Source organism: Oncorhynchus masou, chromosome 24 (assembly GCF_036934945.1).
Source record: "Oncorhynchus masou masou isolate Uvic2021 chromosome 24, UVic_Omas_1.1, whole genome shotgun sequence".
Taxonomy (NCBI): Eukaryota; Metazoa; Chordata; class Actinopteri; order Salmoniformes; family Salmonidae; genus Oncorhynchus; species Oncorhynchus masou.
This window is the reverse complement of record NC_088235.1, coordinates 100,739,576-100,811,664: the sequence shown is the minus strand read 5'-3', so window position 1 is coordinate 100,811,664 and position 72,089 is coordinate 100,739,576. Positions and strand designations below refer to the sequence as shown.

Here is a 72,089-nt window from a genome sequence, read left to right as displayed (position 1 = left end):
CTTTCTGTAGAGGCCATCTATTTAGCAAGACTTAGCAAAATATTGCTATATAAAATGAATATTTATATGTGTGGTCATAACATGATTTTGTGACATACCACAACAATATCATGTGACCGTATCAAGTGTCCACCACATACATATATGGCGCATGCACCTGTTTATGTACTGTACATGTTCACCTCACGCAGGTTTCAACTCAGGTTGCATGGCCTTAATTTATGTATGGGATACAACAAAAAAATAATACAATTGTGCCATCTGGTTTAATATAAGGCATTTGAAATTATTTATACTTTTAATTTTGATACTTAACTACATTGTGCCCCTCGCTATCAGTCAATAAAAAACAATAAAATAAAAAATACATTTGTGCCATCTGTTTTAATATAAGGCATTTGAAATTATTTATACTTACTCAAGTATGACAATTTAGTACTTTTTCCACCGCTGGGGGTTATAGCATTTATTTCACATTACCCATCAATTTAGACAAGTGTGTCTGGGTAAGTGTCATCTAATATTTATAACATTTTTATCTGGACGCTTTCTGTTTACCTGGAATTGTTCCTTATTGTTGGCTACTACCACTTTTAATCTTTATCTTTACTACACTCACTGTTTAGTACGTGTCATGACTTCCTCCTTGTTCGGGCGGCGGTCGACGTCACCGGCCTTCTAGCCATCGCCGATCCAATTTTCATTTTCCATTTGTTTTGTCTTTGTCTTACACACCTGGTTTCAATCCCCCAATTACTTGTTCATTATTTAACCCTCTGTTCCCCATGTTTGTTTGTGAGTAATTGTTTATTGTATTGCGGTCCGTATTTGTGGCCTTGCGACGTGTATTGTGATATATTTGAGTAAAATTTGCTTTCATTACTCATATCTGCTGTCCTGTGCCTGACTCATCTCACCAGCTACACACCGATGCTTTACAACATGACCTCACTTGTGAATCATTAAAGAAATGGGTGGGGATGGCTTAAGAGGGTGTGAACAATGCTGAATGTGTGTAGACAAAGAGAGCTCTCCAGTAGGTACCAAAACTTTCAAAGGCCCTTTTCTCAAAAGTGAGTTTACAAGTTAATCAACTTTCAAAGCAGAATTACTTTCCTATTGTTCCTCAATAATGTAGTGTATGATATGCCATTTTGTAGCTCTGATGCTCTGCTTTTATTCAATGTAAAAAACACAATTTCAAATTTTGCTACATAAGACCGATTTGAGCTGGTCAGTCACATTTGTCTTATTCTTTTTTCTCATTTTTTTGTTGATACATTGTTATTGATTATTGCATTGTTGGGTTTTGAGTTTGCAAGGAGGGCATTTAGCTGTACTTGTGCATGTGACATTAAAACTTGAAACGTGAAAATGTAGTTTGCCATTTTCTTTTTTCCATATATGAATGTTGGGGTAAGCCATTTAAAGTAATTTAAAGGCAATACAAGATATGGCATGACCAGGCAGAGTTGAAGAAACGTGACTGACAAGGTTATAAAGAAGACAGCTGATCACACGTTTTACTCCACGAGGTTAGATGTAACAGTATAAACTATAATAAATATGTGTACTAGAGGCCATAGAGGCAAGTGACAAGAGAAATTGGCAGCTGTTATTTGTTTTCTAAATTAAACATGTTCAATGTGCCATGTGCCTGTACAGGAATATATATTGCAATGTTGTTACAGTGGTGTGTTAGTTGGGGGGAAAACATCTAAATACCTGAAATATCCATTCGCCTGACTTGCAAGGAGTATCATAAAATCATCTAGTCTCCGATTGGCAGTACCCTTCAGAAACTGATTTTTCAAGTGCAGGAAAAATCTGTGATAAAATATAACATCCCAAGACTGTGATGGTGTGCACAAAGCTATACTCCATAGATCAAATTCTGACCCTCTTGAATGTAATAATTGGCAGTGTTAATGTTATGTGACATTTTAAGATAATGAAATACCTTTCGGTGAGATTGTTGGTGTTGCTGTTCTCGTGGAAGAACTTCCACCAGTGGTCAGCCCACATAGGAGAACAAGGGATCCATTTGTTTTAGGTAGGCCAAAGGGATAGGGAAGTGGTTCTTCCAATGATCCTGAAGCATCTTCATTAGTCTTTCTCCTGTGAAAATACAGTTGACAGAAAAACATAAAGGCACCTATCTTTGTGTACTCACAAAATTAGGACAATGTCAGAAAATAATGGGATCCATTTCAAGGAATGTAAAAACCAATCAAAAGAAAAGACAGGAAATGCATTGGCATGTAACATTGACAGGGAATGCACCCCTTGAAAGGTATAAAAGCACCACTTAGTCATTTTCAGGAAACCCCTTGAAGGTTGTAGGTAGTATGTACTGTCATTGCTGTACAAGTCTACTTCTATGAGGTAATCATTTCCTGTGTAAATGATACATTAAATTAAAGGCAAAAACATGTTTGATCAAATTGGCTTATCTGAATAAATTAAGCCACAATCCCTTCATGTGTTTAAAAAAAATAAAGACTCATGATCATGAATGTGACCCTGTCCTGTTATTCCTAGGTGGTAATCCAATGCATTACAGGCTGCAAAATATATAGCCCTCTGAAGAAATGTCTAACTTATTACCCTAAAAGATCTCAGTATATGCGACCAGGTCTGGGTGGATGCGGTTTGTCACATTCTCTGAGTGTGAATTCTCATGGCCCTTGTGCTCCAGCATCTTTCTGATGATACACACTTTTGAGGTGGTCCCATCGTTCATGTTTAGGACGCATACAGTGTCTTCGGAAAGTATTCAGAACACTTGACTTTTTACACATTTTGTTACGTTACAGCCTTATTCTAAAATATATTAAATTGTTTTTTCCATAATCTACACACAATACCCCATAACAACAAAGCAAAAACATTTTTTTTAGAAATGTTAGCAATGTTTTAAAACTAAAAAACTGAAATAACACATTTACATAAGTATTCAGACTCTTTACTCAGTACTTTGTTGAAGCACCTTTGGCAGAGATTACAACATTGATTATTCTTCGGTATGACGCTACATGCTTGGCACACCTGTATTTGGAGAATTTCTCCCATTCTTCTCTCCAGATCATCTCTAGCTCTGTCAGGTGATGCAGAGATGGTTGTCCTTCTGGAAGGTTCTCCCATCTCCACGGAGGAACTCTGGAGCTCTGTCAGAGTGACCATCGGGTTCTTGGTCACCTCCCTAATCAAGGCCCTTCTCCCCGATTGCTCAGTTTGGCCGGGCGGCCAGCTCTAGGAAGAGTCTTGGTGGATCCAAACTTCTTCCATTTATGAATGATGGAGGCCACTTTGTTCTTGGGGACCTTCAATGCTACAGACATTTGGTACCCTTCCCCAGATCTGTGCCTCGACACAATCCTGTCTCGGAGCTCTACAGACAATTCCTTCGACCTCATGGCTTGATTTTTTTCTCTGACATCCACTGTAAACTGTGGGACCTTATATAGACAGGTGTGTGTCTTTTTCAAATCATATCCAATCAATTGAATTTACCACAGGTGAATTCCAATCAGTTATAAAAACATTTCAAGGACGATCAATGGAAACAGGATGCACCTGAGCTAAATTTCGAGTCTCATAGCAAAGGGGCTGAATACTTTTGTAAATAAGGTATTTCTTATTTTTTTTATACATTTTCAAAAATTGTGTTATTTATTTAATCTATTTTAGAATACGGCTGTAACATAACAAAATGTGGAAAAAGTCAAGGGGTCTGACTACTTTCCAAAAGCACTGTACTCCTTACAGCTGTTTGTCCTGTGGCTGCCCTGTCGACTTTCCTCGTGCCTTGTGTTGTTCACAGTAAAAATGAAAGGGCTGTGTATTCTGATGTTTGCAGACATATGACCCATCATTGTCACTGATGGAGCTTTTGATGAACTCCTCCACCTCAGCCTCAACCACCTCTGCTCCACGACTCCTTTTGATAGTGTTCTCTTAATCCATAAAAAAAAAAAATATTTGTCAAGAAATCCATTCTAAAACAAAATAACGAATATAGCATCCTCCTCTACCTTTACCTCCCCCGTGTCCTTTATAAACCGCCTCTACATCCCCCACAATCATATTTTTCTTCAATGTCCAATTTGGTGTTAGTTGAACCCTGGCCTCAACAAAGTTTTTTAAACGAGCCCCCAAGCACCCTCAGACTTGTCTACCAACCAAAGTTATTGAAATCTTTTACAGTATATACAAGTCCATTGTCATGACGGGCCATAAATCCTAGACAATTATACAATGAACTATTGCAACTATTTTTATCAGTCTTCACCTACCTCTCGCTCCAATAAGTTTCTTCTAACACAAGTCTGACAACAAGTGCACTCTCTAACATGCTGACCACACCGCTCGCGTCACGTGCGTGAGCGTTGCAAAATACATTTACACATACATGTTATTCAATCATTGCGCCCACTGCTCGCTCGCTCGCGCCAACAAGCGTCTGCATTGCCAGGCGCTAAAATAGAAGCATATACCCCCGTGCCATCTCCTCATTGGTTATACCCACGTGGGTGATTGAAAGAGGAACTGAGGTCGGTAATACACCTTATTATGAAAGTTAGTTGCCAATCGCCATATAAAGTCCAAAGAAGAAACAGCAAAGAAGGAGGAGAGATGACCAGAAACGATTCAGTTGACTGTTTTATGTGTGGATTAATCGTCGGAGTAGAGGACCTTGTGTATTTCAGGTAAAATAACTCAATGTTTATATCCCAGGACAAATTAGCTAGCAACAGCAAGCTAGCTAAATAGGATAAATTAGCTAGCAACAGCAAGCTAGCTAGCTAAATAAGACAAATTAGCTAGCAACAACAAGTTAGATAGCTAAATTGCCATGAATGTTTAATGCTTTTCGACCTGTCCCCAAATTCACATAATTGGTTCATAGTTTGTTTTGATATTTCAACCTGTGTGTTTGGTGAGAAGGGACAAAATCAATTTGTGCACAATGGTGCAAGCTGTAAGGGGAAGACACAGGGGGCAGCTAAATGACATATATTTCATGAATCATATATTCACAACCCATGCCAGGAAGATTAGTAATAAGAGACAACAAAGTCATATCAACTGATATCTGTAACGCACTTTAGGCATTGTGGGTGCGGAGTCAGGCGCAGGAAGCAGAAGGTAAAGAACAATGTTTTATTCCGGCACAGAGAAAAATGGTCACGCCAATACCAGGCGCACATACGAGACTGGCCCAAAACCAAGACCCAACCAGTCCGGAGGAAAAACAAAGGGAAACGCACAACCACAAATATACACAGAGGAAAAATAATCCCGCACAAAGAGCAGGCGGGCCTTACCGGCTTAAATAGCCCAACTAAAACCTAAACAAGAAACAGGTGTAACCAATAAGACAAAACCAACAGAAAATAGAATCGGTGGCAGTTAGTAGACCGGTGACAACAACCGCTGAGCGCCGCCCAAACAGGAAGATGGGCCACCTTCGGTGGGAGTCATGACAATATCAATCAATAATTCAGCTTCATTAAACGTAGCTAGAAATATGTACATCATGCTATTGTTAGGTTCTTTTTTCAGAGTAAATAACTCAAGGACACTAGAGAAGCTTTAACCAAGTTTACTTCTTCCCAAAGGTTCTGTACAGCTGTAATTCAGATAGCAAAACATTTCTTTCCATCACAGTTATATACATCCTACTTAAGACACGCCTTCTCTCCAATACTTACATCTTATTGTTCAACAGAAAGAGGGTAACAGGATACCAAACCATTATTACTCCCTTAAGGGAATCTGTCCTCACCTCCTGACCTCAACCCCTCCTTCATCTAATCCACAGATGTCTATCTGTCTCCCCTGTATCAACACGGTGCTCTGCTCCCGTCCCCCAACACATTCCACAGCTATCTGTCTTTCTACAGAGACCCAGTCTCTTTCTCCTTTGATTCTATGCTTCTTTCCTATCATTTAATTAATATCTCAATGTTCAAAATGTCAAATCCAACACTATCAACCTCTTGCCTTGGGTGACATGGTAACAGGACACAATGCAACTATACAGACTGAAAGTGGGAAGAGAGGGAGAGAGAGAGAGATGCAGTCCATCACCAGCATAACTTTAATTTTTGTATCTAAAATCCTGAAATTCTACTCGTAATCTAATTCGTTAGCTAGTTTGCTCAGTTTACATATTGCATAGATAGTATTTAGCTCACTATTTGTCAGTCAATTCTTGCGTCACCAACGGTAGCTAGCTACTTTTCCACTTTGGACTCGGCAGGCAGGCTGCTTCTCCTCGGACGGGACAGTCGAAGCGTTTCTGAGAGCCCATTGGCTATCGAACGGCCAATGGTGTGAGGCATGGGTCTTGGTGGCTTGGGAGATTCCCTGGAGGAATATTTTGGGCTGGTGGAGGCGAAGAAAATGAAGGGAAATGGCTGCGAGTAGTGTGGACGTAACGGAGAAATGGAGAAAAGGATGGAGAAGCAACAGTTGTGCTGGAGTGCATTCAATATGGGTAATATGCTATTGAGCAGGAGGTTGATGGTCAAGGATCTGAATGGTCTGTAGAGGAAAGACAGGAAGAAGAAAGATCCTGATACTGAAAGCAGTGGAGTGTCTAGTGAAGAAATCAAAGAGTGTCAATGTAGGAAGCAAGAGTAATAATGTGATAGAGTGGAAAGAGGCGATGGTGTTTGATGAGACCACAGGGCCTCATTTACACGCTATCCAACTATCTAATACTGTAGAAAAAGAGATAGGAGAAGTTAAACTAGCCTGGTTAATTGGAAATGGCCTTGATTATTGCTAATATTTTGTGGTAGCCAGGCTCAGCAAGAGAATATTCTGCAAATGGAAAAGCATATTGGGAAGAACATTAAAAGCCATGTACCGGATGCTTATGCTAAGTTGAGGGAAGTCATCACTGGGGTCCCAATATCTGTCCACAGATAATATTAAAGAAAATGTGAAGGGAGGCAGAGTGATTGAGGCCAAACGGTTGATCAGTAGGAAAATGGGTCAAAGAAGTGAAAGCTTATCAGTGATGCTGAGGTTTGAGAAAGTTTTGCTGGGAAAAGTACAGATAGATTTCCTTAATTTAAATGTCAGAGAATTTGTCCCATATGCACTGCAGTGTTTTAAATGCCAAATAATTGGACATGTAGAGACATGCTGAGTGTAAATGGGATATGCTTAGTGTAAAGGAAAGAAAAGATGTGCCAAGTGTGGAGGGGAACATGATTACGGTGAATGAGGAAGCAATGTGAAGGTTAAGTGCTGTAACTGTGGGGGATTACACGGTGCAGTATTTGGTGGATGCCAGGAGCAAAGAGAGGCTAGAGGCTCAGAGATATAGGATCAGTTGTGGTGTATCATATGCAGACGCTGTAAAACAGACTGGTAGAACTACAACGCGGACTGATGGAGCTTACATGGATATTCCTGTAGTAAGTGGACCTACTGTTGAGGCTGGTGCTTCTGATGGTTCTGGCAGGGGTTCAAGGCCTGTTCACAAATCTTGCACTCATGAATGTGCAGAATCAAAGGACACGTTGATCCTTAATTAAGTTGACATCATAGCATTTATTGGTGAGGTTATCAAAACGACTCGGGTTGTGGAAAGCAGAAATGCCAGGTTGAAGGTTATTGTGGAGACGACAAAAGAGATATTGGGGGTAACAGATGTTACTGTTAAAATGGTTGTTGACATGCTGCACAATCCCAAGAATGGAGTATTTTGGTTCGCTGCCCACAGTCCTAGCTAGGCTAATAAAATGTTGCAGTCTGGCTTCGGTTTTTAAAGCTTGACAACAAATAACCTGCAAAAAAACACCATCCAAAGGAGAAACATGTTGGCCTTCTACAGCAACATTTGAGCAACTACCCACCTAACTGACTGATGCAGTATATCTATAGGAGATTACCAGTTGTGCAAAATTCAAAGAGTTGGTTGTTTGTTTGTTTTGGGGATGTCTACGCGCTCTCACTGTCTCTCTGCTTGCTTCCTCTCTCGCTCTTTCTCTCTGCCTGATTCCTCTCTAACCCCTCTCTCTGTCTCTCTGCCTCCTTCCTCTGTCTGTGCTTGCTCACCACATCACTGATCACAACTCTCTGTCTCAGTAGCCTACTCCCTGTAAAGCAACGTTTTTATGAGACAGGAAAAAATTCCTGCACCCCCTGTCAAAAAATAATCATGTTGTCTCTGACTGTAGCCTACAGCGCAGTTTCTATATTAGCGGGTTAGGGTCCGGTGCGGCCCTTAGAGTTTAACTTTATCACATAACGGATGCATTATTAGCCATTGCGTTATTAGCCATTGTGGACAGGGGCGGGTGAACAAACAGCTGACCCGCGCACCACTAGTTCGCAGCACTAAATACAATATAGGTTTTTATTTATTCACTCCAAAGAAAATAAGTGAAAGACAAAACAGTACAGATAAATAACTGGTAAAAACGGTGTGCAGGTAAGGTTGGAAGCACAAAAGGGCTGATATAAACACCACACCACAAATATACACTACCGTTCAAAAGTTTGGGGTCACTTAGAAATGTCCTTGGTTTTGAAAGAAACTTTTGAACGGTAGTGTATATTTGTGGTGTGGTGTTTACATCAGCCCTTCACATTTTTTGTCCATTAAAACAACATCAAATGTATCAGAAATACAGTGTAGACTAGAGGTCGACCGATTAATCGGAAATGGCCGATTAATGAGGGCCGATTTCAAATTTTGATAACAATTGGTAATCAGCATTTTCGGACACCGATCATGGCCGATTACATTGCACTCCACGAGGAGACTGCGTGGCAGGCTGAATACCTGTTATGTGAGTGCAGCAAGGAGCCAAGGTAAGGTGCTAGCTAGCATTAAACGTATCTTATAAAAAACTATCAATCTTAACATAATCACTAGTTAACTACACATGGTTGATGATATTACTCGTTTATCTAGCTTGTCTTGCGTTGCATATAATCGATGCAGTGCCTAACTTATCATTGTATCATAGCCTACTTCACCAAACGGCTGATTTAACAAGCACATTCGCAAAAAAAAGCACTGTCTTTCCACCAATGTGTACCTAACCATAAACATCAACGCCTTTCTTAAAATCAATACACAAGTATATCTTTTTAAACCGGCATATTTAGTTAATATTGCCTGCTAACATGAATTTCTTTTAACTAGGCAAATTGTGTCACTTCTCTTGCGTTCTGTGCAACAGAGTCAGGGTATATGCAGCAGTTTGGGCCGCCTGGCTCGTTGCAAACTGTGTGAAGACTATTTCTTCCTAAAATAGACAGCCAATTTCGCCAAACGGGGGATGATTTAACAAAAGCGCATTTGCGAAAAATGCACAATCGTTGCACGAATGTACCTAACCATAAACAATGTCTTTCTTAAAATCAATACACAGAAGTATATATTTTTAAACCTGCATATTTAGTTAAAAGAAATCCAGGTTAGCAGGCAAAATTAAACTAGGGAAATTGTGTCACTTCTCTTGCGTTCATTGCAAGCAGAGTCAGGGTATATGCAACAGTTTGGGCCGCCTGGCTCGTTGCAAACTAATTTGCCAGAATTTTACATAATTATGTCATAACATTGAAGGTTGTGCAATGTAACAGGAATATTGAGACTTATGGATGCCACCCGTTAGATAAAATACGGAACGGTTCCATATTTCACTGAAAGAATAAACGTTTTGTTTTCAAAATTATAGTTTCTGGATTTGACCATATTAATGACCTAAGGCTCGTATTTTTGTGTGTTATGTTATAATTAAGTCTATGATTTGATATTTGATAGAGCAGTCTGAGCGGTGGTAGGCAGCAGCAGGCTCGTAAGCATTCATTCAAACAGCACTTTCGTGGGTTTGCCAGCAGCTCTTCGCTGAGCTTCAAGCATTGAGCTGTTTATGACTTCAAGCCTGTCAACTCCCGAGACTAGGCTGGTGTAACCGATGTGAAATGGCTAGCTAGTTAGCGGGGTGTGCGCTAATTACCCTTCTATATTGCACACTCTTGAGTTTGTCCATTTTCATCTCACACGTTTTTACATCAATTTTACAAACTTTCACATTTCAATAGCTCCTTGCTATTGTGACCTACTAGATTCAGAGGTTCAGTGTCACATCCTCACCTTAGTTCCTTTTTTATGTCTCTATTTTAGTTTGGTCATGGCATGAGTTGGGGTGGGCATTCTGTTTTGTTCCATGTTTTGTATTTCTGGTTATGGCCTGATATGGTTCCCAATCAGAGGCATCTGTCAATCGTTGTCTCTGATTGAGAACCATACTTAGGCAGCCTGTTTTCCCACTATGGGTTGTGGGTAGTTATTTTCTGTTTAGTGTTTTCGTTGCACCTTACAGAACTGTTCGTTTGTCGGTTTGTTGTTTTTGTTCAGTATTCATCTTTATTAAACTTATTATGAATACGTACCACTCTGCACTTTGGTCCTCTTCTCCTTCTCCCGATGACAATCGTTACATTCAGAATGTACACTCAGTGGGCCTACACATTACACACACTTTAGTTTGTCTATTTTCATCTCACGCAATTGTACATGAAATTTCAATGTTTCTAATTTCAATAGCTCCTTGGTCATGTGACCTACTGACCTCAATTGTTTTAGTCTCCGCCTCAAGTCTAGTGAGCGTAGAGGAGACCTCCCCACCTACAATGTGTGGTGCCGGTGAGCGCTGTAGCTGGGGAGATCCGCGAGAAGGGCCCAGCGCATGTCCAGAGTTGACGCAGGCCATCCATCGAACCCAACCCCCCACCGGTCCGCCTTCGGACGAACCCCCCCACGCAGCCCCTTGAGAGACCACGGATGAGGGACCGCGAGATGGGCCGGACAACAAACTTCCAATGGTGGCGAGAGGAGGGCAATGGAACGACTTCTCCCCCAGCCGCAGCTCGAGCCCAGCCCCACTTCGCACCCCAGCCCGACCGACCCAGCTCTTAGAGCCAATACTTATGCCGAAGTTACAGATCTTTTTTTGGCAACTTCCCTTACCTACATTGTTCTAACATGCCAGAGGCTGTTCACCTTGGAGACCTGCTGCGGATATGGGTACGGCCCGGCTGAGATTTACACCCTCTCCCCCAGTCGGTCACATGACCAAGGAGCTATTGAAATTAGAAAGTTTGAAAAATGACAAACCAAAGGGTGTGTAATATAGAAGGGTAGTCAGTGGACATTCTGAACCTTGTTTGTGTCAAGTAGGTCACATGACCAAGGAGCTATTGAAATTCAAATGTAAAACAAGTTTGTACCTTGTTTACGCTCCCTAACTAAATCAACTAGGAATACAAAATTCTGCTCACATTTCTACATGTTTATTAGCTTTGGAAAGCAAATTAATGTCCAATAAGAGCTGTGCAATGTTGTGCGCAATTTTTCCAACATCATGACACTTATTTGGAGTCTGTGGCTCAAGTAGTTTGAAAGCTATTGAGGTTTGAAAGCTCGAATATCCACCTAATATCCAACTTGAAACTGTTATTGCCTCTGTCAACTTTGCTGTAGCTTTAGCTTTAATGTATGCCTGCTAAGTTACTACAGACACGGTCATTTGAGCCAACAAATTGGCCAATTGATAGACCTACAGTATAGGGCACTTGATTTGTTCTCGGACCCACCCACCGGGAAGGCAGAGTTTTGCCTTCAGACACATGAAGTGGTTCAAAATGGCAACAGTTGGCAACAAAATGGCAACAGTTCGGGTAGGAATCGGGTGCACATACAGCCAACAGCCCTAGACAAATATAAAAAATAGCATCACAAGGCTTTATCATTGAGTTTTTTTACAGAAATGTTTGGCGATTGACTAGGAATGCCTTGGAGATCGACCAGTTGGTGGCCACTGCTCGAGAAAGTAGAGTGAAATTCAATCGTGCTTTTCTCTGTGGGTTGATATTCCTGCGCGGCAGTCACTGCGCACACCCCCACACTTTGGTAGGAACTTTACATTTAAAGATACACAAATTATCTGGAACCATTCAGAAAATTTGGCCATACCAGAGTTGGCTTCATTAATTAGTGAATAAAAATGAGTGTGATAAAATCAAATTGGTATCACCAGCAAAGAGAATGGGAAGTATGGTAGAAGACACAGCAAGGTTATTGTTGTAATGAACACTTATGAGAATGGTGGACTGAATCTTCTGGACTTTACTACTTTAAATAATACTTTTAAGATCAATTGGATAAAACAATTCCTAAGAAGACCCACTTCTATCTGGAATTGTACTCATCATGTCTTCTCTACTTTTGGTGGCCTTAACTTCATGTTGTTTTGCAATTATAATATTGACAAAGTTCCAGTGAAACTTTCTGCTTTTCATCGGCAGGTTCTCTTGTCATGGTCCTTAATTTATAAACACAATTTTTCTCCACACAGATATTATATATGGAATAATCGGGATATATTGTATAAAAATACCTCTTTGTTTTTAGAATATTGGTTCCGAAAAAATATCCTATTGGTGAGCCAACTGGTAAATGCAGAGGGTCTTTTACTCAGTTATAAGGAATTCTTATCACTTTACAAGGTCTCTGTAACACCGAAAGATTTTGCAATTGTTTTAGATGCCATTCCCTCAGGTGTTGCTTTATTATTCAGGAACGTATCAAGACCTGACCCTCCGAGCCTACCTTCTATTGACCCTGTTGACTCATCAGTGGGAAATATTTGTTTCTCTTTTGGTCCATTCAACAACAGAGCGGTACGAACCTTGTTTCAGCAGGATGTTGTATCTATACCTTGTCATTCCTTATTGGAATGGATTTATTGGTAATATTTGTTGGAAAAAAGCTTGGATGTTGCCACACACATACCTACCTACTTGTTAACTTCCTTCATTTTGTTTCATTATTCATAAATATTATCCTGCCAACCACTATATGAAGAATTTTAAGGAAAGCATCAACTCAAATTGCTCCTTTTGTAATGACCACCCAGAAACAGTGTTGCATCTTTTTTGGCATTGTATGCATGTAAGAAAACTGTGGCAAGACATCAGTAGGATTATAATTGAACACATTTATGAAGATGTTACACTATTGTGGAGAGATGTACTGTTTGGATTCTTTACATATGTAACGGATGTGAAACGGCTAGCTTAGTTAGCGGTGCGGGCTAAATAGCGTTTCAATCGGTGACGTCACTTGCTCTGAGACCTTGAAGTAGTGGTCCCCTTGCTCCGCAAGGGCCGCGGCTTTTATGGAGCGATGGGTAACATAAATGCGTAAAAAGACGTCACAATGCTGTAGACACCTTGGGGAATACGTAGAAAACGTAAGCTCATTCGTAGCCATATAAGGAGTCATTGGCATGAGGCGGTTTCAAAACATGCGGCACTTCCTGATTGGATTTTTATCTGGGTTTCACCTGTAACATCAGTTCTGTTGCACTCACAGACAATATATTTGCAGTTTTGGAAACGTCAGAGTGTTTTCCATCCAAAGCTGTCAATTATATACATAGTCGTGACAAAATATCTTGTTTAAAACGGGAACGTTTTTTATCAAAAAATTACCTCTGCGTAAACTCCAAACTGTGTTTGAATTCGATTACATCGTTAAACAGATCATCAACCCTTTTGTTGGTAGAAGTTGCAGGAAGTACTTAAAGTTATTTTCCTGCAGATCTCTTACATCATTATAGAACTATTTTTGTTGATCGAGTAGTTCATGGAGTGTAGTTCTTGATACGTATTCCTCTTCCGCATTGAGCTTTGCGGCGTTTTTCTGTCTAGTATTAGCCATGCTACAAGCTTGTGAGCTAAAATGAGTTTGCAAACACAACCCACACCCTGCCTCCCGAAAATATGTTTCCGCCAGTGAAGTGGCAAACACACAGACTTGATTACACATGCACTAGTACGATAAACAGAGAGAAAGCAGAGGACTTACTCACTGCACTTTACTACATTTACATTTACATTTAAGTCATTTAGCAGACGCTCTTATCCAGAGCGACTTACAAATTGGTGAATTCACCTTCTGACATCCAGTGGAACAGCCACTTTACAATAGTGCATCTAAATCATTTAAGGGGGGGTGAGAAGGATTACTTTATCCTATCCTAGGTATTCCTTGAAGAGGTGGGGTTTCAGGTGTCTCCGGAAGGTGGTGATTGACTCCGCTGTCCTGGCGTCGTGAGGGAGTTTGTTCCACCATTGGGGGCCAGAGCAGCGAACAGTTTTGACTGGGCTGAGCGGGAACTGTACTTCCTCAGTGGTAGGGAGGCGAGCAGGCCAGAGGTGGATGAACGCAGTGCCCTTGTTTGGGTGTAGGGCCTGATCAGAGCCTGGAGGTACTGGGGTGCCGTTCCCCTCACAGCTCCGTAGGCAAGCACCATGGTCTTGTAGCGGATGCGAGCTTCAACTGGAAGCCAGTGGAGAGAGCGGAGGAGCGGGGTGACGTGAGAGAACTTGGGAAGGTTGAACACCAGACGGGCTGCGGCGTTCTGGATGAGTTGTAGGGGTTTAATGGCACAGGCAGGGAGCCCAGCCAACAGCGAGTTGCAGTAATCCAGACGGGAGATGACAAGTGCCTGGATTAGGACCTGCGCCGCTTCCTGTGTGAGGCAGGGTCGTACTCTGCGGATGTTGTAGAGCATGAACCTACAGGAACGGGCCACCGCCTTGATGTTAGTTGAGAACGACAGGGTGTTGTCCAGGATCACGCCAAGGTTCTTAGCGCTCTGGGAGGAGGACACAATGGAGTTGTCAACCGTGATGGCGAGATCATGGAACGGGCAGTCCTTCCCCGGGAGGAGGAGCAGCTCCGTCTTGTCGAGGTTCAGCTTGAGGTGGTGATCCGTCATCCACACTGATATGTCTAGCAGACATGCAGAGATGCGATTCGCCACCTGGTCATCAGAAGGGGGAAAGGAGAAGATTAATTGTGTGTCGTCTGCATAGCAATGATAGGAGAGACCATGTGAGGTGATGACAGAGCCAAGTGACTTGGTGTATAGCGAGAATAGGAGAGGGCCTAGAACAGAGCCCTGGGGGACCCCAGTGGTGAGAGCGCGTGGCGAGGAGACAGATTCTCGCCACGCCACCTGGTAGGAGCGACCTGTCAGGTAGGACGCAATCCAAGCGTGGGCCGCGCCGGAGATGCCCAACTCGGAGAGGGTGGAGAGGAGGATCTGATGGTTCACAGTATCGAAGGCAGCCGATAGGTCTAGAAGGATGAGAGGAGATGAGAGAGAGTTAGCTTTAGCAGTGCAGAGCGCCTCCGTGATACAGAGAAGAGCAGTCTCAGTTGAATGACTAGTCTTGAAACCTGACTGATTTGGATCAAGAAGGTCATTCTGAGAGAGATAGCGGGAGAGCTGGCCAAGGATGGCACGTTCAAGAGTTTTGGAGAGAAAAGAAAGAAGGGATACTGGTCTGTAGTTGTTGACATCGGAGGGATCGAGTGTAGGTTTTTTCAGAAGGGGTGCAACTCTCGCTCTCTTGAAGACGGAAGGGACGTAGCCAGCGGTCAGGGATGAGTTGATGAGCGGGGTGAGGTAAGGGAGAAGGTCTCCGGAAATGGTCTGGAGAAGAGAGGAGGGGATAGGGTCAAGCGGGCAGGTTGTTGGGCGGCCGGCCGTCACAAGAAGCGAGATTTCATCTGGAGAGAGAGGGGAGAAAGAGGTCAGAGCACAGGGTAGGGCAGTGTGAGCAGAACCAGCGGTGTCGTTTGACTTAGCAAACGAGGATCGGATGTCGTTGACCTTCTTTTCAAAATGGTTGACGAAGTCATCTGCAGAGAGAGGGGGGGGGAGGAGGATTCAGGAGGGAGGAGAAGGTGGCAAAGAGCTTCCTAGGGTTAGAGGCAGATGCTTGGAATTTAGAGTGGTAGAAAGTGGCTTTAGCAGCAGAGACAGAGGAGGAAAATGTAGAGAGGAGGGAGTGAAAGGATGCCAGGTCCGCAGGGAGGCGAGTTTTCCTCCATTTCCGCTCGGCTGCCCGGAGCACTGTTCTGTGAGCTCGCAATGAGTCGTCGAGCCACGGAGCGGGAGGGGAGGACCGAGCCGGCCTGGAGGATAGGGGACATAGAGAGTCAAAGGATGCAGAAAGGGAAGAGAGGAGGGTTGAGGAGGCAGAATCAGGAGATAGGTTGGAGAAGGTATGAGCAGAGGGAAGAGATGATAGGATGGAAGAGGAGAGAGTAGCGGGGGGAGAGAGAGCGAAGGTTGGGACGGCGCGATACCATCCGAGTAGGGGCAGTGTGGGAAGTGTTGGATGAGAGCGAGAGGGAAAAGGATACAAGGTAGTGGTCGGAGACTTGGAGGGGAGTTGCAATGAGGTTAGTGGAAGAACAGCATCTAGTAAAGATGAGGTCGAGCGTATTGCCTGCCTTGTGAGTAGGGGGGGAAGGTGAGAGGGTGAGGTCAAAAGAGGAGGAGTGGAAAGAAGGAGGCAGAGAGGAATGAGTCAAAGGTAGACGAGGGGAGGTTAAAGTCACCCAGGACTGTGAGAGGTGAGCCGTCCTCAGGAAAGGAGCTTATCAAGGCATCAAGCTCATTGATGAACTCTCCGAGGGAACCTGGAGGGCGATAAATGATAAGGATGTTAAGCTTGAAAGGGCTGGTAACTGTGACAGCATGGAATTCAAAGGAGGCGATAGACAGATGGGTAAGGGGAGAAAGAGAGAATGACCACTTGGGAGAGATGAGGATCCCGGTGCCACCACCCCGCTGACCAGAAGCTCTCGGGGTGTGCGAGAACACGTGGGCGGACGAAGAGAGAGCAGTAGGAGTAGCAGTGTTATCTGTGGTGATCCATGTTTCCGTCAGTGCCAAGAAGTCGAGGGACTGGAGGGAGGCATAGGCTGAGATGAAGTCTGCCTTGTTGGCCGCAGATCGGCAGTTCCAGAGGCTACCGGAGACCTGGAACTCCACGTGGGTCGTGCGCGCTGGGACCACCAGATTAGGGTGGCCGCGGCCACGCGGTGTGGAGCGTTTGTATGGTCTGTGCAGAGAGGAGAGAACAGGGATAGATAGACACATAGTTGACAGGCTACAGAAGAGGCTACGCTAATGCAAAGGAGATTGGAATGACAAGTGGACTACACGTCTCGAATGTTCAGAAAGTTAAGCTTACGTAGCAAGAATCTTATTGACTAAAATGATTGAAATGATACAGTACTGCTGGAGTAGGCTAGCTGGCAGTGGCTGCGTTGTTGACTTTGTAGGCTAGCTGGCAGTGGCTGCGTTGTTGACACTACACTAATCAAGTCGTTCCGTCGAGTGTAATAGTTTCTACAGTGCTGCTATTCGGGGGCTAGCTGGCTAGCTAGCAGTGTTGATTACGCTACGTTACGTTAAAAGAACGACAATAGCTGGCTAGCTAACCTAGAAAATCGCTCTAGACTACACAATTGTCTTAGATACAAAGACGGCTATGTAGCTAGCTAGCTACGATCAAACAAATCAAACCGTTGTACTGTAATGAAGTGAAATGAAAATGTGATACTACCTGTGGAGCGAAGCGGAATGTTGACCGGGTTGTTGAAGTTCTATTCAGTAGACGTTGGCTAGCTGTTGGCTAGCTAGCTAGCACTATCTCCTACGTTAAGGACGACAAATAGCTGGCTAGCTAACCTTGGTAAATTAAGATAATCACTCTAAGTCTACACACTCTAAACTACACAATTATCTTGGATACGAAGACAGCAAAGACAGCTATGTAGCTAGCTAACACTACTAAATGAGCGGGAGATCACAACTCACAAATTAGTGCTGTGGATAGGCCTAAATTAAACATGGAATTACTAAAGTGCTGTGCTAAAGAACTTTCAAGGATTTTGAATATACATGGATTTCAATAAACAAATGGATAAGACTTCTATTCTCTTTGATTTAGTTCCCATTGAAACTCAGACAAATGACAGAATGGATGACATACTGACAAACTGAACTTAATGAAGGATGAATTAAATGTTCAAATATGTTGGAATGATGAGTTGCAGGCATAATGCAAATAGGCCTACTGTACAATAGGGTATAATGACTATGGCTGCATGCCTACAGAAGGGCATCGCATGGTGCTATATGGAGATCACAAGCTCTTCAACTGGGAAGCAGTATGTGATGGAGGGGATAGACTATATGGAGACAACCTAAAACCACTGAAACAGAGTTATTGTAAAGTGTGGGAATAAGCTTATGCCAGTCATAGCCTACGTTTAACCTCTCCCTTGTTCATTTCAAAGTCCATATGTTCATGACCTGATTAATCTAAATTATGTACAATTATTTTAAATTCATATTAACCCCGCCTACAGAATATGGCAAGATTGAGTGATGAAATATATTTCTAAATATTATATAAACAATATTTTGAGTGGCAAAGACTCCAGTTACATAATTTATAGATTCACCAAACATCAAAATATGACTATTCAATATTTCACCCTCTGTCTGCAATCATAACCAGTAGCATATACCAGGAATAATGAAACGTAATAATAATAGATAAGGTGAATGCATGGGGATGTCCACATCAGCTAGAGATATGCCCATGCTGTAAAGATACACTTTGCGGACTGAAACGTCACTGTTCTAGGCATAAAACAGCTAGTGCTTTCTTAGACTTGCGCTGGCAAACAAATCCATTACAATAGCTACCTAAATATGAAGTAACCTCAACTGAGGAGTAATATAGACGTTTAACTTGAAAACCTCTATCCGGTTTCCCTGACTTCCGCTTTGGATATGTAAACGTTATTGAAGTGGCATTGTCTGACTCGTTAGTGACTCAAGTGAGTTGCAGTTAGCGGTAGACCTATAATGAACAGTCCAGACAGTAGAAATCCTCAAACATTGCGCGGGCGGTCAACCAGATTTGAACACAATGCAACTTTTATGCGTCTACACCCGTGTTTTCAATGCAATATTCGTATTCTGAAGGCAGAAATCGCATACGTTTCAAGAGTAGACGACATGAGCAGCGACAATCAAGCGAACAAGTTTTTCGCACTTGATCGTTTGAGATCCACACATCCATAATTAGTTGTTAATCAACAATCCTGATCCGGGAATCGGATTGGCTATTTGCACTTCAGGGAAACACTGTCACTACTGCTAAGGTAAACTGTCATTATCAGCACTCTCTTAATCTGTTAGAGTTTCTAGGCTATAGCCTACTTACTATTTGGGATGTAGAGTATCGCGAAAAGATATTCGTCGATATCGCAACCAAGCAAGTCAATGCCATTTGATTTCGGCCATGACCAGATGTGAAAAAAATGTAATTTCTTCCCGGTACGGAACCTATGTCATTTGACTGTGCAATGTGGAATGAAAACATGCAGACACGACGTTTTAATCTGATTGTCAAACACATCACTTCAAAAAGCAGGCTACTTGTGCACATTCATCCACTTTCAAATAATTCCAGCATCGGAATGGAAAGAGACGTCAATTAAAACACCAAAAAGTGTAGGCCGAATGACATTCGGGGTTATGCGCATTTGTAGCCTGAAGGACACAAATGTGTCAACTGCTGGACGCGTTTCGTCTCAGCAGGTGACGTGACCGAGCAGCGGGCTTTTGTGCTGTTCCAAAAGTGCACGCTGATAAAAGGCAAACGTCCCTTGAAGTCTTTCCTTGAAGGTGGTAATCAAATTGACCCCCGTTTTGTTGTAAAACGATCAACGCTTGCGCTCAATGAGGGGCTTTGGATTAAACCTTACATTCATAGACGGTTTTGTTCACGCAGCAATATATAGGCCCAGTGGCGATTTTAGCATGTAAATCTTGGTGACGCCAAAAAAAAGTGGGATGTGTGCCAGCAAAGCCACTATACAACACAACACTAAACAATATATTAATTACACTATAACGGTGACAAACGGTGCCCATAAACTGTTAGGGCCTACATAAAGCTGTCCCAACAGCAGAGTCCCAACACCTTGGTTTCAGCGGAGCATCGTCTGGCAGCGAACCATGTTCATTCAGCCTCATTTAACTGTCTTTAAAAAAAACAGCTGATATGGCAGACTTGCTTAAACAAATGTGGTTTCTACTGACAATTGAGATGTACAACCTATGGCATAAATGGGACAACAATCGGATAAGAGGCCATCTGTATTTTTGATTAAGACATTAATGAGCAAGCGACAACGGACGTAGTCAATATAACTATTTGTTTAGCACTTTTGAAATGTACAGCGACAGAATTCAGAACATGGGCCATTCTTACAGTGCACTCCATGTACAAGTCAGAACTGTAGGATAAATAAAGGGGGCATATAAACAGACAATGAAAGCTCTGACAATATTTAATGATTCCATTTCTCTAAAACAGGTTATAGGCTATATGTGCACCACCAAGTTAGAACAGTAGGCAAAATTAAGAGGTGAAAATAGACCACATTTTTAGGGTGAGGTACATTGAATGCCGTTTGGGTCTTTGTGTCAAAAAAGATACATGTCATATTTGACGCGTTAAATTCAATTTGACATGTCAAATAACACAATAACATTATATTATAGAATGTTGTGTGTGCTGAAGTTGCTGAAGTTGCATGTACAAGCCAAGCACCACTGTCAAAGCTGTACAAAAAAGTAGCCAAGCAAGCAAATATCGGGCCATGAGCGATATGTGTTTACAATAACATGTTGGTGAAAATAGACCAAATTTATTAGGGTGAGGCACATGGGCTACTAACAGCTTACTACACATACACTTAGTATTATTTTCTTAGCTACAGTATTTTTTTTATTTTAACTTTATTTTACTAGGCAAGTCAGTTAAGAACAAATTCTTATTTTCAATGACGGCCTCAGGGGCAGAACGACAGATTTGTACCTTGTCAGCTCAGGGATTTGAACTTGCAACCTTCCGGTTTCTAGTCCAACGCTCTAACCACTAGGCTATCCTGCCTCCCCAGTATTCATATCTCCCTGGCATATTACATAATTTATGCAGCAGCATACAAAACATTTTTTGACTCACATTGTGAAGGTGACGCCAGTGGTCCTTTATGGGCAAATTTTGTCATCAAAGTCGGGCATTCTCTGGATTTATGGGGGGGGGGGACACAGCCACTCCAATGAACAGCAGCTAACATTAGTGGTTTCTTTGCAATGCTCGCAGTTAGACACTGATTCCTTCCAAATGACTCATTGTTGAATTTGCGATTTACAACTTGTGTAATCTTCATGTCCAATGGCCGATGAGCACCAATTCATTTTATCTATAATTTCTCTTAATTTTTCATCTTCATATGACAAGGATTTAAAAGGATTTGCCAGTAGATTGTCTACTTAATGATGACTGCTAGCTAAGACTTTGAAAGTAAGATTTTGACATGATCAGTCCAATAAATGCTACTGTAGATATAACATGATTTGACAATTTTATCTGTGGCCAATGACCTTAAGCCTTCTTGGAAGGGCACTTCTAATCTAAGTCTATGTGAAACGTTATATTTGTATTTTTGCAAAAAATGTGGGGCTCAAAAAGTGGCGACCCACTGGATAGGCCTGTAGTAATAATAATGTAGACCTATTATTTAAATTGCATATAAGAGCAACCCCCCCAAGCAGACACCTCGACAGCCCTGAAACCATATATCCTGAGGCTGCATTTATTGTACCTGGGGAGTTTAACAAAGCTAATTTGAGAACAAGGCTACTTAAATGCTACCAGCACATTGACTGCTGCACACGCTCGGGCAAAACACTGGACAACTGCTACTCTAACTTCCGCGTTGCATAAAAGGCCCTCCCCCGCCCTCCCTTCAGGAAATCCGACTACGACTCCATCTTGCTCGTACCGTCCTATAGGCATAAACTCAAACAGGATGTACCCATGAATAGAACCATTCAACGCTGGTCTGACCAATAGGAATCCATGCTTCACGATTGTTTTGATCATGTGGACTGGAAAATGTTCCGGGAAGACTCAGACAATAACATCGATTTATACGCTGACTCTGAGTGAGTTTATTAGAAAGTGCATTGGAGACGTTGTACCCTCTGTGACTTTTGAAACCTACCCCGACCAAAACCATGGATAGACGGCAGCATTCGCGCAAAACTAAAAGCAAACCACCTCATTCAACCATGGAAAGAGGTCCGGGAATATGGCTGAACATAAACAGTGTAGTATTTCCTCCGCAAGCCAATCAAACAAGTGAAATGTCGGTAGACACGAGACGTATGTGGCGGGGTCTGCAGGCAATTACGGACTACAAAAAGAAAACCTGCCACGTCACAGACACCAACATCTTTCTTTCAGACAAGCTAAACACCTTCTTTGTCCGCTTTGAGGATAATACAGTGCCACTAACGCGGCCCGCCAAGGACCGCGGGCCCCCTCTCCTTTTCCGTGGCCGATGTGAGTAAGACATTTAAACGTGTTAACCCTCGCAAGGCTGCTGGCCCAGACGGCACCCCTAACCGCTTCCTCAGAGCATGCGAAGACCAGCTGGACGGAGTGTTTATGGACCCACATGCTTCAAGAAGGCCACCATTGTTCCTGTACCAAAGAAGGCAAAGATAACTGAACTAAATGACCAATGCCCCGTAGCACTCACTTCTGTCATCATGAAGTGCTTTGAGAGACCAGTCAAGGATCATATCACCTCCACCTTTCCTGCCACCCTAGACCCACTTCAGGTTGCATACCACAGGTCCACAGATGATGCAATCGCCATCACACTGCCCTATCCCATCTGGACAAGAGGAATACCTATGTAAGAATGCTGTTCATTGACTACAGATCAGCATTCAACACCAAAGTACCCTCCAAGCTCATCATTATGCTTAAATCCCTGGGTCTCAACCCTGCCCTGTGCAATTGGGTCCTGGACTTTCTGACGGGCCACCCCCAGGTGGTGAAGGTAGGAAACATCCTCTCCACTTCACTGATCCTCAACACTGGTGCCCCACAAGAGTGTGAGGTCAGTACAGGTGCATCAAAGCTTGGACTGAGAGACTGAAAAACAGCTTCTGTCTCAAGGCCATCAGACTGTTAAACAGCCATCACTAACATAGAGAGGCTGCTGCCAACATACAGACCCATATCACTGGCCACTTTAATAAATGGATTTAGTAAAGGTATCACTATTCACTTTAAACAATGCCACTTTAATAATGTTACATATCCTACATTACTCATCTTGTATGCATATACTGCGTTTCATACCATCTATTGCATCTTGCCTATGCCGCACGGTCGTTGCTAATATTACTGCACTGTTGGAACTAGAAGCACACGCATTTCACTACACGCATTAACATCTGCTAACCATGTGTATGTGACAAATAACATTTGATTTGATTTATTTGTTAGGGACAGATGGCCTACATATCAACAGCTTTGCCCAATGGGTCCAGCCGCAGGTTCAGCCTGGAAAGCCTCTCCTGTACAATTTCCTTAAGGCACAGCCTACACACACGCCGCCGAGTTACCCGATGGAGCCTATACACATTGATCCTCCATACACACCCAGGTGGTTCATTGGGCTGGTGCCTAGTGGGAACAAAATGTCCTTTTCAGAGGGAAGCGAGATATACACTTTTCCAGATGTTGGTCTAAGATTCATCTTCACTACATTATCGGATCAAATATAGGCTATAATATTGTATAGGTTTACCTGCTGACAGCGTAGCCTACTGGCAATACCATTTTCCCATTGGAATAAAGTTTAGATCATTCCGGATATCGATGCTGGCTTGCAGTAACCTACTATTCGAACAAGTCACAACTTACCATACATATTTAGGTCTAGTTAGGACTAATTGTTTGTGAATAAAACCCACTGTCTCCCGATCCATACAGGAATTTATCCTAGTCCATCTGCTATCTAGCTCCTATCCCAGCCTCGGATGTGTCCACCTCCACTATGAACGCCAAAGAGGGATCCGGATGGGCCAGCACGGGAGCCGAGTTAAACAGAGTCCTCAGGTGACTAAAAGCCCTGTCCGCTTCAGCTGTCCACTGCAAGTGCACTGGGCCCCCCTTCAGTAGTGAGGCAATGGGAGCCGCCACCTGACCAAAACCCCGGATAAACCTCCGGTAGTAGTTGGCAAACCCTAAGAACCACTGCACCTCCTTTACCGTGGTGGGAGTCGGCCAATTACACACGGCTGCAATGCGGTCGCTCTCCTTCTCCAACCCTGAGGTGGAAATGCGATACCCTAGGAAGGAGACGGACTGTTGGAAGAACAGGCATTTCTCAGCCTTGACGTACAGGTCATGCTCAAACAGGCGACCAAGCACTCTGTGCGCGGTGCTTGCAGCGGAGTATATCAAAATGTCATCAATATACACCACTATACCCTGCTTGGAAGACTGATGGCGCATTCGTCAACCCGTACGGCATGACGAGGTACTCATAATGCCCTGAGGTCATACTGAATGCCGTCTTGCACTCGTCTCCCTCCCAGATACTGACCAGGTTGTAAGGACTCCTGAGATCTAGTTTGGTGAAGAAGTGCGCCCCGTGCATCGACTTTATCGCTGTGGCTATGAGCGGTAGCGGGTAACTATACCTAACAGTGATCTGATCAGACCCCAGTAGTCAATACACGGTGCAGACCTCCCTCCTCCTTCACAAAAAATAAACTCGAGGAGGCGGGGGAAGTGGAGGACCGAATGTACCCCTGCCGCAGCGATTCGGAGACATATGTTTCCATAGCCTCCGTCACCGCCTGTGAAAGGGGATACACATGACTCCTGGGAAGTGCAGCGTCTACCAAGAGATTTATGGCACAATCACCCTGTCGATGAGGTGGTAATTGAGTCACCTTCTTTTTGTAAAAGGCGAGAGCCAAATCGGCATATTCAGGGGGAATGTGCACGGTAGAGACCTGGTCTGGACTCTCCACCATAGGAGCACCAACGGAAACCCCTAAACACCTCCCTGAGCACTCTCGCGACCACCCCGTGAGAGCCCCCTGCGGCCAAGAAACAGTGGGGTTATGACAAGCTAACGAGGGTAGTCTCAGCAGCATGGGAAACGTAGGAGAGTCAATAAGGAAAAGACTCATTCTCTCCGTGTGACCCCCCTGCGTCACCATGCCCAAAGGAGCGGTGACCTCCCTAATTAACCCTGACCCTAATGGTCGACTATCTAAGGCGTGAACGGGGAAGGGCACATCTACGGGAACAATGGGGGTCCCTAAACTATGAGCTAACGCTCTATCAATGAAATTCCCAGCCGAGCCTGAATCTACGAGCGCCTTATGCTGGAAATGCGGGGAAAACTCAGGAAACAGAGGGCTCTGGATGAGAATGGTCCCGGCTCACCTGGGGTGAGGCAAGAGTGCCCTGCCTGCTGCCTCGATTCCCAGAGGAACCAACCGAGTTCCATCCCGCGCCGGCAGCCAGGGTCCTAAACTCCAGTGCGAACTCCTGGACGCTCCTCGTCTCCTGCCTCAGATGGTAGAGGCGTTCACCCACCGCTCTACCCTTGGGCTGGTGGTCAAAGACTGCCCGGAAAAGGCGAGTGAACTCCTCAAACTAGTCCAACGCCGCATCTCCCTCTCTCCACACGGCGTTGGCCCACTCCAGGGCTTTCCCGGTGAGGCACGAGACGAGGGAGGACACCCTCTCACGACCCGATGGAGCCGGGTGGACGGTGACCAGGTACAGGTCTAATTGTAACAGGAACCACTGGCAGTTCACAGCCCTCCCGTCGTACTCCTGGGGCAAGGAGAGACGAATCCCACTGGGTTCAGGAGGAAAAGGGGCACTTCAGGGGAGACCCCGGTAGTGCTGGTGGAGGTGCTGGAAGAACTCCCTGTCCCTCCCATTTTCTGGACAACGGTCCATGGTGGTGCCAAGATGGTGTAGTATTGCTGCATGCTCCTGGACACGGTCCTCCACTCCTATGGCTGGGGTACCGTTTCCTGCTGACTCCATAGTTTGGGTCGGTGATTCTGTAAGGGTGATTAACTGGCGGCAGAGAACTCAGACGCAGGAGAGAAATAACTGTGTTTCCAACGGCGCAGTTTATTTACAAAAAACCCCACCAGAAAACATAATAGTAAAAATCAATGGATAACATAACCCGACGCACACCAGTACAGACGTACACTTACACTTACAGTAAACAATCACTGACAAGGACATGAGGGGGAACAGAGGGTTAAATACACAACATGTAATTGATGGGATTGGAACCAGGTGTGATGGAAGACAAGACAACACCAATGGAAAATTAAAAATGGATCAGCGATGGCTAGAAGGTTGGTGACGTCGGCTGCCGAACACCGCCCGAACAAGGAGAGGGAACAACTTTGGTGTAAGACGTGACAGTGAGCAGAGTTGAGAGCGGTCGGAAATCCCACTCATTGCTCTCCAAGTCCTTTACTGCTCCACTAAAAACCACCCCTCGCTCACATGAAAAAGAAACGCCACTCCAAATTCGCTACATTCATAAAAATGAAAAAACATCACAATTTAACCAACACCAACACATTTTTGTGACTGCCTGGACCTAACTTTTGGTTTTGAAGTATTGAAACCAAACCATATGATTTGAATGTAAAATTATTTTAACAAACATGACTATAAGTAGCGCTCATGGCCTCCCGAGTGGCACAGCGGTCTAAGGAACTGCATCACAGTGCTATAGGCGTCACTACAGATCCGGGTTTGATCCCAGGCTGTATTTAATCCGGCCGTGACTGGGAGACCCATGAGGCAGCGCACAATTGGCCCAGCGTCGTCCGGGTTAGGGGAGAGTTTGGCTGGGCGGAATGTCTGTCTCTTCAAGCTCTAGCGACTCCTTGTGGCGGCCGGGCGCATGGACGCTGACTTTGGTCGCCAGTTGTATGGTGTTTCCTCCAACACGTTAGTGCGGCTAGCCTCCAGGTTAAGCGAGCAGTATGTCAAGAAGCATTGCAGCTTGGAAGGTATGTGTTTCGGAGGACGAATGGCTCTCGACCTTCGCCTCTCCCGAGTCAGTACGGGAGTTGCAGCGATGGGACAAGACGAAAATCTGTTTCGGATCAAAACGTTGTCAATAAATTGGTAAATTGGGAGCTTTAGCAGTGGGCGGGCCTTCAGACAGGTAGCCTAAGAAAATTTATTATTTAGGCTATATTATTAGCCTATTATTTCAAGGCTATAGCATTTGCGAGTGCGACACACTTGGCTGGCAGGAACATTAAGCGCTCAGCATTTAAATTTCATTGTCTTAAATCATTATGGTCTAAATTGCACATATAGGCTGTGACTTACAATGAAATAAAAATGACGTGAAAATGCCTTATTAGGCTCAGTATATAGTGCCTTTGAATTCACTTTTAAAAACACGAGTTTGGCCAGATGTGGCTTCAGACTCATGCGATGGTGCCTGGAGAGTAGGCCAGCAGTGGGGATGCTACACACCGCGTCACTCTTGCAAGGTTGGGCAGGGATGCGGAGTTATTGTTTTTTTATTCTATTGGTAGGCCTAAAGATTTTTAGGTAAAATAACCCTATCAAAATGGAAAGCTCGTTGAAAGAGGTAATATGTCATGCCTATTGGCCCAAAAGCAATCAATTGTATAGATAATATAATGAAAATGAGTGAAACTTTTAAGAGATCTAATTTTTTGTTTATAAACACTTCAATGACACACACTTAGCTAGCTAACCACCAGTACACCATCATACTTTCAGGATATGCGCCAAGTATCACGATACCAAGTAGTGGCCTATACTGTTCGCCCCAGACGCTTGTTCACTTTTTCTAAACGTCCTCCAAAAACCTGTCACTGAAAATCACACTTCTACTCAAAAAAATGAACAGGAGGGAATTTCTATGAAAAGAGATTCAACATCAATGTTATCAGATGAAAGTACAGGTCCTCTCTTACAAAGAATTGAAAACATTTATGAACAAAAATGATGTTCTACAGTGGTGAATAATGAGACGTAATTAAGCATGGTCATCTCTTCAGTCAACCATGGTTTCAAGACTGAGAAGACAGATAATGAACAAGATGGTCATGATTTTTAGGAAGATTGCAAACTTTCAAATGAAAGGTAGAAAATAAGTGTCATGCCCTGGTCGAAGTATTTTATGTTTGTCTTCATTTATTTGGTCAGGCCAGGGTGTGGCATGGGTTTTTGTATGTGGTGTGTTTTTTATTGGGATTGTAGCTTAGTGGGGTGTTCTAGATAAGTCTATGGCTGTCTGAAGTGGTTCTCAATCAGAGGCAGGTGTTTATCGTTGTATCTGATTGGGAACCATATTTAGGCAGCCATATTCTTTGGAGTGTTTCGTGGGTGATTGTCCTTATGTCCTTTTTCTGTGTTAGTTTACACAAGTATAGGCTGTTTCGGTTTTCGTTACGTTCATTGTTTTGTAGTGTTTGTGTTTAGTGTGTTTGGTCATTAAACATGAATCGTAATCTACACGCCGCATTTTGGTTCGACTCTCCTTCGCATACAGAAAACCGTAACAATAAGCTTGTCTTGGAAGTAGATAAGCAATTTAACAACCTGTATAGCAGTTTAACATTACAGTGATCAGAGTGGAACGGAAACTGCATGCCTCCCATGTCCTATACAACCATGCATTTGTGTTAGTTTTATCAATAGGGGTGACACAGTCCACATAACACCACTGAAGACTTCAGAGCGTTATGACACTTAGAGCAACGTGTGTTTTTGGTCATGAAGTTAGGTGAAACACAAAGTAAAGTAAATATGTGTGTGTGTCAAATCAGTGGATTATAGCTGAGTCACTTGCCATAGGCTTATGAGAGGGGGGGGCTATGTGACGCATTTTATTTGTCACATGCGCATGCGCCAAATACAACAGGTCTACACCTTACAGTGAAATGCTTACTTACAAGCCCTTAACCAACAATGCAGTTATGAAAAATAAGAGTCAAGTAAAAAAACTCAATAAGTTAAAAAAAAGAGCAGCAGTAAAATAATAGTAGCGAGGCTGGGTGAGGGTAACGGTACAGAGTCAATGTGCGGGGGCACAGGTCAGTCGAGGTAATTGAGCTAATATGTACATGTAGGTAGAGTTAAAATGACTATGCATAGATAATAAAAAGAGAGTAGCAGCAACATAAAAGAGGGGTGGGATAATGCAAATAGTCTGGGTAGCCATTTGATTAGCTGTTCAGGAGTCTTATGTCTTGGGGTAGAAGCTGTTAAGAAGCCTTTTGGACATAGACTTGGCCCTCCGGTACCACTTGCCGTGCGGTATCAGAGAGAACAGTCTATAACTATGGTGGCTGGAGTCTGACAATTTTTAGGGCCTTCCTCTGACACCGCCTGGTATAGAGGTCCTGGATGTCAGGAAGCTTGGCCACAGTGATGTACTGGGCTTTACGCACTACTCTCTGTAGTGTCTTGTGGTCGGAGGCCGAGCAGTTTCCATACCAGGCAGTGATGCAACCAGTCAGGATGCTCTCGATGGTGCAGCTGTAGAACGTTTTGAGGATCTGAGGACCCATGCCAAATCTTTTCAGTCTCCTGAGGGGAATAGGCTTTGTCGTGCCGTCTTCACAACTGTCTTGCTGTGTTTGGACCATTATAGATTGTTGTCGATGTGGACACCAAGGAACTTGAAGCTCTCAAGCTGCTCCACTGCATGAGAATGGGGGCGTGCTCGGTCCTCATTTACCTGTAGTCCACAATCAGCTCCTTTATCTTGAGGGAGAGGTTGTTATCCTGGCACCACATGGCCAGGTCTCTGACCTCTTCCCTATAGGCTGTCTCAGCATTGTCGGTGATCAGGCCTACCACTATTGTGTCGCAAAATGAATGTGTTGGAGTCGTGCTGGCCATGCAGTCATGGGTGAACAGGGAGTACAGGACGGGACTGCGCATGCACCCATGAGGGGCCCCTGTGTTGAGGATCAGCGTGGCATATGTGTTGTTACGTACACTTACCACCTGGGGGCGGCACGTCAGGAAGTCCAGGGTCCTGTTGCAGAGGGAGGTATTTATTCTCAGGGTCCTTAGCTTAGTGATGAGCTTTGAGGGCACTATGGTGTTGAACGCTGAGCAGTAGTCAATGAATAGCATTCTCAAGTAGGTGTTCCTTTTGTCCATTTGGGAAAGGGCAGTGTGGAGTGTAATAGAGATTGCATCATCTGTGGATCTGTTGGGGCTGTATGCAAATTGGAGTAGGTCTAGAGTTGCTGGGATAATGGTATTGATGTGAGCCATGACCAGCCTTTCAAAGCACTTCATAGCTACAGACGTGAGTGCACAGGTCGGTAGTTATTTGGGCAGGTTACCTTAGTGTTCTTGGGTACAGGGACTAAGGTGGTCTGCTTGAAACTGTCACATTGTATACATGATTGGAGACATGCGCAGGAATACATAATAGGGGGTTTTAATACTCCACCCAAAAAACAACATGCCATGAAAAGGCACAGGGATGAAGCCCAAAACAAACACATATACAAAACACAGGGATGTAACCCAAACAAAAGAGCAAGGTTAAACCTCTAATAAATACATGGGACGAGACCCGTAATAACAATACAGGGGACGAGACCGGTAATAACAAGTGCACTACAATACACAGGACGAGACCCGTATGTCACGACTTCCGCCGAAGTCGGTCCCTCTCCTTGTTCGGGCGGCGTTTGGCGGTCGACGTCACCGGCTTTCGAGCCATCGCCAATCTACTTTTCATTTTCCATTTGTTTTGTCTTTGTTTTCTACACACCTGGTTTCTATTCCCAAATGACATGTTCATTATTTAACCCTCTGTTTCCCCCATGTTTTTATGCGTGTTTTTATTTTTTTATATATTTAATTTTATTTCACCAGCCGAGGGCCAGCCGACTAGAGCATACAGGTCTCAGTGGTGGGTGGTATAAGGTGCTTTAGTAACACAACGGATGGCACTGTAATAAACTGCAGTTTGCTGAGTAGAGTATTGGAAGCTATTTTGTAGATGATATCGCCGAAGTCGAGGATCGGTTTGTTTATAATGTTCAGATCATTACTTGTCGGCTGGTATTGTTTGCCGGGTTCGTTATTAACGAGTAACCTGTATTTCACACACCTTTAGTATTTGTTTTATACTGGTGCTGTTTGTGGAATAAATGACCTTGAACACTCATCTCTGCTCTCTTGTGCCTGATTCTATGCACCAGTTACCCACAGCCTGACACCGTAATAACGAGTACACAATACACACAGCACGAAAGCCGAAACAACAAAGCACAGGTGCTCACAAGACCAACGGACATGGGAACAATAACCGACCAAGACAATGATGAAAAGAGAGCACACATATACAATTACTAATCAGGGGGAATGGGAACCAGGTGTGCGTAATGAGACAGTTCAGTGACGCCTAGTGGCCGGTTATGTAGACCTCCGGAACTGGTGCACGGAATGAGCAGCAGTACCAAGGGGATCCGTGGCAGAAACATGTTAGTATTACAGACTCGGCCAGGGACAGGTTGAACATGTCAGTGAAGACGGCCACATCGACCAGCTGGTCAGTGCATGCTCGGAGTATACGTCCTGGTTATCCATCTGGCCCTGTGAATGCTGACCTGTTTAAAGGTCTTACTCACATCGGCTACGGAGAGCGTAATCACACAGTCATCCGGAACAGCTGATGCTCTCATGCATTCTTCAATGTTGCTTGCCTCAAAGTGATCATGGAAGTGATTTAGCTCATCTGGTAGACTCTTGTCACAGGGCAGCTCGCGGCTGTGCATCCCTTTGTAGACTGTAATAGTTTGCAAGCTCTGCCACATCCGAAGAACGTCGGAGCCGGTGTGTACGAGTCAATCTTAGCCATGTATTGACGCTTTGCCTGGTTGATGGTTCGTCGAAGGGCATAGCGGGAGTTCTTATTAGCGTCCGGAAGGGCATAGCGGGAGTTCTTATTAGCGTCCGGGTTAGTGTCTCGTTTCCTTGAAAGCGGCAGCACTAACCTTTAGCTGTAAGTCTGTAATCCATGGCTTCTGGTTGGGGTATGTACGTACGGTCACTGTGGGGACGACGTCATCGATGCACTTATTGATGAAGCCAATGGCTGATGTGATGTATTCCTCAATGCCATTGGATGAATCCCGGAACATATTCCAGTCTGTGCTAGCAAAACAGTCCTATAGTGTAGCATCCGCGTCATCTGACTACTTCATTATTGACAGAGTCACTGGTGCTTCCTGCTTTAGTTTTTGCTTGTATGCCAGAAACAGGAGGATAGAATTATGGTCAGATTTGCCAAATGGAGGGTGAGGAGAGCTTTGTACACGTCTGTGTTTGGAGTGAAGGTAGACTACAGTTTTTTCCTCTGGTTGCATATTTAACCTGCTGGTAGAAATTAGGTAAAATGGATTTACGATCCCCTGCATTAAATTCCCTGGCCACTAGGAGCGCCGGCTCTGGATGAGTGTTTTGCTGTTTGCTTATGGCCTTATACAGCTCATTGAGTGCGGTCTTAGTGCCAACATCGCTTTGTGGTGGTAAATAGACAGCTACGAAAAATATAGATGAAAACTCTCTTGGTAAATAGTGTGGTCTACAGCTTATCATGAGATACTCTACCTCAGGCGAGCGAAACCTCAAGACTTCCTTAATATTAGATTTTGTGCACCAGCTGTTGTTTACAAATATACACAGACTGCCACCCCTCGTCTTACTATCTTGCCAATGTAGCATAAACCCCTGCAGCTGTATGTTATCCATGTCTTCGTTCAGCCACGACTAGCTGAAACATAAGATATTACAGTTTTTAATGTCCCGTTGATAGGATATTCATTATCATAGCTCATCTATTTTGTTATCCAATGATTGTATGTTGGCTAATATGTAGTCACCTGGAAAAGTGAATTTGTGGAATTTCTTTCCTTCTTAATGCGTTTGAGCCAATCAGTTCTGTTGTGACACGGTAGGGGTGGTATACAGAAGATAGCCCTATTTGATAAAAGACCAAGTCCATATTATGGCAAGTACAACTCAGATAAACAAAGAGAAACGACAGTCCATAATTTCTTTAAGACATGAAGGTCAGTCAACCCGGTTCCGGGTTGGAGCGAGCGGTCGCATCTACACTTCGGTCCGCAGGTAGTATAACTTTTCATTACATTTCATTATAGTACAATGGTTTGATTTGTCTAATCTTAGCAATTTCTTCTTAGCTAGCTACATAGCCGTCTTTGTATCAAAGATAATTGCGTAATTATCGTATTTCGTCGTCCTAACGTAGTCTACACTGCTTTCTGCCCAGCAGCTAGCTAACGTCCACTAGCACAGCAGCTAGCTAACGTCCACTAGCACTGTAGAAACTATTACACTCAACGACTCGATTAGTGTAGTGTTAGCTAGCTACATAGTTGTCCTTGCTGATCGTATTTTGTCGTCCTAACGTAGTCTACACTGCTTTCTGCCCAGCAGCTAGCTAACGTCCACTAGCACAGCAGCTAGCTAACGTCCACTAGCACTGTAGAAACTATTACACTCAATGACTCGATTAGTGTAGTGTTAGCTAGCTACATAGTTGTCTTTGCTGTCTTCGTATCCAAGGTAATTGTGTAGCTTAGAGTGTGTAGACTTAGAGTGATTATCTTAATTTACCGAGGTTAGCTAGCCAGCTATTTGTCGTCCTTAACGTAGGAGTCACTGCGAGCTAGCTAGCCAACAGCTAGCCAACGTCTTCCGAATTGAACTTCAACAACCCGGTCAACATTCCGCCTCGCTCCACAGGTAGTATCACATTTTCATTTCACTTCATTACAGTACAACGGTTTGATTTGTTTGATCGTAGCTAGCTAGCTACTTAGCCGTCTTTGTATCTAAGACAATTGTGTAGTCTGGAGCGATTTTCTAGGTTAGCTAGCCAGCTATTGTCGTTCTTTTAACGTAACGTTACGTAATCAACACTGCTAGCTAGCCAGCTAGCCCCCGAATAGCAGCACTGTAGAAACTATTACACTCGACGGAACGACTTGATTAGTGTAGTGTCAACAACGTAGCCACTGCCAGCTAGCCTACTCCAGCAGTACTGTATCATTTCAATCATTTTAGTCAATAAGATTCTTGCTACGTAAGCTTAACGTTCTGAACATTCGATAAGTGTAGTCCACTTGTCATTCCAATCTCCTTTGCATTAGCGTAGCCTCTTCTGTAGCCTGTCAACTATGTGTCTATCTATCCCTGTTCTCTCCTCTCTGCACAGACCATACAAACGCTCCACACCGCGTGGCCGCGGCCACCCTAATCTGGTGGTCCCAGCGCGCACGACCCACGTGGAGTTCCAGGTCTCCGGTAGCCTCTGGAACTGCCGATCTGCGGCCAACAAGGCAGAGTTCATCTCAGCCTATGCCTCCCTCCAGTCCCTCGACTTCTTGGCACTGACGGAAACATGGATCACCACAGACAACACTGCTACTCCTACTGCTCTCTCTTCGTCCGCCCACGTGTTCTCGCACACCCCGAGAGCTTCTGGTCAGCGGGGTGGTGGCACCGGGATCCTCATCTCTCCCAAGTGGTCATTCTCTCTTTCTCCCCTTACCCATCTGTCTATCGCCTCCTTTGAATTCCATGCTGTCACAGTTACCAGCCCTTTCAAGCTTAACATCCTTATCATTTATCGCCCTCCAGGTTCCCTCGGAGAGTTCATCAATGAGCTTGATGCCTTGATAAGCTCCTTTCCTGAGGACGGCTCACCTCTCACAGTCCTGGGCGACTTTAACCTCCCCACGTCTACCTTTGACTCATTCCTCTCTGCCTCCTTCTTTCCACTCCTCTCCTCTTTTGACCTCACCCTCTCACCTTCCCCCTACTCACAAGGCAGGCAATACGCTCGACCTCATCTTTACTAGATGCTGTTCTTCCACTAACCTCATTGCAACTCCCCTCCAAGTCTCCGACCACTACCTTGTATCCTTTTCCCTCTCGCTTTCATCCAACACTTCCCACACTGCCCCTACTCGGATGGTATCGCGCCGTCCCAACCTTCGCTCTCTCTCCCCCGCTACTCTCTCCTCTTCCATCCTATCATCTCTTCCCTCTGCTCATACCTTCTCCAACCTATCTCCTGATTCTGCCTCCTCAACCCTCCTCTCTTCCCTTTCTGCATCCTTTGACTCTCTATGTCCCCTATCCTCCAGGCCAGCTCGGTCCTCCCCTCCCGCTCCGTGGCTCGACGACTCACTGCGAGCTCACAGAACAGTGCTCCGGGCAGCCGAGCGGAAATGGAGGAAAACTCGCCTCCCTGCGGACCTGGCATCCTTTCACTCCCTCCTCTCTACATTTTCCTCCTCTGTCTCTGCTGCTAAAGCCACTTTCTTCCACTCTAAATTCCAAGCATCTGCCTCTAACCCTAGGAAGCTCTTTGCCACCTTCTCCTCCCTCCTGAATCCTCCTCCCCCCCCCCCTCCTCCCTCTCTGCAGATGACTTCGTCAACCATTTTGAAAAGAAGGTCGACGACATCCGATCCTCGTTTGCTAAGTCAAACGACACCGCTGGTTCTGCTCACACTGCCCTACCCTGTGCTCTGACCTCTTTCTCCCCTCTCTCTCCAGATGAAATCTCGCTTCTTGTGACGGCCGGCCGCCCAACAACCTGCCCGCTTGACCCTATCCCCTCCTCTCTTCTCCAGACCATTTCCGGAGACCTTCTCCCTTACCTCACCTCGCTCATCAACTCATCCCTGACCGCTGGCTACGTCCCTTCCGTCTTCAAGAGAGCGAGAGTTGCACCCCTTCTGAAAAAACCTACACTCGATCCCTCCGATGTCAACAACTACAGACCAGTATCCCTTCTTTCTTTTCTCTCCAAAACTCTTGAACGTGCCGTCCTTGGCCAGCTCTCCCGCTATCTCTCTCAGAATGACCTTCTTGATCCAAATCAGTCAGGTTTCAAGACTAGTCATTCAACTGAGACTGCTCTTCTCTGTATCACGGAGGCGCTCCGCACTGCTAAAGCTAACTCTCTCTCCTCTGCTCTCATCCTTCTAGACCTATCGGCTGCCTTCGACACTGTGAACCATCAGATCCTCCTCTCCACCCTCTCCGAGTTGGGCATCTCCGGCGCGGCCCACGCTTGGATTGCGTCCTACCTGACAGGTCGCTCCTACCAGGTGGCGTGGCGAGAATCTGTCTCCTCGCCACGCGCTCTCACCACTGGTGTCCCCCAGGGCTCTGTTCTAGGCCCTCTCCTATTCTCGCTATACACCAAGTCACTTGGCTCTGTCATAACCTCACATGGTCTCTCCTATCATTGCTATGCAGACGACACACAATTAATCTTCTCCTTTCCCCCTTCTGATGACCAGGTGGCGAATCGCATCTCTGCATGTCTGGCAGACATATCAGTGTGGATGACGGATCACCACCTCAAGCTGAACCTCGGCAAGACGGAGCTGCTCTTCCTCCCGGGGAAGGACTGCCCGTTCCATGATCTCGCCATCACGGTTGACAACTCCATTGTTTCCTCCTCCCAGAGCGCTAAGAACCTTGGCGTGATCCTGGACAACACCCTGTCGTTCTCAACTAACATCAAGGCGGTGGCCCGTTCCTGTAGGTTCATGCTCTACAACATCCGCAGAGTACGCCCCTGCCTCACACAGGAAGCGGCGCAGGTCCTAATCCAGGCACTTGTCATCTCCCGTCTGGATTACTGCAACTCGCTGTTGGCTGGGCTCCCTGCCTGTGCCATCAAACCCCTACAACTCATCCAGAACGCCGCAGCCCGTCTGGTGTTCAACCTTCCCAAGTTCTCTCACGTCACCCCGCTCCTCCGCTCTCTCCACTGGCTTCCAGTTGAAGCTCGCATCCGCTACAAGACCATGGTGCTTGCCTACGGAGCTGTGAGGGGAACGGCACCGCAGTACCTCCAGGCTCTGATCAGGCCCTACACCCAAACAAGGGCACTGCGTTCATCCACCTCTGGCCTGCTCGCCTCCCTACCACTGAGGAAGTACAGTTCCCGCTCAGCCCAGTCAAAACTGTTCGCTGCTCTGGCCCCCCAATGGTGGAACAAACTCCCTCACGACGCCAGGACAGCGGAGTCAATCACCACCTTCCGGAGACACCTGAAACCCCACCTCTTCAAGGAATACCTAGGATAGGATAAGTAATCCTTCTCACCCCCCCCCCCCTTAATGATTTAGATGCACTATTGTAAAGTGGCTGTTCCACTGGATGTCAGAAGGTGAATTCACCAATTTGTAAGTCGCTCTGGATAAGAGCGTCTGCTAAATGACTTAAATGTAATGTAATGTAACATTTCAAGGATTTTGAACGTTTCTTCAAGTGCAGTCTCATAAACCATCAAGCGCCATGAAGAAATTGGCTCTCATGAGGACCACCACAGGAATGGAAGACCCAGAGTTACCTCTGCTGCAGAGGATAAGTTCATTAGAGTTACCAGCCTCAGAAATTGCAGCCCAAATAAATGCTTCACAGAGTACAAGTAACATATACATCCCAACATCAACTGTTCAGAGGAGACTGTATGAAGCAGGCCTTCTTGGTCGAATTGCTGCAAAGAAACCACTATTTAAGGACACCAATAATAAGAAGAGACTTGCTTGAGCCAAGAAACACGAGCAATAGACATAAGACGGGTGGAAATTTGTCCAAATTGAAGATTTTTGTTTTCTAACCGAGACCCGGTGTGGGTGAACGGATGATCTCTGCATGTGTATTTCCCACTGTAAAGCATGGAGGAGGAGGTGTTATCCTTTGCTGGTGACACTTTGTGATTTATTTAGAATTCAAGGCACACTTAACCAGCATGGATATCACAGCATTCTGCAGCAATACGGCATCCAATGGTTAAGGCTTAGTGCTACTAAATTGGTTTTTCAACAGGACAATGATCCAACACACCTCCAGGCTGTGTAAGGGCTATTTGACCAAGAATGAGAGTGATGGAGCACTGCGTCAGATGATCTGGCCTCCACAATCCCCAACCTCGTCCAAATTTGAGATAGTTTGGGATGAGTCGGACTGCATAGTGAAGGAAAAGCAGCCAAACAGTGGTCAGCATGTGGGAACTCCTTCAAAACTGTTGGAAAAGCATTCCAGATGAATATGGTTGAGATAATGCCAAGAGTGTGCAAGCAGTCATCAAGGCAAAGGGCGGATACTTGAAAGAATGTCAAATATGAAATATATTTCGATTTGTTTAACACTTTTGGTTACTACATGATTCCATATGTGTTATTTCATAGTGTTTATGTCTTCACTATTATTCTACAACGTAGAAAACAGTAAAAATACATTTTAAAAACCTTGAATGAGTAGGTGTTCTAAAATGTTTGACCAGTAGTGTATTTATTTTTTTATTTTACCTTTATTTAACTAGGCAAGTCAGTTAACAAATTCTTATTTTCAATGACGGCCTAGGAACTGTGGGTTAACTGCCTGTTCAGGGGCAGAACAAGTGTATATATCATTTATAAGTCGAAAACTGGATGTAGAAACTACAAATTGCCTGTTAAGTATATCAAAAGTGTGCGAGTTGGAACATGTGTCCATTAGGCCTATTGATTTAAAAAAAGTATCAGCATGAATTAGATTGAGCAATAAAAGCCCCGCTTTTATTCCATGGGCTGGGATCCGCACTGGGTAGCTGTTACAAGAGCGCATTTTTCTCTGGCTGTCCACCGGTTTCAAAAACAATGATTGCTAGGCAGCTTAAACTGCTTGAATTAAACCATTATTGGGTTCAAATTCACATTTAGATTTGTGAACAGCCATCCACAATCCGTAAGGCGCAAATAGCTAAATGAGAGAGCAGCGGTGTGAGTCACATCGGTGTGAGTCACATCAATGCGCTTTGTAGATATCAACACGTGATATCCGTATCGCCGAAGACTATACCACTGCTGTCATCCTTACCTCCAAGCGTTTATTCAAAAAATTGGATAATCTTTGAATGCCTACAGCAGTCGTACCATTGGAAGACACAGCTTGGACTGTAGACTACAAATGCCCATTCCTGCTCTTTGCAATCCATCAAACCCATTTGGTGTGTCATCATAGTGTTCACTGATTTGTAGTCAGACTCGCTCAAGTGGAACAAATTTAAATTTGCGCCTTCATTCAATGTTGATTTGAATGTCATTGAGAAAATATAGGTGTCAAATGTTTTTTTTTTTTTAGAAACCTTTCTGAATTTAAAAGTAATCACCTAGTTTTCAAACGTATCTAATCTGATTACAATATTTTTACTGGTAATGTAAAAAATTACAGTTACTGGGTTTATGTAATCCCTTACCAACCCTGGTTGTAGTAAACCTTTTGCAATCCCTTTATCTTTGCTTGCTAGATTTCTGCTGACTCATTACGGACTCAAACCTCTCTATATCCACTACTCTCAAGTCCCAAAACTAATTTTATTCTGATTGTGGGCGGTGTTCGATGACGTCGCCCACTGTATGCGCGTTCAGTAGAAGTCAGAGGTAGGCCTATAATGAACGGTCCAGACAGTAGAAATCTGCATACATTGCGGAGATGGTCAACCAGATTTGAACACAATCAGATCACAATGCGACTTTTATGCGTCTACACCAGTGTTTTCAATGCGATATTTGTATTCTGATGGCAGAAATCGCAAAAAAAAAAATCAAGATTAGACACGACCTGAGCAGCGACAATCAAGCGAACAAGTTTTTCGCGCTTGATCGTTTGAGATCCACACATCCATAATTAGTTGTTAAACACCACTCCTGATCCGGGAATCAGATTGGCTATTTGCACTTCAGGGAAACACTGTCACTACTGCTAAGGTAAACTGTCATTCTCAGCATTATCTTAATCTATTAAGAGTTTCTAGGCTATAGCCTACTTACGATTTGTGATGTAGAGTATCGCGAAAAGATATTCGCCGATATCGCAAGGAAACGAGTCAATGTCATTTGATTTCGGCCATGACCAGAGGTGAAAAAAAGATGTAATTTCGTCATATATGTTATTTAACTGTGCGATGTGGAATATACACAAGCAGGCACGATGTTTTCATCGGACTGTCAAACAAACCACTTCAAAAAGTAGGCTACTTGTGCACATTCATCCACTTTCAAATAATTCCAGCATCGGAAACAGTGCACTGTGTACCCGCCATGATGATGGAAAGAGAAGTCAATTAAAACACCAAAAAGTGTAGGAATAATGACAGATGGCCGCGTTTCGCTGCAGCAGATGAGGTTACAGAGCAGCGCGCTTTTGTGCTGTTCCTAAAGTGCACGGTGATAAAATGCAGACTTCCCTTGGAGGGGGTTAATCAAATTGACCCCCGTTCTGTTGTAAAATGGTCAACGCAACGAGGGGCTTATATCATTGATTAAACGTTCCATTCATAGACTGTTTTGTTCACGCAGCAGTAGATAGGCCTGTAGTGATGATAATGTAGACCTATTATTTATTTGATACGGACAAATGGCCCACATATCAACAGCTTGCCCAATTGATTTAGTCGCAAGTTCAACCTGTACAATTTCTATAGGCACAACCTACACACACGCCGCTGAGTTACCCGATGGAGACAACAGCCCAATGAACCACCTGGGTGTGAATGGTGGATCAATTGATCTAGGCTGTTGCCTAGTGGGAACAAAATAGCCTCTTCAGAAGGAGGCGAGAAATACACTTTTCCAGATGTATCTTCATGACATTATCGGATCAAATATAGACTTATATAGGCTTACCTGCTGACAGCGTAGCCTACCAGCAATACCATTTTCCCATTGGAATAAAGTTTAGATCAGCCCAGATATCGATGTTGGCTTGCAGTAACCTATTTTTATTTAACTAGGTGGCGGCAGCGTAGCTTAGTGGTAAGAATGTTAAAATCCCCGAGCTGACAAGGTACAAATCTGTCATTCTGCCCCTGAACAAGGTAGTTAACCCACTGTTCCTAGGCCGTCATTGAAAATAATAATTTTTTTCCTAACTGACTTGCAGGGTAAATAAAGGTAAAATACATTTAAAAAGTCAGTTAAGAACAAATGCTTATTGACAATGACGGCCTAGGAACAGGGGCAGAACGACAGATTTTGACCATGGCAACTCAGGGATTCGATCAACCAACCTTTGGGTTACTGGCCCACTAGGCTACCTGCAGGCCCTATTTGAACAAGTGTCAACTTTCAATACATGTTTAGGTCTAGTTAGGACTAATTGTTCGTGAATAAAACCCACTGTCTCCCGATCCATACAGGAATGCATCCTAGTCCATCTACTATACAGCTTGTTCTCACCTCAGTGTCAGCAGTCTTGAACCGGGTGCGAGGATGCTGTGGCCATTATTGGAGACGTTACACCCCAGGTAAGTAGATGGTCAGCAGGCCAGCATTGGACAATTCTAGGATTTTTGACCCTTCAATTTGGCATTAATTTTGTTCTACATCTGTTTTCAGAAGAGGATACGTTATCTTGTCCTGTAAGAGAAACCCAACCAGCACCTCGCTCCAGCTCTGTGAGACCCTGGGTTTGGGGTGTTCATCATGACCTGGCCCCAGCATATGGGAATTCCAATGACCTGCACTGAAGAGAAAATGTGAAAGGCTCTTTACTCGGTTTTCATTTTTGGTTATACCCCATTCACGGCCTACTGGTAGATGATTGGTCTGTTTCAGCCAGATCCTGTTGAGCTCTTGCCAAATAAAACCTACATATAACTCATGAAACCAGGGTATGTACAGTAAATCTAGTGTATAATAAATTGTATTTAATGAAATGTTTGTCTGGCTAATATCTATGGAGTCTATTTTACTGGGTTGATGTCAGTAGGTCTGGTCTTAGCTGTAAAGGCCACAACCTACCTCTTTCCCTCTGAAGTGTACGTGCATGGTAATCATTATTCCATCCAGCTTTCAGCTTCACACATCTTAGAATCTGTGGTGAGGTTGTACACATCCCCATGTGCTAGACTTCTGAATGGGGTAGTGGATTTAATATTGGTCCCACTCAGGCCAGTTAAGTACCATCACTTATATGTGAATTATAATTCATTGTGAGGTTTTTAAATGAATTTTATATTCTTAAGTATCAAACATCTGAAATGGAATACAATGTTTTGGGGAATAGGAAAACTGAGTGTTACAAACTTTTATTCAAAATGTGAGAGATACATGTGCTAGAAAGTGACAGACCATGGGAAATGTTTCTTCATATTGACTTTGGCTAGGATCACAGCTGAAATGGAAAGTATTAAATGTATTGATCAAGTGGGAGAAGACTAGGCTTTTTAGCACTTGGTGACATCCTCATACTTACACATTGTACAGACAAACCAGCAATGTTAGTTACTTGCTGTTATAAACTATCAATAACAATGCTACTTTCCTCAGATGCACTTAATTGGTAAGTTAACAATTAAAGTAATCGTCCACGTCTCCCATCTCCACAACCACAGTCTTCAGCTGGGAGTAGTACTCGATGGTCACCTGGCCGTTCTCCCTGCCAAAACCTGCAGAGAAAGAGAGCACCACATAGAACACATCCATCTAATGAGGAATATGTAATGTCTTGTTATCCCCATCTGCCCTCTTGCTTTCTATTTTTGTTGTTATTCCTTTGTTGCAAAAGTGCTGTAATGGTAACAAAATCTGATTATTATTCCTTCATTTGATATTACCGTTATGGCATTGTTACAACATCAGATCTGCTGACATATTCGAACCAATAATGTGTGACAATAGTGTCTCTCTTTTCCTATGGGTTCCTAAGTAGGGTCCTGATAATCCATTCAATGTAATTAATGTTTATTATTATTATCATCATCATCATCATCATCATCATACCAGACTGCTTGTACCCTCCGAAGGGTACTTCCACAGGGCTGATGTTGTAGTTGTTGATGAAGCAGGTTCCAGCCTGCAGGTTCTCAGCCACCCGGTGGGCCCGCGATATATCCCTACAGGGAGACGAGAACAGGAAGAGAGACTCAGTGTACGAGACAAGTTAGTGATTCGAAGTCTCCATCTCAATTCCTGCTATTCCTTGCATCTTATTTCCTCACCTCCTCAACCTAATTGGAGGAAAAAGTCCAATGCCCCTCCCATCAGACCTTATCCAATACATTTTGAGGAGCCAAGGAATCGAGGAAAGATTATTGTAGAAGGTTAAATGTGTATGGGTCTGGTACTGTACCTGGTAAAGACTCCAGAGGCCAGGCCAAATGTAGTGTTGTTGGCCCTCTTCAGCACTTCCTCTTCTGTGTCAAAGGGCATCACTGACATTACAGGCCCAAAGATCTCCTCCTTCACACACGTCATGTCGTCTGTGCAGTTGTCTGTGTTGGAATACATGGATGTGGAGTTACTGTCATAGCTCCAAATATAGACTGGACAGTCACTACCAGAACTCCTTGCGCTCCACGCCCTTTCCAACTGCTCCACGAAAAACCACTCCAAATTCGCTCCATTCATTAAAAATCACAATTTAACCAACACCTATCACAATTGGCCCAGCGCTGTCCGGGTTAGGGGAGGGTTTGGCTGGCCGGGATATCCTTGACCCATCACGCTCTTGCGACTCCTTGTGGCGGGATGGGTGCATGGACGCTGACGTCGGGCAACAGTTGTATGATATTTCCTCCAAGACATTGGTGTGGCTGGCCTCCGGGTTAAGTGTGTCAAGACGCCGTGCAGCTTGGCAGGTTCGTGTTTCGGAGGACGCATGGCTCTCGACCTTCACCTCTCCTGAGTCTCTACGGGAGTTGCAGCGATGGGACAAGACTAACTACCAATTGGATGTCACAAAATTGGGGAGAAAAATCATAAAAATAAATGCTCATAATTTCAAATAGTATGTGTATGTGAGCACAGGGGTGCAGAGCATGCCCAATTTGACTGGAGCGCGGTGCATCCTGTTTGCCCCGGACACTTGTTCACGTTTTCTAAATGTTCTCCAATACCCCGTCACTGAAATTCACACTTCTAAGTAGAGCACATCGACTTTAACTTCACACTGTTCAGCGTATAAATAGTAGACCGCATAGAATTGCTGCTTTGCTAATATTTGCAAAGGCCGACCTGTGATTTGGCTGGAAGAATGGGAGGAAGGAATATACACGTCAGTGGAGGCTGCTTAAAGGAGGACAGCTCATAATACATGTCTTACGTCGCAAATGGAATGGCATTAAACACACCATTTCCACGAGCCCATCCTCTCCAATTAAGGTGCCACCAATCTCCTGCAGTTGCATGCATAATGATCTGCATGTCATTGTGTCAGTCGGGAGAAAACACTGCATAATGATCTGCATGTCATTGTGTCAGTCGGGAGAAAACACTGCATAATGATCTGCATGTCATTGTGTCAGTCGGGAGAAAACACTGCATAATGATCTGCATGTCAGTATGAGGACAAAACACTGCATAATGATCTGCATGTTATTGTGTCAGTATGGGGAAAACAATGCATGAAACCTTTACTATTCAGTTAACACACACCTTTTAAAATGTTAGGCACTAAACAGACTAAGGAGCACTAGAAATACATAGATTTTGATATAGTTTAGGCTTACATTAGGCCTATATGAATCCTACCTTTGAAGCACATCTCATGAGTAGCAGACCCTTTTCTTTTCTTCCTGTGCCAATCAAATTAGCCTAAACCTACTGTCAAGTTACCAGGCTGTTAGCTAGCTAGGTATCATGACTGAACATTGTTAGTTATCAAACCAATAAATTAGAGACCCAGGATTAGTTTAAAATGGCTCGCTAAATGGTTTGTGAAATTATATAAAAAATGGGCACAAATCCAGATAGAAAGAAAAGAATCTCCGGTAATAGGGGGTCATATTCTTTAACAGTTTAGACTGGAGACAAAAGCTGCAAGCATGCCTGTTATGAAACGGTGCTCAATTTCCCTCCCGGACAATCAGCGGATACATGACAGGGAACTTGCAAAGTCTACGAAGACTGGTCTGTGCTCTCAGTTATAACTGGCGAGGAAATGATACAATGCATCAACACTGTTGCTTTGCACAGTGCTCCAATGTAACAAATGTACAAATCTAACAGAAGACTCATCAGGGTCTGGGTCTGCATCCCCGCTCGCCATCACGGTTAAATTATATATTTTTTTTAAAGGACAGAGAACTAGACAAGTGTGAAGAACGTACGGAGAGAAGCAGATGAGTGAGGGCTGGTAATGAGTTGGTTGGCTGATTACAGCTGGATATTATTGGACCTGCGCATACAAAAGACTAATGGCTGTTGCTTAAATTCAACTGAATTTATAAACAATACTGACTTAATAAACATTTTGTAACAGGCGTCCTTACAAAAAAGACCGCAGTATTACTACAGTATGCTGAAAATACTGCATCCAAAATTCATATTTTTTTTACTGAAGTAATTCTGCAGTACACTGCCATTATTCCCCAGTACACTGCCATTATTCCCCAGTACACTGCCATTATTCCCCAGTACACTGCCATTATTCCCCAGTACACTGCCATTATTCCCCAGTACACTGCCATTATTCTGCAATCGTTGCGTCCAAAATAACAGTCAACTGCAGTTACTGCACTTTTAGAACACCAAACCTTTTTTGTAAGGACGCCAACAGTTTCTTTAGATCAGTAGGGCTGAAAGTCAGCAGTATCATATGAAACGGTACTATAGTATTCTAAAATATTAGCATCATAAGTATCATGATGTTTTGGTACCATGACATTACTGCAGTACCAGTATACCATGCAACAGTGTTATGGAGCATGACAATTGGTGTAATTATGAATAAACAAGACTCACCCAGGACACAGGGAGACATGTAGTAACCTCCCTTCAGTTTGGGTTCAATCGGGGTAAAGGCTTCCCCTCCACAGAGTACCATTGCTCCCTAAAGGAAAACAGATTTGTATTAGACAAAGGCTGACAAAAAAAGTACATTGCAGATCACAACATGATGATTTGGGTTAGGTACAAAATTCAGACAAACAGTAGACTGAAGGATGGGGTAGACATTCTAAGGTACCCACTGTCCTGAAGGAGGCAGATGTTCAAACATCGGGGCTGTGTTCAGTAAGAAGAAAACATTGTGAAACAGTAAGGGGCTGCCAGAACTTCTCTAAGTTGTCTAAACTGGACATTGCACTGCATTTAGTTAAAGTGTACTGTGGCATACAGCAGGTCAGCCACCAGGGGAGACGCGAAGCCTGGTAACAGATGGAGTATACATCGAGGCGATGGCTCCATCTGCTGGACGTGCCAGGTCTCGACGGGCTCTCAGGCCAGGACTAATTGGTAGCTGGTGAGTAATCAAGGGCTGATTTATCACCAGCTGTGCAAGGCCCATAAAGCTGCCAGAAAGGCAGTACACAGGGAGAGGGGGGAAGAAAGGAATCCCATGTTCTTGTGGACGGTTTCAGAGGTAACAAGAGGGAGTTCAGTTTTGTGCCCGACAGGATACAGCCAGACCCGGAACCCCGAAGACGGTATCCCAGAGAGGGTCTCATGGGCGAAACCTATCCTTTTTGATCTATTATTTAAATAAACACCCTTGAAACTGAGCGAATCCTTCACTGTCCATGTCTGATCTGGGTACACGCCTTGACCAAACCCCCTGGTCTGCCACAGTACCCTACTGAACACGATCCAGGTTGCACATTAATTTACTGATACCTCTTTCTTGGCCTGGTTGACGAAGCCCAGCACCTTGTCCAGGTGTTGCCTAGTGATCAGGGCTCCCATGCGAGTGTTCTCCAGGAGAGGGTCGCCTATTCGGATGGCCTTGGTCCTCTTAACCACCTCCTCCAGGAACACAGGCATGATCTCCCTCTGCACGTACACCCGCGTTCCGTTACAGCACACCTAAACAGGGGAGACCAGAGATAGGCGGTTGGTCAAGGTTGCATGTCAACATGATAGTAAGTTAAGAGTTCAACTCAATAGAAACCAAGAGTGGAAGAAGATACATGCATCACAACTTCAAAGGGTAAGGAAAGCCAAGCTTCACATATGCTTAAATCAAAGTCAGAAAAAATATCAAATCAAATTTTATTGGTCACATAACATCAGCTAAACATGTGTATTGCAGGTGTAGCGAAATGCTTCTTTCCAGCTCAGACAGTGCAGTAATATCTAACAATTCACAATACACACAAACCTAACAGTTAGAGATGGAATTAAGGAATATATAAATATTAGGATGAGCAATGTCGAAATGGCATAGACTAAAATACAGAAGAATTGATTACAGAATATACATAGAGTAAAGCAAAAATGTAAACAAAAATGGAACACTAGTCACTTTCATAAAGTGACCAGTGATTTCAAGTCTATGTATATAGGGCAGCAGCCTCTAAGGTGCAGGGTTACGTAACTGGGTGGAAGCCACCTAGTGATGGCTATTTAACAGCCTGATGGCCTCGAGATTGAAGATGTTTTTCAGTCTCTCGGTCCCAGCTTTGATGCACCTGTACTGACCTTGCCTTCTGGATGGTAGCAGGGTGAACAGGCAGTGGCTCGGGTGGTTGTTGTCCTTGATGATCTTTTTGGCCTTCCTGTGACATCGGGTGCTGTGGGTGTCCTGGAGGACAGGTAGTTTGCCCCTGGTGATGCGTTGGACAGACGGCACCACCCTCTGGAGAGCCCTGCAGTTGCAGGCGGTGCAGTTGCCGTACCAGGCAGCCCGACAGGATGCTCTCAATTGTGCATCTGTAAGAGTGTGAGGGTTTTAAGTGCCAAGCCAAATGTCTTCAGCCTCCTGAGGTTGAAGAGGCACCGTTGTGCCTTCTTCACCACACTGTCTGTGTATGTGGACCATTTCAGATCGTCAGTGATGTGTACACCGAGGAACTTGAAGCTGTCTACCTGCTCCACCGCTGTCCAGTCGATGTGGATAGGGGCGTGCTCCCTCTGCTGTTTCCTGAAGTCTATGATCAGCTCCTTTGTTTTGTTGACATTGAGCAGGTTATCTTCCTGGCACCACACTCCCAGGGCCCTCACCTTCTCTCTGTAGGCTGTCTCGTCATTGTTGGTAATCAGGCCTACTACTGTTGTGTTGTCTGCAAACTTGATGATTGAGGTGTGTGTGTGGCCACGCAGTCATGGGTGAACAGGGAGTACAGGAGGGGCCTGAGCACGCATCCTTGTGGGGCCTGTGTTGAGGATCAGCGAAGTGGAGGTGTTGTTTCCTACCTTCACCACCTGGGGACAGCCTGTCAGGAATTCCAGGACCCAGTTGCACAGGGCAGGGTTCAGACCCAGGGCCCCGATCTTAATGATGAGCTTGGAGGGTACTATGGTGTTGAATGCTGAGCTATAGTCAATAAACAGCATTCTTACAGCATTCTTGTCCAATATCCATGCATGGAGACGGTAATACAGTACCCCTGTACATATTACATCATGGATGGGCAACTGGCAGCCCGTGGCATCAATTAAAACATTTTTGGAACTCAGTCGGGGTCTCAACTTATGTTGAGAGTTAGAATAGTAGAATACTCCTCGTGCAATTTAGATTTGTGGTTGTGCATTGGTTTCTCATTATGTCAGTCACTAACCACGATTCCATCCAAAGTTAATGCAAGTAAAGTCACTGTATAAAAAGAAAATCATGACAGCAGTCATGGAAACAGGTAGTTTCAGTACAATTTTATAAATGTAGACAGATAATGTTAGCTCAATCTTTTTGTGTTATTAACATTAATTATGTGAGAAATGGTGGTGGTGGAAACACCTTTAAATGTGCAAATATTGATATAATAAGTATTATATCGAAGTAAACTTGGAGTCACGCAAAGATATGGTGTGTGGTCCTCCCACTAGGACTCGGGAAACCATGCAGTTTATTAGGCTACAGATGAGAAGTTATTTTTATTTTATTTATTTAATAAAAGGTTAAAAAAAAATAGAAATATATATTAAATGTAACCTTTATTTACTAGGCAAGTCAGTTAAGAACAAATACTTATTTACAATAACGGCCTACCCCGGCCAAACCCTAACGACGCTGGGCCAATTGCGCGTCACCCTACAAGATGACCAATCACAGTCGGGTGTGATACAGCCTGGAATCGAACCAGGGTCTGTAGTGACGCCTCTAGCACTGAGATGCAGTGCCTTAGACCGCTGTGCCACTCGGGAGATCCCAGTTATGAACTTCACAGAGTTGTGAAAATCCACAGTGACCTTGGTCCTTTCCAATAAATATTGAGGGTATTATTCTGGTGACATGATTGATTGATGCTTGACTGCGGTTTAACAAATACTCTCGCTCTTATCCATAATAATGTCATGTAAACCACCCTACCTGCAGTCTACCCGCACTGTATCTGCAAGCTGTTGGCTAGAGCGCATGTGCCTAGACCAAAGTAGGCACATTTGCTATTTAACGCAACAGTTTGACAAAACTAAATCTGTAGAGTAGAAAATGCAATTGAAACACATTGAACTTTATCCGATTCATGAAAAATGTGCATATTTTCTTCATGCAAATATTCTAAAATCTGCATAAAGATTCACCAATTGGATGGAAACCTAACTGACAGTCAATTAGCCCATGTCAGCTAATATTATGGAAAGATTGGTAAGTTAGCTAATTTACCAATCTTTCCAATCTAAACTCGTAGTAATTATGTCAAATTACCGACCGAGTGGCTCCCATTGATTGTTAGTCACTCACTCAAATATCATATTAGAAAACCGCAAACATTTCTCTCCACCCTATGACAAAATGTGTAGAATTTGCAGGACATTAGCTGTAAAACTGCAAATTATTCTCTCAGCCCCATAGCAAAATGTATAGAATTGCAAGAAATAACTATGAAACTTTAAAAAAATGTCTCTCCACTGCATATGTGGGTATGGATGAGGGCTAGCAGATGTGCGAGCCACTGGGCCCCTCTTGATGAATTCAGAATTTTGTTTTTTAAAGTTGCTTATCCCTGTGCTACATTCAGTGTTTCCCACAAGTCCCCAAAATATTTCACAGAACAACCTATATTTTGGTTGCCTCTGTTACATTCTAATGCCTCTATTCCAGCCGAAATACACAGAAAAATGATTGAATTATTGATCAAATTTACCTTCCAGATTGGAAAAACATGTGGTAAATTACCGATTTTGGGTGAGCCGTGGTAACGGCTGAGATTCTCTGACATCACCTTGCTAGTAGCAGTTTAGAAAACTCAAACTAACATTGAACAACAACCTAGTGTGTGAACAAAACTGTCATGTCTTGTTATGTCTGTTCCTGTCCTTTCTCTTCATTCTCTCTCTCTGCTGGTCTTTTTAGGTTACCTTCTCTGTCTCTCATTCCTCAGCTGTTCTACATCTGCCCTAACTAGCTCTTTCACTCTTCCCCACCTGTTCTCTCTTCCCCCTCTGATTAGGTCTCTATTTCTCTCTCTGTTCCTGCTACTTTCAGGGTCTGATTCTTGTTTGTGTTTTTTGATGCCAGAAGCAAGCTGTCGTCTCGTTTGCTTCCACCTTGTCCTGTCCTGTCGGAGTCTGCCTGGCAGGAGCATCCTGCACTATACTAACGTTCTTTTTGTTCCGCTGACAACGTTGGAAAAGGATTTATGCCATTCCTGTATTTTAATTAAAGAACTCTGTTTTCTGTTAAAACCGCTTTTGGGTCTTCACTCAAGTTCATAACAGAAGAATCAGACCAAGAATGGACCCAGCGGCTCCGGACCCTTTTCACTCCGCCGTCGAGATCCAGGGAGCGATGCTAGGCAGACACGAGGAGGAATTGTCTGCTGCTCAACATGCCGTTGAGACCCTGGCCGTCCAAGTCTCCGACCTCACAAGACGGGTTCACCAACTCCACCTCGATCCACCGCCCACTTCCAGGGTTTCCGAGTCTCCGGAGCCCAGGATCAACAACCCGCCGTGTTACTCTGGGGAGCCCACTGAGTGCCGCTCATTCCTCACTCAGTGTGATGTGGTGTTTCTCTCCAGCCCAACACTTACTCCAGGAGCGCAGCCCGCATCGCCTACGTCATTTCTCTCCTTACCGGACGGGCGCGTGAGTGGGGCACGGCAGTCTGGGAGGCGAGGGCTGAGTGTATTAACCAGTATCAGGACTTTAAGGAGGAGATGATACGGGTTTTTGACCGTTCTGTTTTTGGCGAGGAGGCTTCCAGGGCCCTGTCTTCCCTATGTCAGGGGAATAGATCCATAACGGATTATTCTATTGAGTTTCGCACTCTCGCTGCCTCTAGTGACTGGAACGAGCCGGCTTTGCTCGCTCGTTTTCTGGAGGGTCTCCACGTCGAGGTTAAGGATGAGATCCTCTCCCGGGAGGTTCCTTCCAGTCTGGACTCCTTAATAGCTCTCGCTATTCGCATAGAGCGACGGTTTGATCTTCGTCGCCGAGCTCGTGGAAAGGAGCTCACGTTCTCCGTTGCTCCCCTCTCCACATCACTGCCACCTGCCGCATCACTGCCACCCTCCTCCGCCGGCTCGGATGCTGAGCCTATGCAGCTGGGGGTATTCGCATCTCGGCCAAGGAGAGGGAACGGAGAATCACCAATCGCCTCTGTCTCTACTGCGGCTCCGCTGGTCATTTTGTCACCTCATGTCCAGTAAAAGCCAGAGCTCATCAGTAAGAGGAGGGCTACTGGTGAGCGCAACTACTCAGGCCTCTCCTTCTGGATCACGCACTACCTTTCCGGTCCATCTCCGCTGGCCCGGTTCATCTGCTTCCTGCAGTGCCTTGATAGACTCTGGGGCGGAGGGCTGTTTTATGGACGAGACCTGGGCTCGGGAACATGACATTCCTCTCAGACAGTTAGGGGAGCCCAGGGCCTTGTTCGCTTTAGATGGTAGTTCTCTCCCCAAGATTCAGCGTGAGACGCTGCCTTTAACCCTCACTGTCTCTGGTAATCATAGCGAAACCATTTCTTTTTTAATTTTTCGTTCACCTTTTACACCTGTTGTTTTGGGTCATCCCTGGCTAGTGCGCCATAACCCTTCTATTAATTGGTCTAGTAATACTATCCTATCCTGGAATGTTTCTTGTCATGTAACCTGTTTAATGTCTGCTATCCCTCCTGTTTCCTCTGTCTCTTCTTCACAGGAGGAGCCTGGCGATTTGACAGGGGTGCCGGAGGAGTATCACGATCTGCGCACGGTGTTCAGTCGTTCCAAGGCCACTTCTCTCCCTCCACACCGGTCGTATGACTGTAGTATTGATCTCCTTCCGGGAACTACTCCCCCCCGGGGTAGATTATACTCTCTGTCGGCTCCCGAACGTAAGGCTCTCGAGGATTATTTGTCGGTTTCGCTCGACGCCGGTACCATAGTCTCCTCCTCCTCCCCCGCCGGGGGCGGGGTTTTTTTTTTGTTCAGAAGAAGGACGGGTCCCTGCGCCCATGCGTGGATTATCGAGGGCTGAATGACATAACAGTTAAGAATCGTTATCCGCTTCCTCTTATGTCTTCAGCCTTCGAGATCCTGCAGGGAGCCAGGTTTTTCACCAAATTGGACCTTCGTAACGCCTACCATCTCGTGCGCATCAGGGAGGGGGACGAGTGGAAGACGGCGTTTAACACTCCGTTAGGGCACTTTGAATACCGGGTTCTTCCTTTCGGCCTCGTTAACGCTCCAGCTGTCTTTCAGGCACTAGTTAACGACGTCCTGAGAGACATGCTGAACATTTTTGTTTTCGTTTACATGGACGATATCCTGATTTTTTCACCGTCTCTCTCGATTCATGTTCAGCACGTGCGACGCGTCCTCCAGCGCCTTTTGGAGAACTGTCTTTATGTGAAGGCTGAGAAGTGCACTTTTCATGCCGCCTCTGTCCCTTTTCTCGGTTCCGTTATTTCCGCTGAGGGCATTAAGATGGATCCCGCTAAGGTCCAGGCTGTCATTGATTGGCCCGTTCCTAAGTCACGCGTCGAGCTGCAGCGCTTTCTGGGCTTCGCTAATTTCTACCGTCGTTTCATCCGTAATTTCGGTCAGGTGGCAGCTCCTCTCACAGCCCTTACTTCTGTTAAGACGTGCTTTAAGTGGTCCGTTTCCGCCCAGGGAGCTTTTGATCTTCTTAAGAATCGTTTTACATCCGCACCTATTCTTGTTACACCTGACATCTCTAGACAGTTTGTTGTTGAGGTTGACGCGTCAGAGGTGGGCGTGGGAGCCATTCTTTCTCAGCGCTCTCTCTCTGACGGCAAGGTCCATCCTTGCGCGTTTTTCTCTCATCGCTTATCGCCGTCAGAACGTAACTATGATGTTGGTAATCGAACTGCTCGCCATCCGCTTAGCCCTAGGCGAATGGCGACAGTGGTTGGAGGGGGCGACCGTTCCTTTTGTCGTTTGGACTGACCATAGGAACCTTGAGTACATCCGTTCAGCCAAACGACTTAATGCGCGTCAGGCTCGTTGGGCTCTGTTTTTCGCTCGTTTCGAGTTTGTTATTTCTTATCGTCCGGGCTCAAAAACACCAAACCTGATGCTTTATCTCGTCTCTTCAGTTCTTCTGAGGTCTCCACCGACCCCGATGGGATTCTCCCTGAGGGGCGTGTTGTCGGGTTGACTGTCTGGGGAATTGAGAGGCAGGTAAAGCAAGCACTCGCTCACACTCCGTCGCCGCGAGCTTGTCCTAGGAACCTTCTGTTCGTTCCCGTTCCTACTCGTCCGGCCGTTCTTCAGTGGGCCCACTCTGCCAAGTTAGCCGGCCACCCCGGCGTTCGGGGTACGCTCGCTTCCATTCGCCAGCGTTTCTGGTGGCCCACTCGGGAACGTGACGCGCGTCGATTTGTCGCCGCTTGTTCGGTCTGCGCGCAGACTAAATCTGGGAACTCTCCTCCTGCCGGCCGTCTCAGACCGCTTCCCATTCCCTCTCGACCGTGGTCTCACATCGCTTTAGATTTTATCACCGGACTGCCTTCATCAGCGGGGAAGACAGTTATTCTTACGGTTGTCGATAGATTCTCTAAGGCGGCTCATTTCATTCCTCTCGATAAGCTCCCTTCTGCTAAGGAGACGGCTCAGATCATTATCGAGAATGTTTTCCGAATTCATGGCCTTCCGTCTGACGTCGTTTCCGACAGAGGTCCGCAGTTCACGTCTCAATTTTGGAGGGAGTTTTGCCGTTTGATTGGGGCTTCCGTCAGTCTCTCGTCCGGCTTTCATCCCCAGTCTAACGGTCAAGCTGAACGGGCCAATCAGACTGTTGGTCGCATTTTACGCAGTCTTTCTTTTCGTAACCCTGCGTCTTGGTCAGAACAGCTCCCCTGGGCAGAGTACGCCCACAACTCGCTTCCCTCGTCTGCTACCGGTCTATCCCCTTTTCAGTGTAGCCTCGGGTACCAGCCTCCGCTGTTCTCATCTCAGCTCGCCGAGTCCTGTGTCCCCTCCGCTCAGGCTTTTGTCCAGCGTTGCGAGCGCACCTGGAAGGGGGTCAGGTCGGCACTTTGCCGTAATAGGGCGCAGACTGTGGGCCGCTAATAAGCGTAGGACCAAGAGTCCTAGATATTGTTGCGGTCAGAGAGTATGGCTCTCCACTCAGAACCTTCCCCTTAAGACAGCTTCTCGCAAGTTGGCCCCGCGGTTCATTGGTCCGTTCCGTATTTCCCAGGTCATTAATCCTGTCGCAGTGCGACTTCTTCTCCGCGCTATCTTCGTCGCGTTCACCCGGTCTTCCATGTCTCCTGTGTTAAGCCCGTTCTTCGCGCCCCCGTCGTCCCCCCCCCCATCCTTGTCGAGGGCGCACCCATCTACAGGGTTCGTAAGATTTTGGACATGCGCCCTCGGGGCCGTGGTCATCAGTACCTAGTGGATTGGGAGGGGTACGGTCCTGAGGAGAGGAGTTGGGTTCCCTCTCGGGACGTGCTGGACCGTTCGCTGATCGATGATTTCCTCCGTTGCCGCCAGGTTTCCTCCTCGAGTGCGCCAGGAGGCGCTCGGTGAGTGGGGGTACTGTCATGTCTTGTTATGTCTGTTCCTGTCCTTTCTCTTCATTCTCTCTCTCTGCTGGTCTTTTTAGGTTACCTTCTCTGTCTCTCATTCCTCAGCTGTTCTACATCTGCCCTAACTAGCTCTTTCACTCTTCCCCACCTGTTCTCTCTTCCCCCTCTGATTAGGTCTCTATTTCTCTCTCTGTTCCTGCTACTTTCAGGGTCTGATTCTTGTTTGTGTTTTTTGATGCCAGAAGCAAGCTGTCGTCTCGTTTGCTTCCACCTTGTCCTGTCCTGTCGGAGTCTGCCTGGCAGGAGCATCCTGCACTATACTAACGTTCTTTTTGTTCCGCTGACAACGTTGGAAAAGGATTTATGCCATTCCTGTATTTTCATTAAAGAACTCTGTTTTCTGTTAAAACCGCTTTTGGGTCTTCACTCAAGTTCATAACACAAAACTATGTAAATATCCAAGAAACACAAGGATAAAGTCACTTTAGTAGACTTTTGGGTAAATTCGACCAACTTCTATGCCTGTGCGCTTCTACAAATGTATCTTTCAGCACTTCACTCAATGCGCACAGCACCCCATGCACTGTTGCAAAGTAGTTATTTGCATAGTCATAAGAAATCATTCTTATTTATATGGTTCCTTGTGTTATTAGCTACCAGCTATTAAACAAAATGGCAGTAAGACCAAAAAAAAAAAAGATTTGTGGCTATAAATTAGTTTTCAATTCACACATCAATTTTTAGCCGCATATGAAAGTAAAATGGTAGCACTCTAGAGCCCTGAAATATACTGAGAGACAATAAAGAAGCATACTCTCCACCTCTGCAGAATTTCTTTACACAACCAACCACAGCACACACAAATCACACTACCCACAGGAGGCGGGACAGACAGCACTGTCAAACTAGTAGCGTTTCCCTGTCATTGATCGCTTTGCTACTGACAGGCACCTAAACGATCAATAGATTGCTAGAAGATGCACATTGTTCATTCTAGCGTGAGGGAGACAGCTTGGTCGTTTTATTTTTTTTGACTAGCGAATTGAAAAGTAGCCTAGTTAATTTAAGTGGAAAAAGAAGCAGGCTGATAATTGGTCTGTAATTGGCTGTTTAGACGACAGCCGGCGCTAGTAGAAAACACTGTACATCAATACAGACAACAGTATTGGGACATTATGTAAGAAGTCAGTCAGCACTGAAAGTAAAGTAAGAGGTCGGTTAACATTGAGAGCTCACCTCTCCCTGAGTCAGGAAGTTAGCCATGAGCGCCCCCCTCACTGCGTTCTCCAGCTCACAGTCCTTAAAGATGATGAGGGGTGATTTCCCTCCCAGCTCCAGAGTCACCTGCTTTACAGTCTTCGCAGACATCTCCATGATCTGAAAGGAAGAGAGAGCATGATTGTAGGAAAGGTCCAATTAGCCAATGAGAACTGAAGTGAATACTGACCAATAATCATATCAATAGTGTTAAAAAAGGTATGGCCATGGGAAATAGTACTTCCCAAATTAATGTTTAATGAACAAGTCTTGTCTGACAGATGTTTTAGACAATTACAGGACTACACTGCCTCCTACTGACCATTATATTGTACGATAAATAACTACCTCTAGATGGCAGTGTTGTCCCTAACATTGATCATGGTGATGGTGACAAAGAATATGGGTCATAAATCAAAAGTTATTTGTCACATGCACCCAATACAATAGGTGTAGACCTTACCGTGAATTGCTTACTTACAAGCACTTAACCAAAAATGCAGAAAGAAAATTTTAAATAATCTAAAAGTTAAAGAAACACAATTAAATAACAATAAAGGAGGCTATATACAGGGGGTATATGTACATGTAGGTAGGGCTAAAGTGACTATGCATAGATAATAAACAGTAAGTAGCAGCAGTGAAAACAAAACCCAAAGCAAATGGTCTGGGTAGCCAATTGATTAATTTCACCTTTATTTAACCAGGTAGGCCAGTTGAGAACAAGTTCTCATTTACAACTGCAACCTGGCCAAGATAAAGCATAGCAGTGCGACAAAAGCAACAAATAGTTACACATACAGTCGATAACACGATAGAAAAATCTATATACAGTGTGTGCAAATGCAGTAAGATTATGGAGGTTAGGCATTAAATAGGCCATTGTGGCGAAATAATTACAATTTAGCATGAACACTGGAGTGATATGTGCAAGTAGAGATACTGGGGTGCATAGGAGGAAAAAATAATAATATGGGGATGAGGTAGTTGGGTGGGCTGTGTACAGGTGCAATGATCGGTAAGCTGCTGACAGCTGATGCTTAAAGTTAGTGAGGGAGATATAAGAATCCATATGAAAGAGAGGTTGAACAGGCTAGTAATAGGTGTTGCGAAAATTTTGGCTGATTATTTTGGAAAGAGATTGTCGAGCCCAGCTGATTTGTAGGGGTCCAGATTTTGCAGCTCTTTCAGAACATCAGCTATCTGGATTTGGGTGAAGGAGAAGTGGGGAGGCTTGTACAAGTTGCTGTGGGGGTGAAGAGCTGTTGACCGGGTTAGGGGTAGCCAGGTGGAAAGCATGGCCAGCCATAGAAAAATGCTTATTGAAATTCTCAATTATCATGGATTTATCAGTGGTGACAATGTTTCCTAGCCTCAGTGCAGTGGGCAGCTGGGAGGAGATGCTGTTATTCTCCATGGACTTTACAGTGTCCCAGAACTTTTTGGAGTTTGTATTTGGAAAATCTAGCCTTTACTTTCCTAACTGCCTGTGTATATTGGTTCCTAACTTCCTTGAAAGGTTGCCTATCGCAGGGGCTATTCGATGCTAATGCAGTACGCCACAAGATGTTTTTGTTCTTTACGGACACACAATGCGGCAGTGAACGCTGAGATCCTGGTTGAAGACAGCAGAGGTGTATTTAGAGGGCAGGCTGGTCAGGATGATATATAGGAGGGTGCCCCTGTTTACAGATTTAGGGTTGTACCTGATAGGTTCCTTGATAATTTGTGTGAGATTGAGGGCATCTATCTTAGATTGTAGGGCGGTCGGGGTGTTAAGCATATCCCAGTTTAGGTCACCTAACAGTACAAACTCTTGTTCAACGGTCTTGTCATTGATGAGCAGAGAAGCAATTCTGTTTCTCAAGTTACTCTCATTATCAATAGATCCAGAGAGGACAATTACTGACTGTGAGTTTCAGTGAGACTGAGATTATGAACATAGAGGTGACTGAAGGCTTGCCATGACAAGAATTTAGGATTGTACTCAGAGGACACAGTGGCAAAATCTTTTGCAACTGAAACAAGCATTTCTTATTGGACTAGTTTAGGTAGTCCCTCCCTGTTTGTCTGTTTTCTTATGTTTGGTGCCTAATGATTACGACCTTGGTAAACACACAATAAAGTATTTTGTTTCAGTCTGTACCTTCTTCCCAGTTGGGACACTGCCAGTGAAGGACACCTTAGCCACGCCGGGGTGATTACAGAGCAGGGTGCCGGTCTCCGCTCCACCCTGCACCACATTGAAGAGCCCATCAGGTACCCCAGCCTCTTTGTAGATCTCAGCCAGAATCACAGCAGTCACAGCAGTGAAAGGAGAAGGCTTGAACACCATGGCATTACCTGGGGATAAAGAGAGACACGTAAATAAATAAAAGACTTAGTATCACTCACAGTACAATCTGTCTCTAAAAGACATTCAGAGATACCGGTTCAAAATCTACTATTCCTCTTCATATGCATAGTTAATTTAAATTTCCATGAAAAGAACAGATACATATTTCATTATTTTGTATAATGAACGTATTGATTAGTTTTAAGTAATCTAATCATAACTGAAATGTGAAGCAAAAAAAATAAACATTCCACAGGGTGATGGTAATGAATGAACGCTGGAGGTCATGGCTAACGTACCACAGGCCAGGGCAGGAGCAGACTTCCAACAGGCGATCTGGAAGGGGTAGTTCCAGGCCCCGATGCCCACACATACCCCCAGGGCCTCCCGTCTGGTGTAAGCAAAGGATCCTCCGGGCAGTTGGATGTGCTGGCCTGAGGTGAATGAAAGGTAAACTGTAACATTGCTATGAATGCTATTGCGGATATATTGTAGTTGTGTGATTCATTATTCGGGTGCAACAAATTTGTCTGTGTTATGCATCATTCAGTAAAAGTTAAAAACCTGTCACTATGCCCATAAGCATAAAAGACAAAGAAAAGTGAAGAATACATGGTTTAAAGAGAAGAAAAGTCAGGCCTATAAGAATACAATGTATGTGTTTAAGAACCACAATAGCATAAGATGGTAATTGGTCAAAATCATTTTGTTTATACATGTCTTCCACAGAGTGTGTTCCTACCTGCCAGTGTGCCAGCAATGCCAGCGTAGTACTCTAAGGTCTGCCAGGAAACATCAATGTCCACCCGGGCCTCTGTGATAGACTTCCCATTGTTGATCACCTCCAACTTGGCAATGTTGTCTCTTCTCTCCTGTTAACAGCATTGGGAATAGTGGTCCTTTGTAGCTTAGTTGGTAGAGCATTGTGCTTGTAACGTCAGTGTAGTGGGTTTGATTTTTCTAAAATGTGATCACTGAGGTACAGCACACTGTAAAACTCTATTAAGTTGAACTGAGTCAATGAAAAATCATTATTACCTCAAATGTTTGTGGTACTGACTCAAAACTCAATGAGAATTCACAACCACATTTTTTAAAGAAATTAACTTTTACCCAGCATGCTCTACTGCAGGTTGACTTTTTGAAATTGTTTTTCATATGTGTTTTTGTATGTTTTTTTTTTATTTAACCAGGTAGGCCTGTTGAGAACAAGTTCTCATTTACAATTGCAACCTTGCCAAGATAAAGCAAAGCAGTGTGACACAACACATGGAATAAACAAGCGTAGTCAATAACACTATTTATTTTCTATTAAGTCTATATACAGTGTGTACAAATGGCGTGCGGTGGTAAAGGCAATAAATAATAGTAGTGAAGTAATTACAGTTTAGCAAATTAACACTGGAGTGATAAATAGCAGATGATGATGTGCAAGCAGAAATACTGGTGAGCAAAAGAGCAGAAAAGTAAATAAAAACAATATGCGGATGAGGTAGGTAGATTGGGTGGGCTATTTACAGATGGGCTATGTACAGCTGCAGTGATCGGTTAGCTGCTCAGATAGCTGATGTTTAAAGTTAGTGAGGGAGATATAAGTCTCCAGCTTCAGCTATTTTTGCAATTCGTTCCAGTCACTGGCAGCAGAGAACTGGAAGGAAAGGCGGCCAAAAGAGGTGTTGCCTTTGGGGATGACCAGTGAGATATACCTGCTGGAGCGCGTGCTACGGGTGGGTGTTGTTATCGTGACCAGTGAGCTGAGATAAGGCGGAGCTTTACCTAGCATAGACTTATAGATGACCTGGAGCCAGTGGGTCTGGCGACGAATATGTAGCGAGGGCCAGCCAACTAGAGCATACAGGTCGCAGTGGTGGGTGGTATAAGGGGCTTTGGTGACAAACGGATGGCACTGTGAGACAGACTACTCAGCAAACTGGATGCAGAGTATTGAAAGCTAGTAGTTGCGGGGGATGGGGAGCTGTTGGCCGGGGTTGGGGTAGCCAGGAGAAAAGCATGGCCAGCCGTAGAGAAATGCCCCAAAACTTTCTGGAGTTAGAGCTACAGGATGCAAATTTCTGTTTGAAAAGGCTAGCCTTTGCTTTCCTGACTGACTGTGTGTATTGGTTCCTGACTTCCCTTAAAAGTCACATATCGCGGGGACTATTCAATGCTAGTGCAGTCCACCAAGGGAGTCAATGTACATTGAGTGATTAATTAATCAATCTTATGCTACACAAAGATCAATAGCAATTTTTTCTAAACTAATCAAACTATTTAGAATTTTTGCACCCATTACTGGAATGGTTATCCCAGTTGAAATGGTTTAGGTAGTCTCCTCACAGTTCCTAACCCTGGCAGTCATTATGAATGCAGGTTGCAATTGAGTAAAAAGTGTTGCATATCCTAACTCTAGTTGGATTTAAATAGGAATTACATTTTACTTTGCAAGCCAGTATAACGTGATTTGCAAAATTCTGGTAAATTTCCCAGGTTTTCCAGAAATCCCGATTAGAAGATTCCTGGAAACCCTCCTACCAGCATTTTTATTTTTTATAAATCTGTGAATTTTCAGAAAGATACCGGAATTGTGCCACTTGCAGGTGTGATGTGGCCTCTAAACTGTAAAGCTAGGCCTCAAAATAAGGCCTCACGAGAAGTGTAATGTCCTAAAGAGTTTATTATCGCTCTCTCACTAACCTTTATTTAACTAGGCAAGTCAGTTATGAACAAATTCCTATTTACAATGACGGCCTACCGGGGAACAATGGGTTAACTGAAGGTTAACTGTCTTGTTCAGGGACAGAACTTTTACCTTGTCAGCTCGGGGATTTGATCCAGCAACCTTTCGATTACTGGCCCAATGCTCTAACCACGGGGTCGGCAGGTAACGATAATATTCACCCAGGAACTCACATGGTGTAGGCCACAGGACTGAATATGAACGAACTCAACAACCATGTCTCTGTTACAATAAAATACGGTCAAGGATGGTAACTCAACAATTCCTCAAAAAGGCAAAGAGCTCTTAGGGAAATGATATTGGAGGCGTGGCTTCGTAGGGGTATTACAATTTTTTTTCAAGCTTATACAACTCAAAACTGTTTGAGTAATGACCACAAAAGATCTGTAAGTAACTGTACTCATAAAGTGCAACAGGTTTCCTCAAAGGTTTTGAGTAGACAACACATTGGAGTTTACAGCGTACTATTCCTGTGCATTTAATAAATAACTAGGATTGCACATTTTCAACGACGTTCAATTATGTTGTGTAACATTTTTAAACTTTCCTGGCACTGTTCCCAGAAACCTTTAAAGCAACTTCAGTTCACCACTAATATTTGGGATGATGCATAACAGCAAGAATGTTCCAATCAGCAATTTATGTCCTCAAATCAAACAAAAATTGGATTGGTCACACACATATTTAGCAGATGTTATTGCGGGTGTAGCGAAATGCTTGTGTTCCTATGTCCAACAGCGCAGTAGTATCTAACAGTTCACAAAAACACTAATCTAAAAGTAAAATTATGGAATTAAGAAATATATAAATATTGGATAGAGCAATGTCGGAGTGGCAATCACTTACAAAGACTCCTTGGTACAGAGCTAACTCGACAAAAAGGGGCTCCGATTCATTAAATGTAACTCCACACCCATGCTGTACACTGTAAAGAGGTATGGAATGCAATGCACTCATGAAAAGTCTGTGAAATTATTTAAAGAGAAATATAATTTCTCTGTTCAGTAGCTTATATTCTAATTCTAACAGCAATGTTATGAAACTATGCAGCATTCTGCTCACATGACTTGTCTCACCCTGATGATGCGAGCAGCCTCCAGCATAACACGGGCCCGCTCTATGCCTGTCATCTTGCTCCACTTTAGGTAGGCAGTATGTGCACTTTGGATGGCCTGGTCCACCTCCTCCTTCCCACATGGAAACATGTCACACAGCTTACGCCCTGCAGACACCAGATGAAAAGACAAATAAACACTTCAAACATCTAACTGGCAAACAGAATCCATGAGATTCTTGGGGGGGGGCATATTGTAAATTGGTCAGTAAACTTTTGCTGACCCCAAATAGTGAGGTAATACTTTCTGTCCAAAAATGCAGAAAAATTAATCCATGCGTTTGTTACTTCTAGGTTAGTCTACTGCAATGCTCTACTTTCCGGCTACCCGGATAGAGCACTAAATAAACTTCAATTAGTGCTAAACACAGCTGCTAGAATCCTGACTAGAACCAAAATATTTGATCATATTACTCCAGTGCTAGCTCCCTACACTGGCTTCCTGTTAAGGCAAGGGCTAATTTCAAGGTGTTACTGCTAACCTACAAAGCATTACATGGGCTTGCTCCTACCCATCTTTCCGATTTGGTCCTGCCGTACATACCTACACATACGCTACGGTCACAAGACGCAGGCCTCCTAATTGTCCCTAGAATTTCTAAGCAAACAGCTGGAGGCAGGGCTTTCTCCTTTAGAGCTCAACTTTTATGGAATGGTCTGCCTACCCATGTGAGAGACGCAGACTTGGTCTCAACCTTTAAGTCTTTACTGAAGACTCATCTCTTCAGTGGGTCATATGATTGAGTGTAGTCTGGCCCAGGAGTGTGAAGGTGAGCGTAAAGGCTCTGGAGCAACGAACCGCCCTTGATGTCTCTGCCTGGCCGGTTCCCCTCTTTCCACTGGGATTCTCTGCCTCTAACCCTATTACAGGGGCTGAGTCACTGGCTTACTGTTGCTCTTTCATGCCGTCCCTAGGATGGTTGCGTCACTTGAGTGGGTTGAGTCACTGACGTGATCTTCCTGTCTGGGTTGGCGCCCACCCTTGGGTTGTGCCATGGCGGAGATCTTTGTGGGCTATAGTCGGCCTTGACTCAGGATGGTAAGTTGGTAGTTGAAGATATCCCCGTAGTGGTGTGGGGGCTGTGCTTTGGCAAAGTGGGTGGGGTTATATCCTTCCTGTTTGTCCCTGTCCGGGGGTATCATCAGATGAGGCCACAGTGTCTCCTGACCCCTCCTGTCTCAGCCTCCAGTATTTATGCTGCAGTAGTTTATGTGTCGGGGGGCTAGGGTCAGTTTGTTATATCTGGAGTACTTCTCTCCTGTCTTATCCGGTTATCCGGTGTCCTGTGTGAATTTAAGTATGCTCTCTCTTTCTCTTGGAGGACATGAGCCCTAGGACCATGCCTCAGGACTACCTGGCATGATGACTCCTTGCTGTCCCCAGTCCACCTGGACGTGCTGCTGCTCCAGTTTCAACTGTTCTGCCTGCGGCTATGGAATCCTGACCTGTTCACCGGACGTCCTACCTGTCCCAGACCTGTTGTTTTCAACTCTCTAGAGACAGCAGGAGTGGTAGAGATACTCTTAATGATCGGCTATGAAACCCCAAATGACATTTACTCCTGAGGTGCTGACTTGTTGCACCCTTGACAACTACTGTGATTACTATTATTTGACCATGCTGGTCATTTATGAACATTTGAACATCTTGGCCATGTTCTGTTATAATCTCCACCCGGCACAGCCAGAAGAGGACTGGCCACCCCTCATAGCATGGTTCGTCTCTAGGTTTCTTCCTAGGTTCTGGCCTTTCTAGGGAGTTTTTCCTAGTCACCGTGCTTCCACACCTGCATTGCTTGCTGTTTGGGGTTTTAGGCTGGGTTTCTGTACAGCACTTTGAGATATCAGCAGATGTACGAAGGGCTATATAAATAAATGTTATTTGATAATAATATTCTAATGGAAACTAAACAACATAAAAGGTCAGTGAAACTTGACACTTACATTCCAGATACTGGATAACTAGGAGATCTATGTCTGGTCAACTGTGCGCTGAGATACCTTTTTACTACAATACAGCAATGCATCTAAATATATTCAATGCATCTGAGATATAGGCCTACAGCTCTATTAAATCAGAAAGCCTACGAGTAAAATAATTTCACTGTTAGTCCACGCCGGTTGTTTACGAAGCATGTGACGAATAACATTTGATTTAGTAAACGGTCTAGTGTATGCAGTATGCTACAAACCAGTTGCAGGTTCGTGGACGGGCTCCGCGTTAATTCCATCCTTGGGTTTAACTCTGCACCCGCCCCAGAAATTTAAGTGGTCTGTCACCACGACCTGTCCAGTGGAGGCACCTGGCATAGACTCTAGAAGCTGGGCCATGTTCGACAATGTCCAACTGTGTGTGAATCACCTGTAGGACAAATAAAATAGAAGTGATCAGACTGCAACATTTTTTAAATGTAAGCGTTTCGGCAATTTCAGGCAAACAATAGCGCATGGGCAAAACATTTAGTTAAGCTAAATGTGGATCTACATGCATGTAGACTTTTACTAATTTAGTTAGCATGCATTCGTGCGTATTTGCAGAAGAAAAAGTCCTCCAGACAGCGAGCAACAATATAAACACGCCCTTCCCAACGCAGCAGAAACGCATGCTTTAGGCCTAGCCTAGAAGCGAGCTAAACCGAATTTTTCTGCATATTTAATCAAAATCACACTTGTTTAATAATTTGAGTGTTCCTACCGTCGTCTGTTCCGTAAATCGAAGCTTTCGTCCTGCTTTGGATTTGTCGTTTTATTGATGCAAGTCAGCAGATATCGTATCAGACAGACGCACGCACTTCGCCCGTCGTAAACAGGGAATATGTAAAATATTAGCCACGAAACCAGTGTGGAAATACTGTTTGAATATGACTTCAGCAATTGCACAATATGGGCGGGATTAGTTTCAGGGTGTCTGATAGCTTGCCTTTCACATATACATGGACTGTATCATCCGGATCATTGAGCATTTGAAATAAGTGTTTCGACGTTTATTCTAAAACCTTGGCAATTGAGTTGGCCCCTTACATTACAGGTTAGGTCATGAGGACACAAGTGTCAATAACCGGGTCATTCCTACAATGCTCTGCCATTTGGATATCAACATTTTTGAAAAAATAAATATATATACAGTACCAGTCAAATGTTTGGACACACCTACTCATTCAAGGGTTTTTCTTTATTTTTCACTATTTTCTACATTGTAGAATAATAGTGAAAACATCAAAACTATGAAATAACACATATGGAATCATGCAGTAACCAAAAAAGTGCTAAAACAAATTCTAAACATTTTATATTTGAGATTCTTCAAAGTAGCCCCTCTTTGCACACTCTCGGCATTCTCTCAAACAGGTAGTCACCTGGAATGCATTTAAATTAACAAGTGTGCCTTGTTAAACATGTATTTGTGGAATTTCTTTCCTTCTTAATACATTTGAGCCAATCAGTTGGTTTGTGACAAGGTAGGGGTGGCATACAGATGATCAAATCAAATCAAATGTACTTATATAGCACTTCGTACATCAGCTGATATCTGAAAGTGCTGTACAGAAAACCAGCCTAAAACCCCAAACAGCAAGCAATGCAGGTGTAGAACCACGGTAGCCCTATTTGGTAAAAGACCAAGTCCATATTATGGCAAGAACAGCTCAAATAAGCAAAGAAAAACAACAGTCCATCATTACTTTAAGACATGAAGGTCAGTCAATCCGGGACATTTCAAGAACTCTGAAAGTTTCTTCAAGTGCTACCGGACAACGTAACGGTTTTTACTTTTTAATTACCATTTATATTTTTTGTTTTTCCCTCACTTAACTTTTTTCATATTTTTTTTTTCATTCAACTTTTTCACCCCGGACGCTTTATCTGGACATGGTTCGTCAGGACCGCCACCAGTCGAAGCTAAGTAGTAACATTAACATGATGCCTTCTTATTGCAGTCGCTGTACTCATAATATACAGGAGAACGATTGCCTTATGGCGAGGATAGCTGTGCTGCAAGCCCAGCTTCAGACGCAATCGTTAGGCAAGGGCAATTTAAGTGTAGGAAAGGATGATACAGCGTCTGTGTCACCAGTAAGTACGGGGTCTGAGACGCCGAAGCCTCCCACCATTAGCTCTGACAAAATGAAAACCCTAGTCATTGGCGACTCCATTACCCACAGTATTAGACTTAAAATGAATCACCCAGCGATCATACACTGTTTACCAGGGGGCAGGGCTACCGACGTTAAGGCTAATCTGAAGATGATGCTGGCTAAAGCTAAAACTGGCGAGTGTAGAGAGTATAGGGATATTGTTATCCACGTTGGCACCAACGATGTTAGGATGAAACAGTCAGAGGTCACCAAGCGAAACATAGCTTCAGCGTGTAAATCAGCTAGAAAGATGTGTTGGCATCGTGTAATTGTCTATGCCCCCTCCCAGTTAGGGGGAGTGATGAGCTCTCACAACTCAATCGCTGGTTGAAAACTGCTTTCTGCCCCTCCCAAAAGATAGAATTTGTAGATAATTGGCCCTCTTTCTGGGACTCACCCACAAACAGGACCAAGCCTGGCCTGTTGAGGTGTGACGGACTCCATCCTAGCGGGAGGGGTGTGTTTCGGCATGATATGTTGGATAAATGAATAAAGACAGACACCAATGTCAGGTTCAATAGCCTTGTTAGTGCATTGTACAACTGGAGTCCGGGGAACAGTCCGGCTAGTCGATTACCTATCAACTAGACTCCGTAACATCATCCTTTTCAATAGAAAGTGCAAACATAAAGGCATAACATTTAAGTTCTTAACAGTCAGGTCATAACAATAGAAAAGGCATTAAATTTTCTTTTTACTTCAGTTGTCATCTTCCTTTTTTGATTTAATTTGATTATTTAAGAAAAAATATATATATTTTAATTAACCGGGGGCAAGTTAACAGTCCCTTGCTTACAGAGTAAGCCTGTCCGGTGGCTTGCACAGCCGACCCACCCGTGAGTAAGTATTGGCTCTGACAGGGGTGGGATTAGGGGCACGAGCTGGAGAGCTTGGTGGGGTAGAAGCCTCACCTTCAGTTGGCCCATGTCTCAATTCTGCGCCCCTTACCCTTAGACCTGGACTGTGATCCAGCTCATCTAGATGAGTGTATGGCGTGTTCTGGTTTGTCTGCTCTGCTACGCGCAGATCCACCCGATTGCGACGATAGATGGAGCCACCAACATCCACCAGGTAAGAACGTGGTGCAACTCTCTGTAGGTATGTGCCCAGCCTCCAAAGTCCTGTGTGGTCTCCTGGCAGCGGTTTCATCCTTATCGTTTCACCCACCTCCAGCTCTGGTAGGTCTCGAGCAGTCCGGTCGAGGAAGCACTTAGCGAGCTGCTTTCTGTGATGCAGTTTGTCCGTGACGCCAACCATGACACAGGGCTCAAGTAGCTTGTTAGCTACGGGGATGGTAGTCATCAGAACTCTGGACAGAAGGCGTTGTGCTGGGCTGCTGTCCATGTTTTTGGTGGGTGAGTTCCTCCACTGTAAGATCACTTTCCATGGGTCGTTGCTGTCGCACAAGGCCCTGCTTAACAGGTTTTTTGCAATCTTGACAGCTGATTCTGCCTTGCCATTTGCTTTTGGGTGTCTTGGAGAGGAGGTCACGTGGTCAAACTCACATTCTGAGGCGAAACGCTTGAACTGTGCAGTGAATTGTGGGCCATTGTCCGTGATTACCTTGTCAGGCTGACCTTGCCTTGCAACCTGCGCCTTGCATCGCTTTATGACCGTCTCTGCAGACAAGTCAGGGAGCAGTTCAATTTCCCAAAAGTCAGAGTAGTGATCAACAATTAGAAGATAGTCCTTTTGTCTGTGGCTGAATAAGTCCATGCTGACGATTTGCCAGGCCCTTGTGGGCAGTTCGTGTGACATCATGGTTTCCTTTTGCTGTTCATGAGTGTACTCGTTGCATGTGGTACAGTTGCTGACAAAGTCTTTAATTTCTGCTTGCATGTTTGGCCAGTATAATGTTTCACGAGCCTGGCGGTAGCATGCGTCACCTCCAACGTGACTGGAGTGTATGCGGGTAAGCATCTCTGGACGAGTACGCTCATGGCCTTTCTAGGGAGTTTTTCCGAACCACCGTGCATCTACACCTGCATTGCTTGCTGTTTGGGGTTTTAGGCTGGGTTTCTGTACAGCACTTTGAGATATCAGCTGATGTACGAAGGGCTATATAAATAAATTTGATTTGATTTTTGGACGTAGTGATTTGGGAATAATGACCTTCTGACCTCTGAACAAGACGCCATTTTGCACGCTGATCTCATCTCGAAAGGTCCAGTATTCTCTCACTGTGAAAGGTGTCTCCTCTTTCAGGTATGGCCAACCTGCGAGAGCCATGGACAGTGACTGTAGGTGTTCGTCCTTGTCAGTGTGTTGCCTTATCTGGGCTAGGCGGTGATCTGTGACGTTTAAGTAGTCTGCCTGATTGATCTGTTGAACATCTTGTTGTTCCTGCTGTAGCGAACATATGGCCTGCCGCTGATAGACAGTGCCTCTGCCTGTACATTGTGTTGTTGCCCTGCTCAGTGTGTCGCTGATGTACATCTCTGGTCCTGGCTTGTAGACAACCTTCAGGCTGTAGTTTTGCAGAGTCAGGAGCATGCTTTGAAGCCTCTTGGGCGTGTTGAGGAGAGGTTTACTGAATATGGCAATGAGTGGTTTGTGGTCAGTTTCAGCGGTGACCAGGTCTCGCCCATATAAGTAGTGATGGAATCGCTGGCAGGAGAAGACGATGCTGAGGCACTCTTTCTCAATTTGTGCATAGTTTTGTTCGGTGGGGGTGAGCGCTCTCGAGGCAAACGCAACGCGCTGGCCTTCCTGCATAAGGCAGCATCCAAGTCCCCTTTGGCTGGAGTCGCTCTGGATTGTGACAGGCTTCATGACGTCGTAGTAGCGCAACACTGGCATGGATGAAGCCAGAGATTGCATCTCCTGCACTGCGGCCTCGTGCTTGGGTAGCCAGTGCCATGGTGTGTCTTTGTCCAGCAACTGGCGCAGAGGCTCACAGACTGCTTATAGGTGTGGCATGAACTTTGCAAGATAGTTTGCAAAGCCGATGAGACGCTGTACTCCTTTTGCATCAGACGGGTTTGGCATGTCGAGGATCGCTCTGACCTTGTCTGGGTCCGGCTTCAGGCCTTTTGCCGAGAGAATGTGGCCATGGAAGTGGACGTCTTTCACCTTGAACTGCAGCTTCTTCAGGCCAAGGCGAAGCTTAACTGATTGGCAGCGCTCCATCTGTGCCAGGAGCTTCACATCGTGGTCCCGTTCTGCTTCTTCGTCTGTGTCCCCACAGCCTACGATCAGGACATCATCGGCGATGGGTTCAATGCCCTTGAGCCCAGCCAGTAACTCATGCTGCTTCCGTTGGTATATCTCAGGCGCCACTGAGACACCAAACGGGAGCTTGAGCCAGCGTTTCCGACCCCAGGGGGTCCAGAAGGGTAGTCATGAGGCTGCTTTCTTCATCCAGCTTGCATTGAAGGAATGCATCTCGGGCATCCACCAAGGTGAAAATCCTGGCCTTGGGAAGCTTATAGAGGACATCCTCTAGTGTCGGCATGATGTAGTGGGATCGTTTCAGTGCTTGGTTCAGATGCTTTGGGTCGATGCAGACCCTCAGCTTCTCTGTTTTTTTCACTATGACCATATTGCTGATCCAGTCAGTTGGTTCAGTCACAGATGTCATGTGGCCATCGGCCTCATACTTGTCCAGCTGGGCCTTCACAGCCACTTTCATTGCAATGGGCACATTGCGAGGAGCACACTGGACTGGAGTGATGCTCTCATCCACTTCAAAGTGTACCTCCCTAGGCACAGATTCAACGGGCATGTTGAATACATCGTCATATCTGCTGAGTAGTTGTTCTTTGGACAGGGGTCCATGCTGGACATGATCCACAATGTGCAGGTCATTTGGTACAGTGAACTGCATCAGTCCCAGGCGTTCGCATGTAGAGCCTGAGAGGAGAGGATGTTGACTGGTTTTTACAATCTCAAACTCCAGCTTGTGTTTGCGTCCCCGAATAACACATTCGGTCTCAAAGGTGCCCATAGAGCTCATTAGCTCTCCTGAGTACAGCTTTAGTCTAGTATCACTGGGCAATAGATGCGTGTCAGGTGCCAGATTGATTTTGTCTTTGTAGCTCATTACTTTGCATGTAGCACCAGAATCCAGTTGACATTGTTGTTTCTTGTTGTGTAATCGTAGTGTCACAAACCATTTCTTCCTTCTTGAGTGTACAGCCCCAATGGATTCATGCACGTAAATGTCACTTTCACTGTTCAGCTCTGAACATTGAGTGACATCATCAACACAGTGAATCTTGCCCTCACTCACCCTTCTTTTGGTTTTGAGACACACTTTTGCAAAATGATTATTAGTTCCACAAGCTCTGCATGGTTTTCCGTAGGCAGGGCAGTGCTCTTTGCCACGTGTGTGCGTATTCCCACAGTATTTACATGCTACGGGGCTCTCTGTGTTCACCGTTCGTGGTGAATTGCTCTGCCTCGATTGGTTTAGTCTGAATGTCTGCCTAGCAACAGCGTGAACAGTATCAACTTCGGAGCGTGGGGTTTCGATTTCCATTGCTCTCATTCTCATGTCTGTGACTTCAGCAGTGCGGCACATTTCCATGGCAGTTACTAATGTTAAGTCTCTCTCTCTCAGTAGACGCCGGCGTGTATCCTCGTTTGCAATTCCCAGCACTATTTTGTCACGAATCAATTCATCTTTCAATCCCCTGTATTCACAAGTGGCGGATTTCTCTCTCAAACGGGTTACAAAGTTGTGTACTGACTCACCCTCTTCCTGTTTGCAGCTTCCGAAAACGAACCGCTCGTAAATTACGTTTCTGGCGGGTTTGAAGTAATTCTCCAATGCATCCAATATAGCCTTTGCATCATCCTGTTGTCGTGCAGTGAGGGTGAGATTGTGCCGGTAGATATGCCTGCATTCGCTGCCCATTAAACTCCTCAGAGTTGCAGCTTGTACCTCGTTGGGTTTCTCATGTAGACCGGTCGCCAGCGCATAGTCCTCGAATTCATCCCTGAAGTTGTCCCAAACTAAACATGGCGGTGTTCGCCTTAGCAATCTCACTGGAATAAAGACCTCCTCCATTCCTGCCATTATTGAAAGAGATTGTGATACCTCACATCTCAAAGTAGGGCTACTTAATGTTAGATCCCTCACTTCCAAGGCAGTTATAGTCAATGAACTAATCACTGATCATAATCTTGATGTGATTGGCCTGACTGAAACATGGCTTAAGCCTGATGAATTTACTGTGTTAAATGAGGCCTCACCTCCTGGTTACACTAGTGACCATATCCCCCGCGCATCCCGCAAAGGCGGAGGTGTTGCTAACATTTTAGATGGCAAATTTAAATTTACAAATAAACAAACAAACAAAAAAGTTTTCGTCTTTTGAGCTTCTAGTGATGAAATCTATGCATCCTACTCAATCGCTTTTTATAGCTACTGTTTACAGGCCTCCTGGGCCATATACAGCGTTCCTCACTGAGTTACCTGAATTCCTATCGGACCTTGTAGTCATAGCAGATAATATTCTGATTCTTGGTGACTTTAATATTTACATGGAAAATTCCACAGACCCACTCTAAAAGGCTTTCGGAGCCATCATCGACAAAGTGGGTTTTGTCCAACATGTCTACTCACTGCCACAGTCATACTCTGGACCTAGTTTTGTCCCATGGAATAAATGTTGTGGATCTTAATGTTTTTCCTCATAATCCTGGACTATCGGACCACCATTTTATTATGTTAGCAATGGCAACAAATAATCTGCTCAGACCCCAACCAAGGATCATAAAAGGTCGTGCAAAAATTCTCAGACAACCCAAAG

At 44.6% G+C, this 72,089-nt stretch overlaps 1 protein-coding gene and 1 long non-coding RNA gene across 2 annotated transcripts; one reads left to right on the top strand and one right to left on the bottom strand.

Moving 5' to 3' along the window:
- Positions 1 to 39,354: 39,354 nt before the first annotated feature.
- LOC135513137 (uncharacterized) lies at positions 39,355 to 41,610 on the top strand. The gene is made up of 3 exons (XR_010451495.1): positions 39,355 to 39,671; positions 41,102 to 41,209; positions 41,301 to 41,610. It is a non-coding gene; the product is annotated as an uncharacterized LOC135513137 (long non-coding RNA).
- A 366-nt stretch (positions 41,611 to 41,976) lies between these two features.
- Positions 41,977 to 65,041, bottom strand: aldh9a1a.1 (aldehyde dehydrogenase 9 family, member A1a, tandem duplicate 1). Its single transcript, XM_064935876.1, has 12 exons — positions 64,896 to 65,041; positions 64,393 to 64,562; positions 62,163 to 62,308; positions 59,092 to 59,221; positions 58,649 to 58,783; positions 58,161 to 58,357; positions 55,994 to 56,134; positions 46,518 to 46,706; positions 45,648 to 45,735; positions 43,036 to 43,177; positions 42,687 to 42,799; positions 41,977 to 42,352 (listed from the first exon to the last, which is right to left on the bottom strand). The coding sequence occupies exons 2-12, from the start codon at positions 64,529 to 64,531 to the stop codon at positions 42,252 to 42,254; spliced, it is 1,521 nt and encodes a 506-aa protein (XP_064791948.1). The 5' UTR covers positions 64,532 to 64,562; positions 64,896 to 65,041; the 3' UTR covers positions 41,977 to 42,251.
- Between the last annotated feature and the right edge of the window lie 7,048 nt (positions 65,042 to 72,089).

What these genes read in the sequence shown, in the direction of transcription:
- aldh9a1a.1 (XM_064935876.1), bottom strand. Translation starts at nt 64,531, where the DNA reads ATGGCCCAGCTTCTAGAGTCTATGCCAGGTGCCTCCACTGGACAGGTC. An exon ending in ACTTCCTGACTCAGGGAGAG is followed by an intron (nt 46,707 to 55,993) that starts GTGAGCTCTCAA and finishes TCCCCTGTTTAG; the next exon opens with GTGTGCTGTAACGGAACGCG. An exon ending in GCCTCTGGAGTCTTTACCAG is followed by an intron (nt 42,800 to 43,035) that starts GTACAGTACCAG and finishes GTCTCCCTGTAG; the next exon opens with GGATATATCGCGGGCCCACC.